The sequence below is a fragment of the Cardiocondyla obscurior genome, linkage group LG19, assembly GCF_019399895.1.
Source record: "Cardiocondyla obscurior isolate alpha-2009 linkage group LG19, Cobs3.1, whole genome shotgun sequence".
NCBI lineage: Eukaryota > Metazoa > Arthropoda > Insecta > Hymenoptera > Formicidae > Cardiocondyla > Cardiocondyla obscurior.
The window spans coordinates 4630374-4702462 of record NC_091882.1 but is presented as its reverse complement, the minus strand read 5'-3'; the positions used below and the strand labels follow the sequence as shown (position 1 = coordinate 4702462).

Here is a 72089-nt window from a genome sequence, read left to right as displayed (position 1 = left end):
GCGTTTTAATTTTCGGTAATTCATTTCTCTCAAATAATTTTTGTGAACCAGAATCCAAAGGATTTCCTTCAATGTCAGTGAAGTATGTGATATTATCTTTTCGTAAGAATAATAAGTCGCGTGTTTCAATTATGTTGTTAGGTATATCTTGAATATCTGTAACAACGGGTAAATTTCTATTTTCCTCTGTCTCACTCTCATCTTCACTTCCACTGTCGCTCTCTCTTTCCTTGTCAGATTCATCTACCTGCTCGTCCTCCTTTTTGATTTCCTTGTCTTTTAATAGTTCTGTCCTTGCCTTTTTTGCTGTAAGGCTTCGTGTTTGTATTCGGTGTTCTTCTGGTGGTTCATGAATTAACGCTTTTTCCACAATCTCCTTTGATGGTTCATTTAATTCCTGTTCTGTAAATGGTATTGAATCATTTTTGCTTATTTCATTTTTATTAATTTCCTTTTCTATTTCTTCTTCATCAGATAAATATAATTTGTAATCGTCGTCTTCTTCACTGTCATTATCGGATTCTTCTAGCATTTGCGCGATTAATTCAGCATCTTTAGGATCGTTCGGATTTAATTTTTTCATAGGCTTAATTATGTTGCATTGTTTTTCTTCTACAGGATTTCTTGACAATGCATCTGCGTTTACATTCGTTTTTCCGGCCTTGTATACTACATCGTAGTCATACTCGGCTAATTTTAATCGCCATCATAATATCCGCATATTTGCATCTTGCGCATTTTTAAACCAAAACAATGGTTTGTGGTCCGTGACTAAAGTGAATTTTCGACCGTATAGGTATGGTCGAAAATGTTTTACACAATAGACTATCGCTAGTGCCTCTTTCTCGTATGTGTCATATTTTACTTCATTCTCTGTTAATGTACGTGATGCATATGCCACGGGTTGATCTTTGTTTATTATTCCCTGTGACAAAATTCCTCCTACCGCTATTCCCAAGGCATCCGTAGTTAAGATAAACGGTTGTGAAAAATCCGGATATTGCAACACGGGTTCTTCACATAATTTTTGCTTTAGTGATTTAAATGCTTCCTCTTGACTGGAAGTCCATTCAAATGCTGTATCATTTTTTAATAGCGCGGTTAGTAGTTTAGCTAGTTTCGAGAAGCTCGGTATGTACCTACGGTAATATCCAGCCAAGCCCAAAAATTGTTTAATATTTTTAGGCGTTTGTGGTCGTGGAAATGATTTGACGGCTTCCAGCTTTTTCGGATCTGGTGTTACGCCATTTTTGCTAATTACATGACCGAGATAAGTTACTTTTGATTTCAAAAATTCACACTTATCCGGCTGTAATTTCAGGTTCGCCTCTCGCAACCGCTGTATTAATTGATTGAATTTTCTTTCGTGTTCTTCTAATGTTTTTGCATATATGACTATATCGTCCATATATACAAATAATTCGCGACCCTGCAATCCCATTAACACGAGATCCATTAATCTCTGGAAAGTTGCGGGCGCGTTCTTTAATCCGAAGGACATTCTTTCAAATCCGCAATGCCCGAACGGAGTTGTGAAAGCCGTTTTATGGCTATCTTTTAGATCCATTTTTATTTGATGAAATCCGGAAGCTAGATCACAGACAGAAAAATATTTAGCACCGCCTAATTGATCCAGTATATCAACGATGTTAGGTAATGGATAGGCATCTCCAATTGTTTTTTCATTGAGGCTTCTAAAATCCAACACCATTCTCCATCGTTTATTTCCTTGTGAATCGTCCTTCTTTGGCACGATCCATATGGGTGTATTATACGGTGACTGTGAAGGTTTTACTATTCCTCCTTTCAACAGTTCGTCTACTTGTTTATTTATTTCCCCTTTATGTTTTTGCAGAAAGCGATACTGCCGGGTGTTAATCGGTTGGTCATCTGTTGTGGGTATTTGGTGTTGCAGTACCTGAGTGAAGGTCAGTTTCTCTCCGGGTATGTGAAATCTGTCCTGGCTCCTTTTAATGAGATCCGTTACGTTTTCCTTTTCGGTGGCGCTTACATGTTCTAAGCGCAGTAATTTCATTATCTCAGAAAGGCGCTTATTTTTCTGCTCATTTATTATAGCTAGGCATTGCGCACTAATTTTATCTTTCCTTTTCTTTTTATCCAAACGGGAGGTCGAGGATTCTTCTATTATTAGTTGAGACTGTTTTTCCATGGAGGTTGATATTCTTGAAGACGGTTTATTTATTGTTATTTTACTTTTATTATTATTAACTTTACATTTATCATATAAATGCAACTTCTTAGTAGATGGGTATAGGCCGGTTCTGGACCAATTCGTGTTAGTGTGTCCGTGTGACCTAGGGCGAGGGGTAATGACGTCACGCGGGGAGGGGTGTTTTTCCAGGAATCGCTTTTTTGTCTGCGATTCTCGGAATCGATTGTTTATAAATATAACAATAACATAAAAGTTATGAAATTTGATATTTTAATTACGTAATATGATATTTTAATTACGTAATTTGATATTTTTTAAAAATAAATAAGTGCGTTATCGCGCCGCGGTATTTTCCTGCGGCATCGCGAATTTCAAAGGGTTGGCATTTTTTCAAAAGGGAGGGGGTGTCTTATTTTTACAGGGGTAAAGGGGTGGGGGTGGGTGTTGGGGGTGATCACGCGAGTCTTAGTCATGGCGTCGGCGGCGGCGAGCGGCGGGGCGGCGGCGGATCGCAAAGGATCGCGCGCCCATCGTTCCGTCTCGCTCGCACCCGTTCGCGCCGCCTATCGTTTCCTCTCGCTCGCTCTCGTTCACGCGTTCGTCACCATCGACTACGACTCGCTCGCACCCGTTCGCGCCGCCTATCGTTTCCTCTCGCTCGCTCTCGTTCACGCGTTCGTCACCATCGACTACGACTCGCTCGCACCCGTTCGCGCCGCCTATTGTTTATAAACAATTTAGTACACGCTCATACGATTCGAATGCGGGTGACGCTGCACGTACACCCCCGGCTAATCGCTCCTCCTTATTATCTGGTTTCTCTCTCACTCAGATACGTATGTTGCATACGAACGAGGGCGGACTCACAATTATAATAAAATGAAGGATGGAATAGAAGCGATTAAAAATGATACGTGCCGATTACAAAATTATATATTTATTTTATGAATATGCGTTAAAATATATTACCCATTTTTCACGCGAGTCTTAGTCAAGGCGTCGGCGGCGAGCGGCGGGCGGCGGATCGCAAAGGATCGCGCGCCCATCGTTGCCTTTCGCTCGCACTTGTTCGCGCCGCCTATCGTTCCCTCTCGTTCTCGTTCACGCGTTTGTCACCATCGACTACGACTCGTAGTTTTCATGCGTAGTATGCCGCTTTGAAATATAATATTTAAACAAAAGTTGACACTATGAGGATGCACAACTGTCGGCTCGAGTGTATTTTCCTCTTCTTATTATTCTTACGATAAGAAAAAATTTTAATAGGTTCGCTAATGTCGTGTTTATCAATCGCTCATGTCGTGTTTATCAATCGCTCATGTGGTATTGATTCCTTGCCCAAGACAATCATCGAAGAGCTGTGCGATTCATGTAATCCGTAAATGAGTAAGTATAAAGATAAATAAAATAAAAATATTTTTATTCGTACGAATAGTAGCCGTAAAATTTTAATATTACAGAAGGACAATTTTGCGTAAAGCCAACGTCACCGGCGTCTTCATTGCAATCATCATCATCATCATCATCGTCGTCGTCGTCGTCGTCGTCGTCATCGTTGCTCGCATTATATCGATTGTATAAGATAATATCGTTAAAATATAAAATTGTATTTTCTCGTTCAAGTGCCATTCGCGCTCTCGCTCACACCCTTTCACGCTCTCACTCGCATTCTTTAGTTATCGTTTGCAGATGCGTAACATGCTATCGCTAGATTCTTTTCTATATACCCGTGTGGTCAAAAAATCTTTTGCGTTTGTATGGGTGCCTTCGTTAGATATGGACGATTCTTTCTACACGCCTATGCGACAAAAATCTTTGGCGTCTGGAATCTTTTGTATCACGTTTCGTTTTCGTTGGCCCGGCGTCTATTTTCTTTGTTTATTGATGAGAACGACGACGACGACGACGACGACGACGACGACGATGTGACCATGCCTCACTCTCAGTCTCGCATCTGTACGTGCAGGAGCTCTTTTTCAAAAGACAGTCAAGAAAAGTGAAAAAAACTTTTAGTAAAAATGGCATATTTTGGGGAACCAGGTATGTATTATAATAGAATTTATAATACAATTTAGAAAAATAATTTAATCTGTTATAAAATAATATATAATATGTATTTTTATGTTTTTAGCTCAAAAACAACAGCTCTGCCGCGACTTCCAGCGAGGAGCCTGCTCGAACAGTTATTGCGCGTTTGTGCACCCTTACAGGTATTGTTTCAATTACCAAAATAAGAAGTGCACAAACGCGCAATGCAGATTCCTGCATGTAACGAGTGTGGAGCAGGCTCGTTACGAGGCCACCGGATTGACGTCAGCGAAATTACGCTACGAAGTTGGACGCACCCTGCAGAATTCCATCATCTGCGGGGACTACAAGGCCGGCAGGTGCAACAGGACGGACTGCCAACGTCGGCATATCGGACACGACGAAAAACTTGAGTGCATAGTGTGCTGCGGCGAAATTGTGTTAGACACGTTCGGGGCGTCCAGTTGCGGGCACGTGTATTGCTACACGTGTGCCCTAAAGTGCCAAGGCCCCCCGCGTCCGTACACTATGCTTACGGTTGTGTGCCCGGTATGCCGATCCGTCGCCAGCTATGAGCAGTTGCATTAGCTTATGTTGTTTTTTTGCGTATATTGTATTTTTTTGCTTATGTTGTTTTACTTATGTTGTTTTGCTTCTGTCGTTTTTGCGTTGAATGTATGTAATGTAATTTTAAAGGTATTTTTAATGTAATTTTTAATGTAATTTTTAATGTAATTTTTAATGTAATTTTTAATGTGTATAAGGTGTTTATTTCTCCTCAGAGGTACACCGGGACTTTCGCTTCCCCAATTTTCTGTTTACAATTTTATAAAATATATTTTCAAACTTCATTCTTATCTCTAAACTATTTCTACTTTTATAATCTTCTTTCTTCTCACAGCCGTTTCCTGAAAGTAAAAACTTATATCTACGCCTTTTTCTATTCTATTGCCTACGCGTCGAGAGAGAGAGAGATCACACTTCCATTCATACTTTACATTGTTTTGCCTTAATTTTACCTTAAATTCTATCTTTGGACCCCCGCTTCCGACGCTTTTTCTTTCATACTTTCAGTCACTCCTATTTTTCTCCCTTGTTCTTTCCAAATTTTCCAACCAATCTATCCCCCTTCCTTCCCCTCCCAGAATTTCCTCCACCATTTCCTCCCAACTAATCTCGTTTCCCCAATCTATACACTCCTCCCATATATGTTCCCACGTTTCTTCCTTCTCCAAACATATTCTACATTTTCTTTTCTCCTCTTCCTCCCAATATTTATTTCCTCTCATTTCCTCCCCTAATCTAAATTTTGCCATTCTTTGCCATTTTTCTTCTTTCCATCCCAATTTCAAATATCCTGGTATCCCTTCCTCTTTCACTTTTTTATAATACTTATTAAATCTTGACTCTCTTATTTTTTTCCATCTTTCCTCTCTTTGCCATTCTTTATCCTTTTTCACCAAATATTCCCCCTTATTTCCCTCTTTCTCTTAAATCTTCCACCTCTTTTCCCGACCACCCAAAATTTTCAAAAAATTCCTCTCTTTCTTTTTCCCATTTTCCCTTGCTTCTTCCCTCCCTTGCTCTTTCCTTCATTTCTTCCCAGCACCATTTTGCTAGAACACCTCCTTTCCCTTCTTCTAATCTTTTTTCATATTTCCATGCTCTCATCCCTGCTCTACCTTTCAATTTATCCCTCTGTAGTTCTTCTCTCACCATATATCCTGGTACATATCTTCTTACTCCCAGCAACCATCTCAGGTATTTTTCCTGTAATATCTCCACCTCTTCTCTTTCCTTCCATCCCCATATTTCTACGCCGTAATTAATAACCGACCATACCAGTTTATCAAATAGCCATATTCTTTTACTCCAATCTTTTCCAAATTTTCTTTTACCTATACTCCACACCTGCCCCATTATTCTTGCCGCTCTTCTTACTCTGTCCTTTACATGCTCTTTCTGCTCTCCATTTCTCATAATTGTGTATCCCAAATACTTGAAACTTTTTACTTCCTCTATTTCTTCCCCTTTCCATACCCATTTAGTTTTTTTCCATCTTCCTCCCCCCTTTCTACACCTCATTATCTTTGTTTTCTTAACATTCACTTCCAATCCCTTTTCCTTTACATATTCTTCCATACTTTTAATCATTCCTTTCATGCCTGCCTCATTTTCTGCCAGTAGCGCAATGTCATCCGCATACGCCAGCGAGTAAACTCTCCTGTCTTTTATTCTTATACCCCCCCATCCTCCTTTTTCTAATTCTTCATCTATGTCTGCCAACAAGAGCGTGAACAAGCTAGGACTAAGCGGACAACCCTGTCTTACTCCTTTTGTTGTCCAGAAACTTTTCCCCTCTTTATCCTTCACCTTTACTTTATTCACCGTTTCCTCTAATATTTCTTCACACCTTCTTATCAATCCCTCCCTTACCCCTCTTTTCTTCATTGTTTCCACCAATTTTCTCCTGTCTACAGAGTCAAAAGCCGCCTTCATATCTATAAACACAATTACCATTTTACCTTCCTTTTCTTCTATCTTCTTATTTATCAAATAATTTAACACATATATTTGATCCACTGTCCCCATGTCTCTTCTAAAACCGGCTTGACTCTGCGGTAATATTTCTTTTTCTTCTATTTCCTTTCTTAATCTTTCTGCTAACACAGATGCATACACTTTGTACGCAGTCTGTGTCAGCGTTATCCCTCTATACTCTTCTACTTTTCCCCTTTTCTTTTTTAAGCACCGGAACTATCACACCTTCTCTCCATTCCTCCGGCATCCCTCCCCTCCATACCCTTTTGCACGTTTCCCATAATTTCTCTTTTACTTCCCCCCCTCCCCATTTCCATATTTCATTTTCTAACCCATCACTTCCTGCAGCTTTTCCTTTTTTCAACTTTCTTATTACATTTTCAAATTCCTCTCTATTTATATCTTCCTCATTGTCTTCTATTCTCTTTCCTCCTAATTCTTCTCTTACTCTCCATTCCACTCCTCCTAACATTTCCTTAAAATATCCGTCCCACTCTTCAATCTTTATTTTTTCCTCCACTTCCTTCCTTTTTTTTCTTCCTTTGTTTACTACTTTCCATACTTCTCCCTCTGTTCTAATCTTTTCTATTTCTTTCTCCCATCTCACCTTTTCTTGCAATTTTTTCTCCTCACATAGTTTTTTATATTCTCTTTTCTTCTTTTTGTAATTCTCCTCACTCCCTTCCCCCTTCCTCCAATTTATCATTTCTTCTTTTACTTCACCTTTTTCTTTTTACAATCTTTATTCCACCATCTTTCTTTTGGTTTTTCCCCTCCTCTTTTTCATTTCCTTTTAACTACTTTCTTTGTTTTCTCCAGTTCCTTACTAAAACTTCTCCAATTTTCCTCCGTATTGTTTTCTTTCTCTCTTTTTTCTTTATATTTTTCCCTGAACATTTTCCTCTCCTTCTCACCCCAAGCCAGTCTCGTGCTCTTTTTTATACCATATTTACATCTTCTCCTCTTTTCTCCCTCTCTTTTAATCGTCACTATTAACGGTAAGTGGTCTGAGTCCACTTCTTCCCCCACCTTCATTTCTACTATTTCTCCTTTTGATTCCACATTACTGATCACATAATCTATTACTGTTTTTCTTCCCCTACATATGTCCATTCACCCTCTTCATCTCCTCTTGTACAACCATTAATTATTCCCCATCCTGCTTCTTCCAGAACTTTACAGAATTTTTTTCCTTTTCCTGTAATTTTTTTATCTTTTGTTCTCCTTTTTCTCTCTTCCTTGTCTTCTTCTTCTTTTTCCTCATCCCATAGCCCGCCCTCTTCTCCCGTCCTCACATTAAAGTCTCCTCCTATCAGATATCTCGTTCCTTCCTCTTTTTCATCCATCCAGTTTCTCATGTTCTCTGTTATGTCTTCTAAATCCTCATTTACGTATACCCCTGCTATTTTCCACCATACCTTTCCACTTTTTATCTTTATTCCTATCATTCCTTTTCTATCTTTAAATTCTAATTCTTCCTCTCCTTCCAATTCCTCCCTCCATCCCATCACCATTCCCCCCATTGCCCTCCCCTTCTTATTTTTCTTTTCTGCCCCCTTATTTATCCATTTATAGCCCTTTGGCAATTTACTTCTTAACCCCTTCCATTTTTTTCTTCCAACCAAGTTTCACACATATATATCACCTCCCATTTTTCCATGTTCTTCCAAAAATCTTCATCCTTGTTTTCTATTCCTGCCACATTCCAAAAAACTATTCTCACGTTTCTGTCTTTTACCTCCGCCTTTTCCTTTCCTTTCTCCTTTTTCTCCCTTTCTTTTTCTTTTTGTCTTTTATCTTTCCTTTTTCTATTTTTTTCTTCATCCTTTTCTTTTTCTCCTTCCTCCTCTTTTCTCTCCACTTTTTCCAGCTCATTTCGTTCTCTTCTTCCGCCTTTTTTTAAAAACTTGCATTTAGTCTGTCTGCTATCACCTTCTTTCTTTTATTCCCTTCTTTTTCAAATTCTTTCGCACCATCCCATTTTCTCAATTCTTCCTTCAGGTCATCCCATATCCACATTTCTTTATTTACCCATATCTTTTTGTACCCTATTTTTACCTGTTTTCCTTCTCTTTTCAATTTATCCGCTTCTCTCTTTATGAGCCATTCCACTTTCCTTTCGTATTCTGTCAGATCGTCTCCTATCCATTCCGTCCTGTCCTTTAATTTTCCCTTACATCTTAATATTTCCAATTTTTCTTTGAAACTTTCCATCTTTACCCACACCATACCATAACCTCCTTTATTTACTCCTCCTATCTTATTTACATCCTCTATCTTTGCTTTCACTCCTGTTGCTTCTATTATTTCTCCCACTTGTTCTTTCAGCGCCTTTTTTTCCTCACTTTTTATCTTTATACCTCTTATTATTAAATTGTTTTTCCTCCATTCTTTCTTTTCTCTTTCTTTTGCCATTTCCAGCATTCTCGTTCTTTCTTCTAGACTCAAAACCTTTCCCTGTATTTCTTCTGGTATTTCCAGTTTACCTCCCTCATATTTTTTTTCCTTTATTCTTTTTCCATCTCGTCCATTTTTCTCTAAGTCTTCTCTTTTTTCCATATTATCTTCAATTCTTCTATTTCTTTTCTTATTTGTACCTTTATTTCCCTTACTACCTCCATCTGCGCTTGAATCCTTGCAAATCCACTTCTCATTTCCTTTATTACCTCTTCAAAACCTTCCTTGCTTATTCCCCCTTCACCTCCCTCTTCGGTTGCTTTCACCGGTGATCTGTACACTTTCACACTTTTCCTAAATCCTTCCAAGCCCTCTATTTCGCTTTTTTCTTCCTGCCTTTCCTTCCTTTTCTCTCCTTGCTTCCACGCTTCCAAAATTGGCATACTGTTAGCCCTTTCTCTTTTTAACTTCTCTACCTTTGCAGGCCTTCCCATTTTCTTTTTTGTTTTCTCTTCTCCTTTTTCCTCTTTTCTTTCCTCATTTCCACTCTCCACATTTCCTTTTTCCTGTTCGCTCATTTTTCAATTTTCCTTATCTCTTTTCCCTTTGTCTTTTATACCTCTACCTCTCTCCTTTGCCCCCTTGCCTTCCTCTTTTCCTTTGTCTTACCCACGGTTTTTTCCCTGTCACCGCCAACCTAACCTCAAAATGAACTCCTCTTTTACCTTCCCGATTTTTCCTTTTATTCTTACCTTTGCTCTTTCCCTTCACTTGCCCTCCTTAAAAACCCTTCCCTTTTTCCCTCAAACCAACCCTTTACCTCTGAAAAACTATTTTATTCCCCCGAAACCTTTTTCTACATGCACTCGCTCAGACACACAACCGCTCGCGCTGCTGTCGGAAACGAAAGTCCATGTAATTTTTAATGTAATTTTATGTTTTTTTTTTATGATTATGTTTTTTTTTTATACTTGTATTATTTTTAATGTAATTTTTAATTTAATTGAATTTTTTTATGTTTGTATGATAATTTTTTGGTAGTAAATAAGATAGAAAATATTATATTAAAACATATTTTATTTCTTATGTATTTTTAATTATTAAAAAACTTACAACTAATAAACTTGTTCAATTACTTAAAAATATACAAAAAATGAATATAATATAAAATATAAAAATGAATATAATATAAAATATAAAAATGAATATATAAAAAGAATACAAATACAAAAATAATAAAAATAAAATATTAAATAAAACTTAACCTAAACTTATAAACTAAAGGTGTATTAAGAAAAATAAAAATGAAAAATGAAAAATATACAAAAATGAATATAATATAAAATATAAAAATGATATATAAAAAAGAAAATGAAAATAATAAAAATAAAACTTAAACTTAACTTAACCTAAACTTATAAATTAATTTTGGAGTCCTTAGTCAGTGTCTGAAACAAAAAAAGAAATTATTAACAGGGTATAAAATAAAATGTATTTAAATAATTAAAATTTATTTCAAATATACTTACATAGATTGATCTGCACCTTCCACTGTTTGCACACCGTGCAGAGATGTTTGGGCACTTGGCCCTGCATGGCAAATGGTATCACTTTCATGCACGGTGTGCAAAAGGAGTGACCGCAAATTAGGGCCTGGATCCCTTTGAAATGCTGCACCTGACAGAAGTTGCATCTCGGCGTGTTATCCTCTGTAAATTTTAAAAATATAAATTAAAAATTAAAAATTAAAAATTAAAAAAAAAAAAAAAAAAAAAAAAAAATTAAATAAAAAAAAAAACTTACTGGGAAATGTTCCATTCTCGCAAGAGAGGCACTCCCACATGCACTCTCCGAGTAAAGTCTTTGTGCACGTGTGAGGCCTCTGATCCGGCGGGTACGTTTCGCGTAACAGGTACGCTAGGCGTTTTAGTTCGCAAAACACCGTTTCCGTCATCGGCCGCACATGATGATGATTAATTTCATCCACCTCATCCTGGTTGAGGTGGACGAATTTGCACGTCGTTCCTGACAGGCACACCGACTTTGTACACCGCCGGACCTCGTGGAACATCTTGCAGTCACTCCTGGCGCAGATCTTCATCAAATAATCTCTGCAACTCATTTTTAAAGTAGGATGTTGCAAAAATTTTTATGTTTTAATTTAAAACAGGTCTTGCAAAAAAAAACAACAAAAAAAAAAACAATACAAGCAAAAACGACAACAGCAAAAACGACAACAGCAATAATAAAAAACAACACAAGCAATAATAAAAACAACAGAAGCAATAAAAACAATACTAGCAATTTTAAGATGTGTACTCCTCGACTGGCGAGCGACCGACTGACGAGCGACCGACTGAAAATCACGTGCTGCGTTTCTATCCGCTTCCATATGTGTGTTCGTAAATGCACAATGAATGATGCTTAAAGAAGCGGATATACGAACGGACTTAAGGCCCTTTCGGTGTAATTCATTCAGCCGGCGTATCGATCCACATGATGAAATTTCTTGCAATACCCAGGTGTATGAATAAAGTTGACATATCTACCGGGTCCACATTTTCTGTTTGCCCGACTCTAATTAACGAAACAAGAGCCGCATCGCCAGAGAGAATATCATTGACGGTAATCCACCCCCGCGCTTTTTCCATGATAATTTTAGCGAGTGTGATCTCTTGCTCCGTCCATATCTGGGCTCGCCGAGGCAAGATTCCGTCTAGAACACACGGTATCGCTTGCCACTTTAATTCACAGAATCGTTCGTCCAGTCGGAAACACTCATAAGGTAGTCTACAGGTTTTGCGAGCCCAGTCGCGAAGATGTACCGTAATCGACGTAGCACTAACATCATCGATGATTCCTCTTTGCCACTTTAAACCTTCTCGGATAGCAACAAGGGTTCCCACTTGAACTTCATGTGGTAACAGCATGCGGTTGGCTGCTGCAATCCTCATATGTGCAGTCAATTGTTCAAGCATCTCCAAATGAGCCTTCTCTCCGTTTGTTAACTTTACCCAAAATAGCGTGAATGATTGTACGCGTATCACGCGTACTTCGTGCGGCCAGCGGGTAAGTTGCCTTATATTGATGTTGGAAATCATCTGAAAGAAATATTTTATATTAATCGGAAATTTTTTTTAAAAAAGATATTAAAAATAATATCAGAAAAGATATTAAAAATAATATCAGAAAAGATACTTACATTTTTTGTAACTTGTTAATTGGCGACGATCAGTTACCGATGCCTGGTTGCAAGGAACTGATCGCTCGACGGTTGAAGAACTCATCTCGATCCAAATTGTTTTATACTGATAAAAAAATTATCGTTCTCACTCGCGTTGCCATTCACGTTGCCACTCACGTTGCCACTCACGTTACCCCGCATCAATGAAAAATAGACTGCTAAGAGAACAAAAGACTATGCGGCTAAATTCAAAGACTGCAAACGGAGGTAGTTGCTATTTAGCAGGTATGCATTTCTTTTCTCGGAAAGAGATAAGGTAAAGATTTTAATTCCCCCACATCATTGAAAAATAGACTGCTAAGAGAACAAAAGACTATGCGGCTAAATTCAAAGGCTGCAAACGGAGGTAGTTGTTATTTAGCAGGTGTGCATTTCTTTTCTCGGAAAGAGATAAGGTAACGATTTTCGTTCCCCACATCTTTGAAAAATAGACTGCTCAGATAACAAAAACTATGCGGCTAAACTCAAAGACTCTGCAAACGGGGTAGTTGCTATTTAGCGGGTGTACATTTCTTTTGTCGGGCAGAGATAAGATAGCAATTTTAAAATACTGCAAAGTGAAACTTATGAAATGACTCATTATAATTTGAGAGAGGGTAAAAATGTGTCACATGATTAATCAGGAGTAGGGGTAGAATATAAAGCATTCCTTAGGCCTCTCTTGTAACCACGCGCGAATCTCATTAGTGAACGAGCGATCGACGATAATGAACGTTGACGTGAGAATAGAAATCGGTGAAGAAATCGGTGAAGAAATAGAAATAGAAATCGGTGAGGAAATCGAAGAGGTTCATCCCCTGTCGGAGGATAGTGCTTGCGAAACCGACGATGACAACGATGAAACGGTTGAAAGTACTACGCGCAAAACGATCAATTTACGGAATTTAAACGCGATTAATCTGCGTACGAAATTTTGTGCCATATATTTTTATTATTGTGACGGGCGAGGATACAACGTGTGCGCTTCTTGTTTGGTGTTGATGCGAAACGATTTCAACGATTCCGTCTTCAAGATTCGTAAACACGTCGTAGGATCGTACGATAGTCTGAGCGGTACGTGGTGTTTGAACTGTAGAACCGCAACATTCGTTGTAATTTCGTGCGATATGTGCCCGGTATGCACGAATGCGTGAACAATGTACTTCGATTTCCATACTCACGTTGCTAATGTCGTTTTTATCGCTAATGTTGTTGTTTTGTTGTATTTATCGCTAATGTTGTATTTATTGCCAATGTCGTTGTTTTGTTGTATTTATTGCTAATGTCGTTGTTTTGTTGTATTTATTGCCAATGTCGTTGTTTTGTTGTATTTATTGCCAATGTCGTTGTTTTGTTGTATTTATTGCCAATGTCGTTGTTTTGTTGTATTTATTGCTAATGTCGTTGTTTTGTTGTATTTATTGCTAATGTCGTTTTTTAAAAAACATTAACGTGCAAGCATCGGTGTGAGAATCATTAAAAAATGGATCAAAGTTTTCTCGAGGAAGAGCGTGAACTCCTGGTGCAGGCTGACGCCGTGACCACCTTGGGAGAATTTTTCGTGTGGCTTGAGAGATGTGACGACCTAGTGAATCGACTCGAGGAACGCAGTCGCGCCAAGCGAACGCGCGTATCCGTCGGATGCGCGCAATCCACGGTGGCGAGTATCGCGCGACTTTTGGGTGTCAGGAAACATTTGTACGGACGTTACGTGCACCAGGGTGGCGAGTATGCGAGCACCAGTGCTGCCGACGGTGATGGTGACAACGCAGCTGGTGAACTCGAGTGGCGCGAGATCGAGACCGCGTTCAAAAGTCGTATCGCAACGGGTGTGGTAATAAACACAAACTACATCGAGCCGCTGCGATTCCTGGAGGACGCCGGTAACGCGGTGTGCGAGCGCGTACAGAACATCGTGCGTAAAACTAATTGCGTGAAAGTGAACACCGCGTTCAACGGTGAATTCACGGCCGGGGACAAACGCGCCAACAAAAGTATAACCACGAAAAACTGTGAGATCTTTCAAGATACTGATGTACGCGAGTGGTACCGATTACATGTTATCGAACCCACGCTGGCTTCTCTCGAGGAGTTTCAGGAGCGCGACAGCGGATGGGCGTTGTCGCGAATTTTGAACTTGTTGATCAACGTAAACAAGTACAATCCGATGCGTTCGGGATGTCACGTTACATTGTCGCGGAAAATAGTCGCTAAAAAAGCAGTGATATGCGTAAAATCGATGGATGACAAGTGTCTCGCGTGGTCGGTGGTGGCAGCTCTGTATCCCGTAAAGCAGCACGTGGATCGGGAATCGTCGTACCCGCATTACGCAACGGTGCTGAACGTCGAGGGTGTGGAGTTTCCCGCGACTCTTAAAGACGTTGCGAAACTCGAACGATTGAATGATATCTCGATCAACGTGTACGTCACAAAGACACGTGGAAAAGAAATAAACGTTCTACCTATACGCCTCAGCAATGAGAAGAAAAAGAGACACGTAAATTTATTGTACGTGCAACCCGATAACAACGATGACAACGATAACCAGAAAGTGGGACACTTTGCGTGTATCAGTAATCTATCACGCCTCGTCAGTTCGCAACTAAGCGGACGCGAGCATCGGAAACACATTTGTGATCGGTACGTATGGTTTTAAATATATAATTGATTTTTAAAATATTATTTTAAAATTATTATTTTGTAAAAATATTTTATTTTTAGGTGTCTTCATTACTTTAGTTCGAGCGAGAAGCTCGAGGCTCACGTCATGGATTGCGGAATATTAAACGACTGCGCTATACGACTACCCAGCGAGGACGACAAATGGCTCAGCTTTTCTAATCACGACAACAAGGAGCGCGTGCCGTTCATCGTTTACGCCGATCTGGAGTGCGTGCTGCGAAATATCGATCCACCATCATCGCCCGAACAAACGACGTTTAATTATCAACATCACGAAGTATTCAGCGTGGGATACTACGTCCGATGCTCGTACGACGAGTCGCTCTCGAGATACGAATATCGTCGCGAACCTGATTGCGTCCAGTGGTTCGTCGAGCGGCTAGTGAGATTAGCTCATCGCGTAAAAACCGTAATCTCAAACGTTGTCCCGATGAAGACGTTGTCGAATGCGCAGCTCGAGGTGCACGAGAACGCGAAGCTGTGCCACGTATGCGAAAATCCGTTTGCGGCGGACGAGAAGCGTGTGCGCGATCATTGTCATTTGACCGGTCGGTATAGAGGTCCCGCGCACTCAAAATGTAACCTGCAATACCGCGACACGCGTTACATCCCCGTCGTATTTCACAATCTGTCGGGTTACGATGCACACTTTGTTATAAAGGAGATCGCCACAGCGTACGAGGGTAAAATTAATCTATTACCGATAACGAAGGAGAAATATATCTCCTTTACGAAACACGTTGACGATACGGCTGAGGGACAGGACTCGCGAACTGCGATAAAGTTGCGCTTTATAGACTCGTACAAATTTTTGAACGCTAGCCTCGACAAATTATCGTCTCTACTCGCCAAAGACAAATTGCGAATCTTGCGCGCTGAATTTGCGACACTTTCAGAAGAAAATTTCAATCTTCTGACGCGAAAAGGTGTATTTCCGTACGAGTACGTCAACAGCGTCGAAAAATTGAATGAGTCAAGCTTACCGTCGCGCGACTCATTCTTCAGTTCGCTGACCGGTGACACGGTGACCGAGTCAGATTACGCGCACGCTGAGACCGTATGGCAGCGGTTCTCCGTTCGAACTCTGGGCGAGTACAGCGATCTGTACCTCAAGACCGATGTACTGTTATTGGCTGACGTATTTGAAAATTTTCGCGACAGATGCGTCGAGAGTTACGGACTCGATCCCGCGCATTACTACACCTTACCCGGTTTCACGTGGGATGCGATGCTCAAGCATACGCGCATAAATTTCGAATTGTTGACCGACATCGACATGGTGATGTTCGTCGAACGCGGTATACGCGGCGGTCTAAGTCAATGCTCCAACAGATACGCGCGAGCCAATAACAGATACATGCGGTCGGGTTACGACTCGTCGAAACCTTCGTCGTACATTGTGTATTACGATGTAAATAACTTGTACGGATGGGCCATGTGTCAGCCGTTACCGTACGCGGACTTCGAATGGGTCGACGACAACGACCTCGCGAACCTCGACGTAGACGCGATCGCCGCGGACTCGCCCACGGGTTATATTCTCGAGGTGGATCTCGAGTATCCCGCGAGCGTGCACGACGCGCACTCCGATCTGCCGTTCTGTCCCACGCGAGAGAAACCACCGGGGGCGAAACACGATGTAAAACTTTTGGCTACGCTGTGTGATAAGAAGCGATACGTCATCCACTATCGCAATCTGCAGCTGTGCACGCGTCACGGTCTTCGCGTCACCAAGGTTTACCGCGTGCTGCGATTCACTCAATCGGCATGGTTGCGCGATTACATCGAGCTCAACACGCGACATCGAACTCGCGCGACCAACGATTTTGAAAAAAATTTGTTTAAACTGATGAACAACGCGGTGTTCGGTAAAACGATGGAGAACGTACGAAATCGCGTCGACGTTCGCTTGCTCTCGCAGTGGGACGGACGGTGCGGTGTGGAGGCGATGATCGCCAAACCGAATTTTCACAGCAGAAGCGTATTTGCGGAAAATTTAGTAGCTGTGGAATTACGTAAACTCGAGGTGAAATTCGCCAAGCCGATATACGTCGGTATGTCTATACTCGACATATCTAAAGTATGCTTGTACGAGTTTCATCACGAGTATATGATACCGACTTTCGGAGACAAATGTAGCGTCATGTATACCGACACGGACAGTCTTGTGTACAGCGTCGAGTGCGACGACGTATACGAGATGATGAAACGCGATATCGCGAGGTTCGACACGAGCGACTATCCGCCCGATAACGCGTATGGTATACCTCTCGCGAACAAAAAAATACCCGGCTTAATGAAGGATGAGTGTAACGGTGCGATCGTCACAGAGTTCGTCGGACTCAGAGCTAAGATGTATGCGATCAGGGTAGACGGTAGAAAAGACACCAAAAAAGCAAAGGGTGTAAAGAGCGGAGTCGTGGCGCGAACTATAACGTTCGACGATTACGTGAGGTGTCTCGAGGACGAGATCGCTATGACTCGCGACCAATCGTGCATCAGGTCGAAATTGCATGAGGTGTACACCGTGTCCGAGACAAAGATCGCTTTGAGTCCGTACGACGACAAGCGATATCTCGTGCCGAACTCGACCGAGACCTTGCCGTGGGGTCATTATCGCATACCTCGATAAAAAACGCAGTACACATGTACGCGGTATACATGTATGCAGTATGTATTATACTTCCGATTGACGCAACGTTTCTCGAGTGATTGTTAACATTCGCATATTTAGCATTTTGTGGAGAGTGATGGGATGATTGAGGCGTTCATGATTGCATTTTTTATTTTGCGGAGTATGAGATGTTCTTGGTTGCTTTGGTTTTTTATCAAATTTAGTCTGATTTTCACTTTGTAGTATTTGATGCGTTCATGATTGCCTCTTTTTCAATTTTATCTGGTTTAAAAATATTTTATAAAAGTCTCGAGCTCGTTATATGAAGCATGCGTGGAATAACATACATTATATGTATTATTCCTAGCACTGTCATATTCTCCAACTATACTCGTATCTTTACCCCTTTACCCCTTTATTTTTACTGACGGTACAATAGTTGGTATTTCTTTTCTTTTTTCTTTTTTGGTATTTTTTGCAGCTAGCAAATGGGCTGGATTGCACAAAATAATTATTATTTTGCGGTGTATGAAGTGTTGTTGTTTACTAATGGTTTTTTCAAAATTTAATTTGATTTTCACTTTGTACCGTTTGATGCGTAGATTACATCTTTTTTAAAATTTATTCCTAGCGTTGTCATATTCTCCAACTATGCTCGTATTTTTACCCCTTTATTTTATTACTGACGGTACAAGAGTTGGTATTTCTTTTCTTTTTTCTTTTTTCTTTTTTTTGTTGTTACTGGTTTTGTTGTAACTGGTTTTGTTGTTACTGGTTTTGTTGTTACTGGTTTTGTTGTTACTGGTTTTGTTGTTTACCCTTTACCCCTTTACCCCTTTACTCCTTTACTCCTTTACTCCTTTACTCCTTTACCCCCTTTACTCCTTTACCCCCTTTACTCCTTTACCCCTTTATTTTTACTGACGGTACAATAGTTGGTATTTCTTTTCTTTTTTGGTTTTACCGGTTAATTGCGATATAATGTATGGGTTAACATTCGCATATTTTATTTTACGGTGTATGCGGTGTATGTGATGTTCTTGGTTGCTTATGTCGTTTTAAACTTAATTTGAATTTATTTTGTGGAGTGTTTGATGCGTTGATTGAGGTGTTCTTTGCGGAAATCTCGAAACGACCGACGAAACGGTCATGTTTTATATTTTTATGCGATGATGTACAGGTTTAAGTTAGTAGTCGCTAGCATGCCCTTACGTAGTACACATGTACGCAGTACACATGTACGCAGTACACATGTACGCAGTACACATGTACGCAGTACACATACGCAGTACACATGTACGCAGTACACATGTACGCAGTACACATGTACGCAGTACACATGTACGCAGTATACATGTACGCAGTAAAGCAGTAAGCAGTATGTAGTATGTATTATAGATGTAATTATACAAATGAAGTAAAACATTGTACAATGCGTACGTTATATATTTTTCTCATTTTTATACATTTTTTGTATCGAATCACATATACACATGTGTGAAATAAAAAAAATTTATTAAACGATGCTGTTTTTGTCGATCCACGAATTGTGCGATCCGTCGAATCCCAACCATTTTACGTAGACCTTGTCACCCTTTTTGCGCAGAACCTTCTCCACCAGATACACGTCCGGATGCGTCGCGCGGTGCAACTCGTACTCGTAGAACGCTCCGGATATCGCCTCACCGCGATAATCCTCCAGTAGATAGGTAGCTGGATTAGTTTGCTGCACCTTAACGATCGTGAAAACCTCGGTGGTCCAATTCGGAGTGTATCCCTTTTCAAAAATCATTTTAAACTTGCTCACGCGTACTTTATCACCGACCCTGAATTTGGCCGGAGCGGCTATCTTTATAGCGCTGTACACGGTGTCGAGGAGGTTTTTGGCGATATCAGGTGTCACGTCAACGGGCCGCATGCCGATCGTTCGATGCTTGCGCCTATTGTACTCGTCTACGAGACGCGGTAGCGCGTCGAACCACTCATAATTACCATTGAGTGTAAACATCTTCCACATGGCGTTTTTGAGCGTGCGATTGAATCGTTCGACTATCGACGCCTTCATTACCGAGTATGTCGAGTAATGATTGACGCCGCGTTTCGCGAAAAGTCGTTGCACGTCGGCGTTGTAAAACTCCTTTCCCATGTCAGTTTGCAGATTTTTCGGGCATCGCCCGCTCTTTCGCATCAACTCCGCTAAAGCGTCAGCCGTCTCGCTGCCGCCTTTGTTCTTGAGCGGTATCGCCCACGCGTACTTGCCGAGTACGTCGATGACGGTAAGAATATAGCGGTAGCCTCGATTGAAACGCGCGTACGGTTGCATCTCGACGATATCAGCCTGCCACAGATCGTCATATCCCTTGACCACGACGCGTCTTCGCGGAAAATTTCTTCTCGCCGGGGCGTGCAACTCGTCAACGAGTCGCCTCCTCTCGGGACCTGCGTCGCTCGACTTGCGCGATCTAGACATGATCGATTCTGTCGCTCGATTCCTCCCGGTCGATCAATTTATAATCAAACCCGCCTCGCGCAGTTCCTCGACGATCGACAGAATTTCGTTGTCGTGAGCGTTGTGACCGGCTCGACGCGAAGCATCCAGCAATCGAAGACGATCCACGAGCTCGTTAGGATCGTCCCAGTGCACGTAGTCGATCGTGTGATCGTTTAACGTCATGAGGCGAGGTAATCCTTTACCGGAGCTTTTTCTTCTCGATTTCCTGGCCGAATCGCCTGACAGCAGCGGTGCGATCACCTTCACGTACTTTGAGCCTCTGTTACCCATGACGCGACCGCTGTCGCTGAAATCTTTCTTATGCGCGTTCGTCGCTTCGAGTATGCTCTTGTAGTGACGTTTATCCGCCTCGGTGTAAGCGGTTTCATCGGGTACCTTCTTGAAAATCAACTCGTACAGACCTTCCGTACCGGGATATCTCTTACCAGCGACGATTATATCATCGTTTTTATGGTCGAATTCGACATGCTTGTTCCCGAGCATTACTTTGTTCGTGTCAAAGTATATACCGAAAACGTCATCGATATTTATTCTTCTGTCACCGCTCGCCGCTTCCAGATACATCGTTGCCATCGATACGCTGGGCCGCGGCGTCGATACGCCAGATCGCGGCGTCGATACGCCGAACCGCGGCGTCGATGTGCGGGGCCGTGGCGTCGACGGAAGTTCGACGTTTTTGGTCGTAACGTACGAATCGACGGTCGTATCACTCAATGACGGATTAGCTACGATCGTATCGCCTAACGTTGCCGACGACAACGAATCGTCAAACGTGACGTTTAAACGCCGTTCGGGTTTTGGTGTCGACCACAATCGTCGCTCCAGTTTCGGTGTCAATCGCTCCGATTTCGACTCCACCTTCGGTACCGCGATACCGGATTCCTCGACGGTCTCGACCATCCGCTTTAGAGGTTCGACGATGGGCTTGAGGCGCTTCTCCGACGCGATGTCGGCGTCGATCGTGTCGGTCTTTATAGCTCGATGCTTCCTGCGAATCGCCTCGCTCGTCTTCTCGATCTCCCGCGTAATCTTTTCATGCTCGCGCGCGTCATGGTTGTCGTTTCTCCCCGTCATATCGATCGTATCGCGCGATCCGTTCTCGACGAAGCGTCTTCGACGACTGATTGTCACGCGATATCATCAATCTGTTAAAAAATCAACTCGACGGTACCGCAAACACGTCGAATCCTCGCCTGTATCGCCCGTTGTCGAGCGGACTGTCCTTGTCGATTACCGCGAAACCGTGATCATGTTGCCAGCATTCGCGACACAACGCACTGAACTCGTCGTACGACATGTCGGTGTTGACGTGATCGTTGTACACGTGTTTCAGATTGGTTCCGTCCTGTTTGAACAGGATCAGCAGATTCGCGTTGTCGCGTATCAGATGCTTCGGTATCCTCGCGTACGACTGACACAGATAGAAGCAGTCTACGTTCGAGTGACGACCCATCGCGAAGTATTCTCTCACGGCGTCTTGCTTGTCGCACGCGATATCGTCAAAGACGAAGATCGAATGCGGAAGCGCCTCGCTCGGCGGAACGACGTCGCTGTTGTTGGAGAACGTGAAATAGCCGATCTCTTCGATCGGCGTCAGCAGACTTTCCAAGTACTGATACTTGGGCTGCTGCAGCGACTTCGAGTACACGTACACGTTCTCGAAACGCAAACCGTGCGGACTCTCCAACAGACTGATCAGAACGTTCGTTTTGCCGCAGTTCGATGGGCCGCACACGATCGCGCGCACGGTGTTTGGCAGCATCTCACCATGTCTGCGTTTTTTCTCCCTCTCGAGACTGTCCATCAGTCGTAATCTGTCGTCGCAATTCGCGACGCGTATCGTCTGCGGTTGTCGCACGAACCGCATCTCGTACCCGCTGTACGGAGACGATCACTCGCGCGCCTATTTATAGTCGCGCGACCCCGCGAATAGCTCATTAATCGACATGTATCTCGCGCTGAAACATCCCTTTGACGTGTTGAATTTGACCGCGGAACAGTTGAGCATCGTACCAAAAGCCGTTTTGCTGCACGTCTGCGGCGATTACGTTCATCACGTGTGGGACAAACTTCCCGTGCACTTGACGGAAGATCCGGAGGTTCGAACCTACCGCAGGTGCCTCGAGCATTACAATCAACCCTGGCAAGAAACGCACATCGACGGACCTGCTCCGTTAATCCGAGAGTGCGGCGAGTGTCAACGTCGTCTACCGCTTCATCGGAAGTAAAGTGCTGCGGCAAAGGTTTGTTGAATCGCGCGATAAACGCCCTCCCCTTCGAACTGCACATCCCCGGTTATCAATTTTGCGGGCCGGGAACTCGACTGAAGGAACGCATAGCGAGAGGCGATCGAGGCGTTAATCCGTTGGACGAAGCGTGTCGCGAGCACGACTTGGCGTACGCGCGAAGCAACGATCTCACAGATAGACACGCAGCGGACAAAGAACTCGCCAAGAGAGCGGGAAAACGCGTTATAGCGAAAGATTCAGGCTTACGCGAGAGAGCCGCCGCAGCAGCCGTGTGGGCTGCGATGAAAGCTAAAACGAAAATTGGGATGGGTATGTCGACTAGAAAGAACAGGTTGAGGACTGTGAGAAACAGAACGATTACGAAGAGGAGAAGAAGAAGTACGATTCGCAAAAAACGCATGCTTCCAACAGCAAAGCGCGGTGGCATGCTGCCGATCATTCCGATTCTCGGCGCAGTCGGATCACTTGTCGGTGGAGCCGCGAGTATAGCGAGAGCCGTAAACGAGAGAAAAGCTGCTCGCGCGGCAGCCGGTGGATCCGGCGTACATCTGGCCCCGTACAACGGTGGACGGGGTCTCTCTCTCAAGCCGTACAGGTACGGCAGAGGTATGACTGTTGCGAAGAGAGGAAGAAAAAAAACGTCGAGCAGACGTTAAAAATGCCTTTGGGTGCGACTACAAACGTGCAGTTGAATCATCTGGCCAGACGTATGCGCGTTCCTTATTTCAGAGGCGTCTTTATGCGCGACACCCTACCTATGAGTGGTGCGCGTACAAACGAGAGCGGTATCGTGAACCTGGACAACGTGACGGGTCCGGGGACTCACTGGGTAGCGTACGCCAAAAGAGGAAATCGCGTCGCGTACTTTGACGGCTTCGGTAATCTCCGACCGCCCATAGAATTGGTGAGATATCTCGGAGTCGACGTCTCGTCGATAGAATACAATCGACGATCCTATCAAACGTACGATCAGAGTATCTGTGGACAGCTGTGTCTGCGATTTTTAAGTACGATCGACGCGATTACGTTTAAAAACTGACGTCGCGACATACTTCGTCTCAGTATCGCTTCGAACATGTCGATCACGCTCACGTTAACCGGTAGGAGCAGCGTTCTCCATTCGAGCTACTCACCGGCGTTGGATTTCAGCGACGGTGATTACGAGCTCGGTCTCACGGACTTTGCGACTTACAACACCATACCGAACGTCGATTCTACAAACAATAAATTCTACTACGGCACGGACGGCAAGGAAATTACGATTCCCGAGGGATCGTATGAGATACAGGCAATAGACAAATTTTTGAAACATGCGATGCCGCGACAACGCGACACCGCCGATGGTAATCGTAATGAGAAGAGCGAGAAGAACGATGATTTCTCGATAACGATTCGCGCAAACTTCAACACTATGAGAAGCGAGATCAAATCAGCGTACACGGTAAACTTTTCGAAACCAAACTCGTTGGGACCGCTTCTCGGATTCTCGCCACACCGCGTACTGCAACCGCGAAAATGGCACGAGTCCGACTTACCGATCAATATAATCAACCTGAATATTATCCGCATCGAATGTAACGTAACCGCGGGAGCGTACTGCAACGGCGAACGCATGCACACGATTCACGAGTTTTCACCGAAAGTGCCACCAGGATATAAGATCACGGAAACGCCCACGCAAGTCATTTACCTGCCGATCATCGTGCGATACGTTACGGATCTCACGATACGCGTCACCAACCAGAACGGTCGACCGCTCGACTTTCGCGGAGAGGAGATCACCGTCAGATTGCACGTGCGACAACAACAACGACGACCACAACGATAACGTGGTATGTTAATACCGAACAAAACGAGTCGCGTTACAACGATCAGTTTCGGTGCTGGGACGATCCAACAGCCTGAACCGCAACAACAACATTTCGCTGTAAATAGCGTCGAAAGGATAGGAAGAAGAAAAAAAAGATTAACCGAAACAAACGTTGAATTTCTGAGATCGCTCGGATTCGCTGTGCGAAATAACTTTATCTGAACGATGTCCGACATTTTGAATATCCGAGACGAACCGGTCTTCGACGATCGAATCGTCAAGATCGAGACTCACGCTTACAATCCGTTCGCCAATACGACGTTCGAACACAGCGATGAGATAAGAATACCGATACAACAGCAAGATCTGTACACGCTACCGCACGATAGTTTTCTCTACGTCGAGGGAAAATTAACGAAGGGCAAGGTGGTTGCGGGAGCTGACGTGACTCTCGGAGACAACTGCATCGCCTTCATGTTCGACGAGATACGATACGAGCTCGACGGTGTGGAGATCGATCGTAACCGAAATGTCGGCATAACCAGCACGCTGAAAAATTACGCGACTGTTTCGTCCAACAGGAGCGTGATTCTGCGGAACGCGGGATGGCTCAGTCCCACGATCAATGCAAACGGTTACTTCAATTTCTGCGTACCGCTCAACATGCTGCTGGGATTTTGCGAGGACTATAGACGCGTCGTGATCAACGCTCGTCACGAATTGATTCTCATACGAGCGCGCAACGACAACAATTGCCTGGTGGGCAGTTCCGCGGTCGAGCCTAAGGTTGACTTGCTGAAAATACAATGGCGTATGCCTCACGTACTTTTAAACGAGGTAAAGAAATTGGCGATGTTGCGCACCTTGGAGAGCGGTCGATTCGTCAGTATGGGATTTCGCTCATGGGATCTGTATGAGTTTCCGCTACTGCAACTCACGACCAAGCACTCGTGGGCCATCAAGACCGCCACGCAACTCGAGAAACCTCGATACGTCATCTTCGCTCTGCAGACAGGTCGAAAGAACATCATGTCCGAGGACAACAGTCGTTTCGACGACTGCAAACTGACCAACGTGAAGCTCTATCTCAACTCCGAGTGCTACCCGTACGACGATATGAACCTCGACTTTAGCAAACGTAGATACGCGATTCTCTACGACGCGTACGCGCGTTTCTGCAAAGAATATTACGGCTACGAGTATCTCGAACCGAATCTCACCGTCACGTCGTTTCTGCTCAACGGTCCGTTCGTCATCATCGACTGCTCGCGTCAAAACGAGTCGGTTAAAACCGCTACCGTGGACGTGAGATTAGAGTTTGAATGCAAGGACAATGTAGCGCCAAATACCACGGCTTACTGTCTCATCATACACGATCGTTTGGTTCAATACAATCCGTTGACCAACGTTGTACGTAAGATCACGTAGAAATGATCTTCGACGTGTGTATGTAAAGCGGTGAATCGACGACCGTTGCGTATTCACTTCCATTCCGTCGTATGCGTAACGTCGATAGAGAGAGAGAGAGATTGTCATCGTCGTCATGAAACCATCAAAGTATCAACCGTCTTGTTGGTGCGATAACGCGAGTCACATGAAGGAAGATAAAGGTACGCAAACGGATCCTAGATCGACGGATCACTTATTGAACAGAGGAATGACGTATCGAGTGACACCCTCGGGAAACACAGTGGTTGATGCATTCACGCAAACGGAAAAAAAGTCGCGAACCGAACGACTTCAGGAACGCGTGACGGATTTTGTCTCGAAGCATTTAAAAAAGTAATGCGATTTGGAAAGGAGGGGGAAATTAACAAGACCAATGAATTTGCTCGCGCGTATTCAGTATTGTAACTTCCTTCGATTGAGTCGCATCGTCAAACGTCATCATCATGTCCACACCAACGTTCGTCGATCTGCAAGGTTATCCCATTGGACGACGTTTCGTCGTGAAGGAAGCAGCGGTGCTGCGAGGTGGTGCCGTTCTCGCGCATTACGTCTTTACGACTCCTATGTCGTGGGGTGCAGTATCGCGAGATGACAGACGTCTCGTTACCTGGCTGGTACGAAATCATCACGGTATAGCGTGGGAAGATGGGGACGTTCCATACAGTCGGGCTAAACGCCTGATCATCAGAGCCCTACAGAATGAGGAGGACTGCTACGATCACGCCATCGTATACGTTAAAGGACTAGAAAAACGCGATTGGCTGCAAGATATGCTTGAAGAGGATTACTACGGCGACGATTATGATGATATCAAATTCTACACAGACAATCTGATCGTCAGGAACATCGAAGAGGATTTTGAAAACATTGAATCGCTCAACGATTTGGACGATTCGAATACTTTCCGCTGTAGAAGACATTGCAAAAATTGCGCCGTACAAAATGTATTTAAATTGTACAATTGGTGGCGTAACCATCAAAATGATGACGTATAATTTTGAATAAAAACTTTTTTTGTATCACATACCTATACATGTACGTCTTTCGATTATTTTACCCTCTCCCCAATCACCCCCTCTCTTAATTACCCTCTCCAAAAATTTTTCTAACTGCGTTTTATATTTCCCCACTCTATGCAAATTTTAATTAATGAAAGAGGGGATTTTTCGCAACCGTCCTCGACTCGAGGTACCCTCAGATCGTGCGATCAGTACATTCTTCGCTTTGGCCGCAGCAACGACTTCCTCTACGACTACGACTACGACTGCGAATACGACGATGTATTACAACGAGAGAAACTGTTACGAAGTGCGTCGAAATGATTGCGGTGCTGAAGCCTCATCTAGCGAGAAAAATTTAACGAGTAAGTTTTTTCATTCTTATAAAATTAATTACTTCCAATTAATATATTTATATTCATAATTGCGTTTATTTAATTTCCAGCATCTCGCCAAAACGATACGTGACGCGCTTACTCTGCCGGCGATACCCACTGACTCAAACGGGATACAAATATCTTGAGATCGGCGTGAACGTTGGCACGCGTTGTTTTGCGGAAATCATCATAGGTGATAATCGAGGAGATGAATTAACCATGTCGCTCGACACCTGGAAAGAACTGTGCGAGCATCGATGGACAATTCTGAATATGCTTCACGATCGACCGAAGCAACCGTACGACGTTGCGAACATAGGTTCGCTCACAGTACGAATTTGCCGCATGAACGAAATGAAACTTGTACGACTCGAATCGGTCGACACACGTATGGCCATGACCGAAGCTACGTTCACGCGAATGCTGGATTTCGATGATTGCGTCTCTTTGACGTTCAACGTACTTAACAAAGTCCTACCGAAGATCGACGACAAATACGAGCGATTTTGCAAAATCGCTTCCGCATCGAGGAATCGCACCGAGGCAGTGAGCGCTATACGCAGCAGCGATTCCTTCGACGAACAACAAATTGTAGATTGCGAACTACTTGCGCTTGTAATAAATGTATAAAACTGTGTAATATATTTTAACGCATATTCATAAAATAAATATATAATTTTGTAATCGGCACGTATCATTTTTAATCGCTTCTATTCCATCCTTCATTTTATTATAATTGTGAGTCCGCCCTCGTTCGTATGCAACATACGTATCTGAGTGAGAGAGAAACCAGATAATAAGGAGGAGCGATTAGCCGGGGGTGTACGTGCAGCGTCACCCGCATTCGAATCGTATGAGCGTGTACTAAATTGTTTATAAACAATAGGCGGCGCGAACGGGTGCGAGCGAGTCGTAGTCGATGGTGACGAACGCGTGAACGAGAGCGAGCGAGAGGGAACGATAGGCGGCGCGAACGGGTGCGAGCGAGACGGAACGATGGGCGCGCGATCCTTTGCGATCCGCCGCCGCCCCGCCGCTCGCCGCCGCCGACGCCATGACTAAGACTCGCGTGATCACCCCCAACACCCCCCCCCCCCTTTACCCCTGTAAAAATAAGACACCCCCCTTTTGAAAAAATGCCAACCCTTTGAAATTCGCGATGCCGCAGGAAAATACCGCGGCGCGATAACGCACTTATTTATTTTTAAAAAATATCAAATTACGTAATTAAAATATCATATTACGTAATTAAAATATCAAATTTCATAACTTTTATGTTATTGTTATATTTATAAACAATCGATTCCGAGAATCGCAGACAAAGGAGCGATTCCTGGAAAAACACCCCTCCCCGCGTGACGTCATTACCCCTCGCCCTAGGTCACACGGACACACTAACACGAATTGGTCCAGAACCGGCCTATACCCATCTACTCTTCTTTGCTAATTCTTCGAAAGTAATGTGAGAGGGAGTATCTTCATTATTTCCGGGTTCTCTGACTCGCGGAAATTTCAATTCTTTTATCATTTTCAATGGATCCATTTTAGAATTACTGGAGGAAGTCAGATCACGTAGTGAGGTTTGGAAATTTCCCTCCTCGTGATTGACAGGAGTTGAATCTCTGGAAATTTCAGATTCTATTTGTGAGGCTTGGAGATTTACCTCTTTATTTATTATATTTCCCGGCGATGTCCTGGCATCCTTCTTCTGGGCAATTAAATTTATATATTTTTCTTCTTTGGACGGGGTTTGGAAATTTCCCCCGTTATTAATTTCATTAAGCTTCTTACCAGGCGATGTCTTCGCATCCTTCTTCTGTGTAATTTTTATTTTATTTCCTTCTCTCTTTTTAATTTTCTTCTGGATTTTGTCTTCAAAAAATTTTCCATCGACGAAGTCCTGATGACAGAGATCGTTGCTATCGTGATTTTCTCCGTGATGGATTTTCTTAACTTCGGAGTCTCGTGACATTTCAACGGTCTGCCATTCTTTATTGTTCTTCTCGATGCTTTCTACCTGCATCTCGCTTAACGGTAGTAGTTGTATTGTAGGTACCTGAATTTCGATAGGTTCGTTCAGTGTACTAATTATGTTTAGATAAGCTTTTCCGTCTTTATTGGTGGCAACGGTATCTCTCAGATAAATACCGTGGACGACTTTCATTCGCGGTACATATCCGACCTCAATTTCTGGATTTGAAATTCGTACAAAGAATAGAGATTCGGCCTGCGGTGGAACGGTAATTGTTTCGGGAGTAGAAAATGAAATTCTTTCTCCCGATATTTCTAAATGTCCTTCAGCATAGTCTATTCGCGAATTCGTTTGTTTGAAAAAATCGTTACCTAATATTTCGGCTTGAGAAATTGGAAAATCTTTTGATACGATATGAAAAATTACTTGTTTTTTAAATAATGGAATTACTACTCTACCGAGAGTATATACTGTGTAATCATTTATACCGTTCAATCTTAAAATATTTCCGTAATCAATTTTAATTTTGTCGGAAATTAAATTTTCTTTAATTATATTCGGACCTGAACCTGTATCTAACATAAAGGTCGCGTTCTGACTTTGATTATTTAATTTCACCTGAATTGTGAGTACATGACTATGACTATCTAAATTTACAGTGACCGGCCGAATTTCGGGCTCTATTCTTTGACTTATTTCCGGAGAGTCACCACTGGGTGTGAGATCCGTCCGGACCTCTGCTGCACACCCATCTTTGAGGGGCCACTGGCGTTTCCCGCACCTATTGCTTCACGCCTTTTATTGTTAGCGATCCTTAGTTTACAGTTATCTAACATGTGCTTTTTTTTTTTTACAGTAGCGGCAGTGCTCTACCTCTTTAGAGCTGTTTTGCCTCACATTATTTCGGCATTCTTTGGCTGAATGACCGAATCCTTCGCATATTTGACACGTTATTCGTGTTTTATGCTTAGTTATTTTCGATTCTTGCTGTTTTTTCCAACAATTATTTGCGGTGTGCCCCGATTTGTCGCACCATTGGCAAATTAACATTGCCCTACTTTGATTGTTATTATTATTATTGTTGTTATTAAATCTGCAATTTCTTGCATTGTGACCGGGTTTATTACAGATTTGACAATTAAATTTATTTTCTTGTATTAAGTTTATAAACCGGCGATTATTTGTTTCGCGTAACCGACATTTTTCGGCACTATGTCCGCGTTTTTTACAGATCTGACAAATTAAAATTTCGTTTGAGGCATTAAAATGGTTCCCGGTTTGTACTGTTAACTTTCTGCAGTTTGAGGCAACATGCCCTTCCTTGAGGCATAACTGGCAATTTTCCCGAGAACGATCTGTATTCGATGATCTAGGGGTGGCTGAGACTTTACCGTGTCGTATTTCGGTAATTTCACGTAGCTCTCTTTCTATGTTTAGAGCATCATTAACGGTTTCATGCACATTTAAATCCCTTTTTACCCTTTGCTCTATTTCTGCTTTTTGTTATACCCCGAGCCCTTAGCAACAGAGGCTCGGGAATAACGCCGGAATGTCGCACGCGCGCGACCGTTTAGCTTGATCGGCAGAATACCGCCGATTAAGGTAACCCGGCATTTCCGGCCGGGACGCGAAGTCCGAGGACAGTCGCGGTTGCCACCCGCGATTCCGCTGATTGCTATGAATTTTGGCATAGCAACAGTAGGAGATATATAGGGGCAGCCGCGGCCCGGACAGTCAGTCGCTACCGAGAATCACGCGTGGAATTTATAATATAACATAATTAGTGCAAGTGACGATCTGTAAGAAGAAGGAAATAAAAGAAATCAATCAATATAATTAAGAGACGACTTTATTTATCGGTCCTGCTACAAATCTTTCCGGAGAACGAATCCCACGGCACCCTCGCGGTGTAACAATATCTTAAAACAAATTTTTTACATGAATAACATTTAGAACTTCTTGATTAAATAATAAAATTAAAACGAACCTCTTTCGACAGAATTTAATGAAAAGTATTGTATTTATTAAACTCGTAATTGAAGTCTATAGATAAAATAAAAATAATTTTCTTTGCCAAGTTCTAAATAGTATTATGCTTAATTCTATTATAATATTACCACATCAAAATAATAACTAAACTAAATAAGTAAATTAAAAACAAAACTTGTTAATTTTTAGACATTCTTCAAAAATTAAAAATTAAAATAAATTAAATAACTTTTTGGCTTTTTAAGAAAAACAAAAAAAATACTAATGGTACAGGTTTATATTTCGTTCTCTTCATGTGCCATGAAATCACTTATCGTTTCAGTAACATTTGGACTAAGTTTATCGCAATTAGTATGATAATTGTATAAAAGTTTTTGAATCAGTAACCAAATATGAACGCTTTCGACTGGATATTCAATATCAAATACTTGAAAAAATTTGAAACAAAAATCAATTGCTTTTAAAGCTGACGATATTTTATACAATGTGTCATCAACTGACACAAAAAAATCAGATATATTATCGTTGGACGCACCAACAGCGATGATGAATGGCTGCAACGTTATTCCAAGATCCGCGGCTGCTTTCCGCCTGTCTTCTTGTATTTTCGTAATGTTTGCTACTAACTGCAAAAAAATTGTATTGTAGAAACAAATTACCTTCTAACTAGTGGAATAAATTTTCATAATATACTTACGGTTGTTATAATAATTAGGCTGTCTTTGCATTCGGGTATTGATGGCTTCCACTGATTTTTACTTAGACGAATGCGATTTTTTGGTGGCAATAGATGTGGAAGCAGTAATAGTTGCAGAACAATTTTTGTACCTATTTGATTAAATAACATAAAGTACACCATATAAATACAATACAACATAAATTTCTCTACAGTAAAAAATGTAATTCTACAAACAAAACTAAGGAGTTTTTACTTTAAAACTTACTTTAAAAGGAAAATTTAAATTTAAAAATTAAATTGTATAACTATTATTAACTTTAGATTTTTAAAAAATAACTCACTGTCCGTTAAGTTTTCTAGCTGCATCAATTCCATTAATGCTTGTGCATTACTATCGTCTTTTTTTACTGGTCGAATACTTAAAATTTTTGAAAAAAAGTTTTTCCAGTTTTCTAAAGTTAATTCTTGGGCAGACAATTTTAAGCTCGAATAATCCTCGTCAATTAATGTAAAAGCATTTGGATGCTTGAGAATGGGCCAGGTTTCAAAAATTTGTCGGAGGTTTAAAATGCAATTAGACTTTATATTTTTTTGTCTATATTTAGTCGTCAATTTCCATTTATCAATAACAATTTCCCATGGCATTGAATGAGTTTGCAGCCATACTTTAACTTCTACAATAGCTTCTATAACATAATGAAATTAAGAGTAAACATTCCATTAATAAAATAAGTATAATATTATATTTTCTAATTTTTAATGTAATTACAATTTAGAAAAGAAATATTAAAAGAAATACTACAAGAGCTGCTGATTACCTTCATCAGATTCTGTATGTTCAGGTGTATTATCGTTTAAATGGCTTCCTTTCCATTCATTAATGACATTCAAAGCACATATTTTGTTACGATACTTGTCTACTAATTTTCCTCGTGAAATTATTGATTTTCCAACTCGCGATGCCTTTTTAGGAATTGGCGGTACGTAATACGTGGCTATATTTTCGGTGGGAAAAAGTTTAACAATTTCTGTTGCCAGATATTCAAAATCGTCGTTTTTCAAACTAAAACCATAATAAAAATAAATATACATACACACACATTTTCAACGTATTCAACTAAATATTTCTTTTAAATTAAACATATATAAATTCAAGTTTTTATATTAAAAATATAAAACAAACTTACGTGATGTTTTCATTAAGTAAATGCGTTAAAACAATATCGACGATTTTCATTCTACAATACCGCGTTAAAGACTTGTTTTTCTTATAAGATTTACTGATTGCTTTCCCTTGGGCATTTGTAAGTAATATTTCTTTTATATTTAACGTTTTTGATTTTAAAGCAAACATTAACTTTCCAATATAACCGTCTTGTCTTTTTACACAATGACTCTCCTCAGACGAACTTGGGGAATCTGCTGTTGTTTCAGATACACTTTGACTCGTACTTGCAGTACTTAAATTCTATTCAATAAAATGTACATAAGCTTTATTTGGTTTAACAAAATTTTGTTTGTCAGTGATACTACACAAATTAAAATGGAATATAACTCTACTCAATAGAAAAAATAACTATAATAATTTTGATTTTTTTTCACACAAAGATAAACTTACATCAGTCATTTCTTCCTTGAATGCTAAGTTCCATTTACTTAAAAATTCAATTCTTAATCCTATTTGAGGAATCATTTCCTTAATAAGTTCCGGCGTTAATTTTGATAAATTTTTCTCGTTAATTGCATTATCTACCAATTGAAAACATTGTTTGTTTTATTTCTAACATAAGAAGAAAGCGAGTCGTGGTCAGAATTAAGTTAGGTTGAACTAAACTATTATATCTTGCAAGTAACTAAATGTTCAGTTAATTACAACATGCAATAGTGTGGTTCAATAGAACGTAATTCTTTTTTGTTTTAAGTAAATGTTTAGTTAATAATGACGATTCAGGTTAGGTTGAACCAAACTATTATATCTTGCAATTAACTAAGTGTTCAGTTAATAGTGACGAATTAAGTTATGTTAAACAAAACTTATATGTTGCAATTAACTAAACGGTTTAGTTATTTGCAACATATAAGTTTTGTTTAACATAACTTAATTCGTCACTATTAACTGAACATTTAATTTCAACAAAAAAAAAGACAGCAAAATATTATCATTATAGGCTCGACATTACGTAATTAAGAAAAGTTACATATCTACATACATACCTTCCAATATTTGTATGATTTTTGATTCGATATCCTCTTTCATTTTCCACTGGTGAATTGTATTTGCCATCTTCTATAAATCACTTCACACTCATAGTCTTTATAAACACTATTTTGATAGGATAATAAAGCAAATTTTGCGAACCAAGTAACATATATTAATCTAAACGATACTATAATCCAGCGTAGGGTACTCAGTAGAAGCAGGCACAGACAGCACGTGGTAACTGGTAACAGTGGTGACTACTCGCGAGCTCGTCAAGCATTGTTCTCTACCGAAATCCGAAAACAAATGACGAGTGTCTGACTGCGCTCTTGCATGCGCATCGGAAAGAACGTTCGGGACTAGAACGAGACCGAACGTGTCCAACAGCATCGTTTAGTTAAAAAAGTATATGAAACATAGTTGTTGTAACATGATAACGATAAAATATTTAATCTTAATCTTTAGTCATTTATTAAGAAAAATAATATATTTTAACAAAATATTCACTTGAGTTTCTTTACAAATTTTAATAAGAATTAATGAAATAAGTTGCTTCTTTCAACAAAAAATATAATTATATCTTACTCAACGTTTGCTTTATTATCCACAATATTTATTAATTTTTAAAGTAATATTTAGTTAGTTTTATATCCAAATATTAAAACAAATGTGTTATTTGAATAACTAAATGTATCCGATTTTTTGTGACACGTGTCTACACAATTATTTTATTTTATCTTCACTCATACTTTGTTCGTTCATCGAAAAATTGTTGCACATGTACAAAATTTTTTGTTAATTTAAAAATTAAAATTAATAAAATTATTTGTTACTTTTTAACAAAATATTAGTCCTCTCATATTTAACCATTTGATTGAATATACACAAGAGTTATTGTTTTTCACGAAAATATTTAGTCATTTTAATATTTGAAATTAAAATATATATATAATCTAAACTAAATAGCACATCAAAATTACTAAATGACAATCGTTTATTAAATAAACAAATTTTGTTCAGTTGATTTAGTTCATTTATACATTAGAAAATTAAATGATTACTATGAATGAACTATATCTTCTTTAAGGACACAAAATGATTGTTGAATCAATCACAGAGTTAATCAACAAAGCAAATTTCGTATTTACAACAAATTTTTTTTCTCAGTGTACTAGCTACTTTATTTTCCCCATCTGTGTTTATTTCGTTTAATTGTCCACCTAAATCTACAAGACCCTTCCACGAATGTGTCTGTTTGTTCCACTTTTTATATTGCTTTATATGCATCTCATCGAAAGTTATATTAAAAACAAGTTGTTTACCTTTCTTTAATTCTTGATTAACAATATTAGATACGTGGTTAATAAATTTTTCAGAAATGCCTGGTGTAAATTTTGTTGTGCAATTCCAGTTATTAAGTGTTTGAACGCAAGGTAAACATTTAATAAAACTGCGTCTAACAAATTCATAGGCAGCTGACGAATGAAAATGTAAAGTTCTCGCAAAATTCTTTAGGTTTTCAGGAAAAGGAGCTGTCGGATTATGTTTCTTCATGCGTATTATCAATTCTGTAATATATGATGGTAAATCCTGTCAAAATATAAAGTATAAAATATTTTTACCATGTATTTCAATATTAAGAAATATATAGTTCTAAGACAAATGTATATTTCACAAAAATATAAATGCATAATGTTTAATTAAATGTTTACACACAGAGTTAAATCGTATATAATTATAACATTAAAATTAATGATATTAATCTTGTAATCCTAATTAAAGTTAATTAAAATGCCAAAAATTTTATATTGAAATGCCTTTAAAGAACCACAAAAAAACACATTAAAATAAAATTTATTTTATAATTACTTAAATTACCTTTAAATAATCTGCGGCATTAAACTCTGCTTTTTTTCTAATACTAATATTAATTTATTTATTTCATTATTATTTTTTTGTTTGTGTAGATTTTTCTTTTGTTCTGTTGTTATTTTGCGTTGTATAAATTTTCTATATCGAAGAAAGCGATGCCAAGCTTCACTAGACACAAAATCATCTTGAGAAATACGTTTTGTTTTGAGGTTATGGATAAATCGAATTCTTTTAATTTGCTTATCCTTTGTTATTGAAAATTTCCTAAAATTTAAGTTTTATGCAGGTAATTAAAAATAAAAATATTTTGATTATATTTTGCTATAAAATTATACAGGGTGTCCCAGACATAACGAAGGATACTGGGAGGATAGATAGAATTGATTGAGACAAGTAGAAAAGTCTTGTACCATTTTGCAAAATTCTCAACCGTTATTGAGAAAAAAATTAAAATGTATAAATTGTATAGGCGTAAGAGCGACAAGGATGCTGCGCGTGAGTGAGCGCGACAGGCGACGACGCCATTTCTAGCGATTCGCCTGTCGCGCTCACTGACGCGCAGCATCCTTGTCGCTCTTACGCCTATACAATTTATACATTTTAATTTTTTTCTCAATAACGGTTGAGAATTTTGCAAAATGGTACTTTCTACTTGTCTCAATCAATTCTATCTATCCTCCCAGTATCCTTCGTTATGTCTGGGACACCCTGTATACAGGGTGTCCCAAACAATGTGTCACTCCCAAAAACTATGGGTAGAAAATTGAAATCTAAGACAAAAAGTCAAATGCAATTTTTTAAAATTCTCAATAGTTTTTGAGAAAAAAATTAAAATATACAGGCGAATGATTAGAAATGGCACCGTCGTTTGTCGCGCTCACTCACACGCAGCTTCCTTGTCACTCTTACGTCTATACATTTTATATATTTTAATTTTTTTCTCAAAAACTATTGAGAATTTTTAAAAATTGCATTTGACTTTTTGTCTTAGATTTCAATTTTCTACCCATAGTTTTTGGGAGTGACACATTGTTTGGGACACCCTGTATAAACAAATCTTGCGCTTACCTTTCCGTGAAAAATAATCGTGGCACGTTGATTAAAACTGCTTGCTTGCTTATAAAAACTTCTTTGTTTATTAAGTCTTGTACGTATCACTACATGTAAATATAGAAATAAGAACGTTAGGACACTGTAAATATACGACTGAGGGTGTCAAGATAAAGTCATACGGAAAATTTCATGTAATACGCACTTACCAGCAAGATCGAAATGACGAGGTTGTTCACTGTTGTTCATTACACTGATGGTTAATGAGTGTGAAACGTGAAGTTAGCCGGCACACGGTAATGTAAGCAACGGAACGTACCCATCGGGTGCACGGAAAACACGCGTGATACCTGGGTGCGAAAATCGCCGACTTGAGAACTTTCGCGAAAGAACTCTCACCTTCTGTGCGGGAGCGCGGATAAGAGGGTTCCGAAAATATATATAAAAGTTCGGGGAAGAAGCGGGCGATTCCGAAGAAAGTAATCGAACCAAATAGTCGAACCGAATTGTATTGCTAAAGTCAAATTGTATTGCTAATAAACGTTGTGTGAATTTTGAAATAAAATTATTCGGCGAGTATTCATTTAAAAAGTTTACAGCACGCACGTGTCCGCACGTGTACGCAAAGGTTTCGTGATTTGTAGCCAATAAACATTGAGAAGAACGGCGCATACATGACCGCAGGGGTCATGTGGCTTGAATAGTCAATGGATATCAAGGACTGCGCGCGCAACAATGGCGGGCGCGCGTAAATACGAGCGCTGCAGCAATTAAAGAACTACGGCATATTTTGGTTTTAGGCTGATTTCTATAGCCAATTTGTAGCGAATTCTGTAGCGATTTATTAGCTACTATTCCTCACTATATTCCTCTTGCGATTTATTTCTATCCTTGCGCGCCCGTATAAACACGAACGAGTGCAAGCGAGAAAACGAAGGTGCGCCTATAACAATTTCTTAGCGACCACTCATGTGTTCTCTCTCAAACGCACGGGTCGCGAGCGGGATGGAGCATGAGAACGCCTCCCACCAAATTTTTCCCCGTCTTCTCGCTTCTCTCGGCGCTCCACGGCTCACGTACGCGCTCCACGGTGTGGCCTGACGCACACCACGCTAGCTCACGCACGTTAGCTGCCGTCGCCGCAGAGCGTCAGGCCATTATTGCCGGTCAGTGTACATCACCATTGTCGTCTCATCAACGCCAAGAGGTTCAGTGATACTCGCGGCAGAATAGACTCAGAATCAGATACTAGACTCACGCGATTAATATAATTTCGTGTTCTCTTAATTGTGGACTCATTGTGCTTCTCAACTCAACTAAACTTCCGCTCAGTGCGGTATTTAGCGGACACGTGCAACATCACGTGAACAGAGCGTGAGCGGCGACTGCTTTATTACAAACGAGGTGTTTGCGTATTCAAATTAAAAATCTAAGTGACCTCCTCATGTTTCTGTGCATAAACATTGTATATACTAATGTAAAATAAATCCATCTAGTTTTACGAACATATATTGTACTTTTATTGATATTTATTTTACTTATTTGTTAATGTGAATGTGTTTAATTTTATAAATTTTAAGGAGAATATATATTTTATACACCTACATATTTTAAATTAGAAATATTTTTTATATTTATTTTTGAAATATTTTATTATTTTTACAATAATAAATAAATTAAAACATTTGTTTCTTGGCATAAATTTTTTTGTAAAACTTGTCAATCGTTTATTTTTTGATAAATTATATTTTAAACTTAACCTAGCTTATATAAAACTGACATGTGCAATGTATACTTTCTATTGTAACCCGCCAGCGCACGTTGGTCATTGATCACCGTGTGCGCTACATTTTTATACACAACTCAGTAGATTGCCAAACCGTTGGAATCTGCTGAGCCTACGAAGCAGTCTTGTCAGCCTTTCGTCATCGCGCGCTATCAGCAAAAGGCAGTAGGGCACGCGGCCACTTCCTTTTGCTATTTCGCTAACAAGACCGAAATTAATAATATAAAATGCACGAGCTCCGAAGCTCATGCAAGTCAGTCCGAGAGTATGAGGTAGCGACTCGTAACTCTATCGTCGAAACACGAAGGAAGAATAAAACGCAACACATATATTGAAACTAACGATTGAGATATATATTTATTCTACGCCGCCATCCTTATACACCGTAACGTGTAATATTCGGAGGACGGACCCCGTGCACCGCTCCGGTGCAACATTCTTGACACTCGTGGAAAAAAAGTACGTTCCTCTGTTTAACCTCCTCCGGACACTGTTATTCTACAAAAAGTATAGGCAATTGTCAGTTCATATCTCTAAAGTCTATAAAGCAACATATATGTCTGTCCTTTACGCACCCATTAAAACAAAAGCGTGTAAGCGAGATGACTATTGCATACCGCTTTGAAGTCGTGCATTGCCTATGATGTTCTTCCTCCATCGCACGTTTTGATAAAGGATGAAGCTAAAACAGCCCCACTACTTTTTTCTCCTCCCTCTCGATCTCCTCAGCGCTCTACAGCACACGTGCGGGCTTCGTTGTGTGAAGCCTTGACGCGCTAGCACACGCATGCCGCTGTCGCCGCAGACCGGAGTGGCTCGTACACCGCGAAACGCTATTACTGACTGGCAGTGTACATAAAGTATTAATATATGAAACTGATGTTAATCGTCATTTTCACATTGCAATTTGACAGTTATTGGAAAAAGTTGCAGAAACTTGAAATATAGATTTTAAACATTTTTATTTTTATAATATCAGAAAATATTTTCGTTTGTTAATATAAATAAAAATATTATGCATAAGCTTTTAATTTCTTCAGATTCATATATAACTTTTTTTAGAAGACTTTGGGTGAAAAAAATTAAGATTTTAGATCCTGAAACTGAAAATTTATTGAAAGAAGAAATGCATAATATTTTTGTAATAAAAATCTATATAGAAAATGCTACTTTTGCCTGTTTAGTAGCGATAGATCTTACAGAGTTATCATATATTTTCCTTTTCCTATTGTTATAGTTAAATCCTAATCTTAATATCACATTTGTTTTTGATACCAAAAAGTTTTATTTAAAAAGTTTATTACAAAAACAACTTAAAAAATAGTACATTTTTAATTCAACTTTTTATTAATTTCAGATTATTATTAACATCGCAAATTTTCAAGGGTTTTTTTTTTAATTCAAAATCCACAGTTTTCTAAAAAATTGTTCAACAATTAATTAAAAAAAAAAATAGCTTAATTGGTTAAAAATTACGATGTATAGCGATTTTTGAACAGAAAATTTCTGTTTGTCTCCACTGTGCGGCGGTCTGATGATCGTGCACCGAATTGCTAGTGAAAAGCTTCGCTGCTGCTAAACGCCGGTAATCGTTCGATATTTAGTGGTAAACACGACGAGTTTGCTACAAAGTGGACTAAGAGTAGGTGAATAGTAGAACGGTATAGGAGGACTAGATGAATAGCAGAAAGCAATAAAGTGGGTATTAGAAGAGGAAGGCGATGGTAAAAGGTGACTTAGAAAACTGGAGCAGAAGGAGAAGGAGAGAATGAATAAGGTAAAATAAAACGTGTAAGGTAGAATATAGTAGAATAAGAATCTTATAATCTTAAGGAAACATCACTAATCTATCGATCTATAATATTATTTTCTAGTTATACAGTTTTCGTTTGAAATAAACATTATATTTAAACAGCTCATAAATGTGATACAAGAATTATTCTACACGTTCAAATGTATAATTGTTTACATACAACATTGAGTTTTGTGTTTAATCTGCATCTTCAATCATCATTACTCGCAATGTTGTGAAATAGGAGAGTATAGTTGAGAGGTACTGTAACATATAACCAAAAATATAATTAAATAATCATATTAATAAACATATTTTAATTTATATTAATATGTTCAAAATTTGAAGTTAGTAATTAATTATGTCACCGCCGCGGGGGCCGTACCTCGTGGCTGATCATCGGCGACGGATCGATATCGATCTGTCGTTCGATAATCGCCTTCGATTCTCGAAGGCGTTGCCGGATCGAGACTTATCAGTGTTCGTCTAGCCGTGTCAAGCATCACCTCGTGTGCAACAACGTGCAGTGTGCTTCTCTCACAATTCTTACTCATCGTGCTACTCATCGTGCTATTCATCGTTTAACTCATCGCCTTGTCTTCAGTACAACTCATCCAGATCATTTTCGCCGTGTGCAACACGCCAAGAATCTTCTGGAAGACATCACCCTGCAGCACGAGGCGTGTTGAACCTCGTGCTCAGTAGCTCATCAGATCTCGCAGCGTGTGAACTCACGATTAATATAATTGTGATTCATTGTTTAAACTCAGTGTGAGCTCTCAAGAACATTTAAACAGACAGATATCAATTTAAAGACTAATTCAAGCGTGAAACTCATTGCATAAATTCTGTGCAGATCTCATCTATCGGCCACGTGCTCAACGCGTGTCTCCGCGTAACTCGCATATTCGAAGAACTAACACCCGCCTTTTCACGTTAATTAAACCGGCCACGACCGCGTACCATCCCCGCGGCGTTATTTGTAAATTCTCATCATTGTAATTACTCATTTTTATACAATTCTAAATATTATAATTATATGTTTTAAATATTTTATAATTGTATCTTATTTTAATAATTTTATATATTTTATGTATTTTAGTTTATATATATCTTGGTTTATATATTATTTGTTAAATTTTTTATAAATATTTTTTTATCTAAATATATATTAACATATTTATAAAAATAAAAAACAATTTTTTACATAAAAAATTTTTATTTTTTTATATCTTTACAATTCCTCCTGACGCTACGACCACTAATTAAATATTTCAAATACATTCTGTAAAGCGCAATGCGTAAGATGATTTCCATTTTTATTTTTTTTTTTTAATTCTTACAACTTCTTTTGACGTTGCGACCACCAATTGAATATTTTAAATACATTCTGTAAAGCGCAATGCGTAAGATAATTTTTACATTGCACAGTATTAATAGTATCTAAAACATTTAAAGATTCAAAATCTTCATAATCAGCGTCTAAGGTTTCAATGATGTGGTCTTCTCTAACATCGTCGTCGAGCATATGAGCCAACCATGCACATTTCTAATATCCCTTGAAATATATAAGACGTAACACTTCGTCACCATCCGCACCTGCTACAGCCGTTGTAATTAATTGTTTTGCCACGTTGTATAGTACGGTTCCTTTTTCTCACAATGTATGATGTATATGACAATGTATGATATTATTTTATTATCCAAGAAATGCATGATTTTTCAGATTGCGTTAAAAACTTCCATGGCACAGAATTTTTTAAAATGTAATAAATTAGAACAGTACCCTTTCTTAGCACTGCAACTTCTTTTACAATAAATCGTCATCCAATATTAAAACCTTGAAGGTCGACAAACGTTGGCACAACCATGATGAACGCGTACTCAAAACAATAATGATTCGTGTAGATAAAATTATTTCTCTATATATGATAAAAACTGTTGATATAGCAATTTTTATAAGACTTTGCGCACAACGTTAGACAGTGGACTGTATTCAACTATGCGATCGTGTAAAATAAGACAATATGCGGTTGAATTTACAGGAACATTTTCCTTGCAATCGAATTCTAATCGTACGTCTACAGTGACGCTTTTGATTGACTCGTTCTGTCGAGAGCAATCGATAACAACAAATGGTCTATATGATAAAAATGCTGCTACATTGCAAAAAGCCTCATAAAAACTGTTGCCATAATAAGCTTTACGAAAACGTACAATGACCAGCAATAATGGCCTTACTCACTGCGGCGACGGCGGCTAACGCGCGTGAGCTGGCGTGGTGTGCGTCAGGTGTGCATGTTACTTATATTATAAATATATAATTTTAATTATATATAATTATATTTAATTATATAATTAAATTACACGTAACGTACAATTATATATTTATAATATAAGTCGCCGTAGTGAGTAAGGCCATTATTGCCGGTCACTGTACATACATATTAGAAAGAATGGCGTATCTGTTTTTGTCAAAATCTAAATTCAGATCATCATATGGATAATATTCAGAGTTGAGATATAGTTTCACATTCGTTAATTTACAATCATCAAAAATGGTTGATTTTTTAGACATAACGTTTTTGCGATCGGTTTGCAGAGCAAAGATAACGTATCGAGGTTTTTCAAGTTGCGTTGCAGCCTTGACGGCCCAAGAATGTTTTATAGTACTCTGCAAAAAAGGATATTCATACAAATCTCACGAGCAAAAAGTCATGCTTAAATATCGCCCGCTATCCAAAGTTTGCAGCATGGATAATTTATTGACCTCATTTAATATAACATGAGACATTCGCCACTGTATTTTATGCAATTCAATTTCTGGCTCTAATTCCGAATTTCCTATAATGGAATTATTATCATTGCGAGCGCGTATTAAAATTAATTCATGGCGAGCGTTGACAACAAATCGTTTATAATCTTCACAGAAACCTAACAATATACTGAGGGGTAAACAAAAATTAAAGAATTTTTCTAACGTAGTTGATGTTTTACTCCATCCAGCATTTTGCAGCATCACAACATTATCAGATGTTAGCAATATATAATTTTTAAGAGTGCTAGTTATTTCAACGTTTCTGTTGCTATCAATTTCTACACCATTAAGTTCATAACGAATTTTATCGAACATAAACGCTACACAATTATTTCCTAGCGCAGCTGTTAACTTATCGTCAGATTTTTTTATTTTTATTTTTCCCTCAATATGGAGAAAACTGTCACATGGCAACGTATACAAATCCTGTTGTTGTATTGGTATCCGTATTTCATCACTATATCCAAACGTTGTGTTAGCATATGGATTGTACGTATAAGTTTCAATTTTGACAATACTATTTTCAAAGATCGGTTTATCATCAATAATCAATATATCAGCCATTTCAGATGTTACATACAGTGAAACCAGTAATATATTTGCAATGTTAGATTCCTGCGAATGTTATCTATCAAATGTAATGCGAGCACACAATGCACATGTAATGTATACTAAATAAGTCGTGACTGTCATTGTAATTGTCTCGGAGCATCAGCTTCTCTTCTTATTATCTAGGAGCATCAGTTCCTCTTTGACCGTCACGCAGTACGTTTAAATTAAGTTCTATTATTACAGTACTTTTTCTGTTTGTCTTCTAAAATATAACAAAACCCAACAATTTTTTAAATTCTACGTTTGACGTAGTAAGTTTTTTCTTCAATAATTGAGCCCTTTTGTTGGAAACTGTGTATTTAGTTTGTCTCACGTTCGACGTTTTATTCAAAACGAGCATCTCACACTAGAGTCGTCTCCGCACATGTAGTCTCACGGTAATTTCTTCGTCTCAAAAATCAAGCAATCGTCCGTTCAGATCTACAATGCAAATCGTCAAATCAGTAACGCTCCGTACGACGACTGGAAGGTAAATGATCTGTGTTGGAGTTTCAGATATCTTATATCCAGGTGGAACTATGGGTGAAAATTCATGTATTGTATGTACACGTTTTCCATTACTGTATGCACCTCCAGTAACACTGCATTCAATGCGAATAACATTTACATTGATAATTTGTATCAGTGCGTCTGATTTATGCCAGCGCAACAGTTCAAGTATGCGATTTGATGAAAATCCTAACAACGATCCAATGTTGCAAGGTTTGGTGAAATTTATTTGATAAATACACTTAATCTCGCTCTGCATCGTATTGTTATTAGCTCTAATCGTCAAAGGGTAATCATTTTTATCATTACCATGCGGAATCATTTTTTTTGCAACATCGATGATATGACGCTCATCGAGCGCACGTTTTAGGTATGCGGCAATATCACAGCTCGTACGATCCATCGGGAATGGAAATAGTTTCTCTATTATTAGCATGATCGAAATAGAATGTATTATTTGACGAGTTTACATTGCGAATTGTAAAATACGTTTTAACATCAGCCAGCCCGAGTTCATATTCACCATTGCTTAAATTTACAGCAGGAAAATAGCTCACCGCGAGGACACTACTTTTGCCGGATAACGTGAGCGTTAGCGACATGATTGATACTGAGTTTACAAGGCGTAATGTTTGTCTTTAAATTGTGCATCGATTGTCTGCAGAAACTGTAGGCACAATTGTCCACAGTTGTTCTGATTATAGCGTTAATATGATAAGCGATTATATTCAATTAGCGTTGTATCATTCCCCAGTTATTACGCGAGTTCCTGTGGTGGTCGAAGATTTCCAAAACTATCGAAATACATAGAGCGATTTCCTCTCTTTGCATATGCTACCCAGTGGTTACCCAATCTTTCGTCTTTATCTAAATTTACAATACCGCTTTTGTTTCGATGTATTCCCCCAGTCGGTAAAATATTACGCATAAAAACACCTCTAAAATATGGAATGTGCATATGTTTCGCTAATTGTCGTAACTGTATATCGTATAGTAGCACTTTTGGGAAATTTCAATGTCTCATCGGCGTTTTTTTTTTCCTTACAAAATTCTATTATTTTTTCGAAATTCACCGCCACGTTTGTATGGAGCAACATAAACACCGCGACCTTCCATAGCATAATTGTGACGTTTTATTTCCTCAAGTTGACATTGTGCGGCTTTTTTATTATTTTCAGCTTTTGCGATTCCTGCAGCTCCAATGGTGAGCGAACCGATAACACCCAGTAAAGGTAGAAGCGGTATAACCTTACCACGTTTCGCTACCGAAAGTGTTCGCTTCTTCATCGTTTTCTTCACCGTTTTTTTCAATGTATTTTTTCTCGGTACACACAAGCCCATACCAAGTTTCGATTTTGCTTTCATAGCTACCCATACGGTTGTGGCTGCGGCTTTTTCACCGAAACTTGAATCTTTTGCGTTATGCGTTGCAGCGCTTTATTGGCGAGAATATTGTCAGCCACGTGGCGCTCTGCGAGATTATTGCTACGTAAGTAGACTATATCGTGATCGCAACAAGTCGCGTCCAACGAATTAATTCCACAATCTCCTATGGCAAATCGCTCGTTTAATCGAGTTCCCGGGCTACAAAACTGGTTCTCAAGTATGTGCAATTCAAACGAAAGTGTGTTAATTGTTCTGTTTAACAAGCCTCGCTCAATTTTCTTAGACATTCAACACAGTTTTTTTTTTAATGGCGCAGGACCGTCAACATGCGTTTCATAACTCGATAAATTATAATGTTTTAAACATTGACGGTATTGCTGAACATCTGAATTGGCTTTTAAGTATTCTGGAAGCTTATTCCACAAATAGTTGATATGTTGAGAAAATCGTTGCAATAAAAATATTTTTGGAATATGTGTAGTTGGTCAGCGGTTAAATCAAATATTACAGTCGTCTGACAACACCATAAATATATAGAATACAGAGCGTTTAATTTTACGCATACAACTATAAATATATCGGCATGGATAATATCGATCTCATTTAGAAGGTAAAATGCGGTTCATACAGCAAGCGCCACCAATCAAGGTGGTAAATTTTGATAACGAGTTATTATCTGATCGTGTGTTACGTAGACATGGAAACATGTTACTGTTATATCCCGAGCCCCTGGTAACAGAAGGCTCGAGAATAACGACGAAATCTCGCACGCGCGCAACAATTTAACAGAATCGGCAGAATATCGCCGATCAAGATAACCCGGCATTTTCGGCCGAGACGCCACGCTTCGAGAACATTCGCGGTTGCTACTTGCAAATCTGCTGATTGTAAGATTTTCGGCCTAGCAACAGCAAGGCATATATATGGGCAACCGCGGCCCGAGCGGGCAGTCGCTATTAAAGATCAAACCGCGTGGCGTCAAATGCTGTAATTAAGAAGGAAGAAATAAAACAGTGCTACGAATAATCAAGAGAACGTCTATCTTTATTGACCCGCCGCTATACACTCTCCGGAGAACGGACCCCACAGCACCCCCGTGGTGCAACATTACCGAGTTCTATTCGAGCTATCATTTGCGGCCCATCAAATTGTGGTAAGACGAACGTGTTGATAAGTCTGTAAAAAGTCTGCATGGTGTACGGTTCGAAAACGTTTACCTATACTCGAAATCAATATAACAACCAAAATATCAATATCTGAAAGAGATATTGACACCAAAAGAAAAAATTAGTTATTTTACATTCTTAAATAATATTGATGTTGTTTCGTCAATCGAAGCTCTTCCAAATTCTATATTTATTTTTAATGATATAGCATGTGATAAGCAAGACGCGGTAAGAGAATACTTTGCAATAAGACGACACGCGAACGTCGACAGTTTTTATCTTTGTCAAACGTATGCAAAAATACCGAAGCATCTTATACGTGACAATGCGAATTTATTGATTCTGTTTAAACAAGATGGCACAAATATGAAACATATATATAATGATCGTGTTAATACTAATATGTCTTTCAAAGATTTCAGTAAATTGTGTCAAATATGTTGACAACAAAAGTATGGATTTGTGGTGATTGATAAAGACAATGCCATTTCAAACGGTCGCTATAGAAAGGGATTTGACGACTTTGTGGTATCCTAATGCAATCAGTCGTTGTTGATACACCGATTGGCAACTGTTAAACTCGATATGAATAACAACAACAAACTTAAAAATCGTGAAATGATTGCGAAGAAAATTGCTTCAACGAGCGATTTGATTCGCAAAATGTATCATGTTATGAAGACGGGAAAAATGGATGAAGATATCGCGCTGAAGCGACTTTTTAAACCTATCGTTGAGCTTCTTAAACAGATTGTAGAAAACACCGTTGGAAACAGCGAAGTTGAATCAGCTATATCAAAGAACGAATCGTATCTTTCAGGAAAAAAGATGTGTTGACGCCAGAACAAAGACGATTAATCACAGCGTCTCCGAAATCATTACATGAAGAAAAAGATGAAAGTAGATTGACACCAAAACAGAAACGATCAAACGCAACGTTTTCGATAACAGCATCATCACCGATAACAGCATCGACTCCAATTAAATCGATTCTAAAACGGTTGCATACCATACGATCTACGTTAAACGAGACGCTTAAGTTCGCACAACGAAATTTATTAAGGGAACGTTCACACTCCCATTCCATTGAAGATGTTTTCAATACCGCAGATGAACCGTTGTGTTGTGTTCGTATATTTTAGGAAGGCGAAGGGAGGTAAGCAAAAGACGTGGTTTGTATTAACTGTCTATATTTTTACTAAGGGACTACATTGGTCTGGAGCTAAACTTTGACTAACTCATGAACTGCTTCGCATAACACACAAAGGCGAACAGCTCTGAATATCGTCCAGGCAGTTTTTGCACACATAGCATATTGAGTTTCCTCGCGTGGCGTTATCACAACGCTGAACAATAAGTACGGCTGAACGATATGTAATACGTTGGTAACATCTATTCGGCAACAGTTGTACACTTTCGAAGATTGGAAGACTCTTCAAACTCATTATAGACCGTTGGGATAAAAGTATCTAGGCGCTGTTTTGAGTGGAAAAAAATCCATTAACATCGATAGCGTTTACAAAGTTTATTTCAACAATAATGGAACAATAATTGGCAACAAGCGTGTTGATTTAGATAAAAATGATAATATATTTATAGATGGTAAAAAGTATCCAGGGACGGTGGGACTTTATGAATTGATTTTTATGAGATTTCCCGATAAGAGCAGTTATACTGATACCGATAAAAAAAATTACAAAAGTATACTCATGGCAATAAATGCACATAAACGTGATTACAATTCTCAAAATTAAGTAAAGAGTATCAAGGGCCACAAATATAAGAAAATAATCGCTTCTGTGCTGAGTAAAAAAATTGACAAGGTATACCATACGCTGTAACATTAAACAGTAATAAAATCGATTATGTTTATTGGGATGATCCAAACGAGCTCGTAGATCGTCTTTGAATGCTCAAAGCCTCACGTTACTCGGGTCATAACGCTCACAACAATAAGATTTTATCAATTATTGAGGAACTTCGCGAAGTGGGGCTTATTATAAATTAAAGTATGCATACACAATTTAATTATTTGATGTCAAAATGCCGATTAACAAGTTTGGAAAATTGCTTGAAGATGGAGGAGAAGGAAGTAATACTAATCAGCATTATAGATATAACACGTTAGTTAGGAATTATATGCGCGATAATGCTCTGTGGGCGTTTACGATGCCCGTACGGTGCAAGCACTATCGTTGCACAAGGATTCACGAATGTTAGAACCAAATGTCAAAATCAAGAAAATCACAACAAAAAATAAAGGCAATTAAACAAATAAAATACAAGGTTAAATAAATCAAGTAATAAAAACCAAATAAAATAATACAAGAGTCAATATACAAAAAAAATATCATAAAAGATGTCTTATCTTGGTCTGCTTAGAGCAGAACAGAAGCGCTTGTCCGTCGGTCGCTTTGTTTGCAATGGGTCGCAAATAACAAGAATATCTCGCCCTTTGGGCGGAAAAATCGCTGGTATACAAATGCCTCGCTTCGTGGGCGGAAAATCGCTGGTAAATTAATACTCCATCTTGTGGGCAAAAAATCGCTGGTATACAATCCTACCCTGGCAGACCCGCTGAGGTTCATGTCGTAAACTACTCAACCACACATCCGCAAGACAACAAAGTCCGGAATATATTGATTAAACCAAATAGTAAAAAGTCACCAAAGAAACATAAACGAATAACAAAGAACTGAACAAAAAACCGAATAAAAAGACAGCACGGTGTGCACACCACGAGAGACCGGAGAACTCTGATTGTCTGATGAAATCGGGGGTTGGATCCTGAACTTTCTTTATAATAAATAATCTTCACGCGGAAGACCCTTTTTAATAAAATTGCAACGTCACTAAAACAAAGTCCGCGGGATCAAAGTTTGTTTGCGCCGTTGAGTCGGTAATGTGGGGACAGTGCCCCTTACCTCTCTTTCCCGCTCGTTAGTTCATAGAACATAAATGAATATAGAGGGCAGGTATGCTCTCTCGGCAGTGCGTGCCTGCACCACTGCATCATTCGTTAGAAAGAAGTCGCTGAGTTAAGAAGTTTGTTTGTAATACCCAGATAGTTAATAGTCAGTAAAGAGTTGTTGTTAATTATTATTGGGTTTAAATTATTTTTCCAACTTCGCTGGCTTAGTAGTGTGGGTTAAGCTGGAGTACGAGATAGATTACCGCGATAATTCCCAATGGTGTAAGTGGCGACATCCGACGGTGATCGTCGGAGTGAACTGCCACAGCTCTTTGTTTGACATCCACCGATTACGACGCGCGATTACGCAAAATTAAGCATGTAGCTCAACTTTTGGATGATGGTGATGCTGCCAACAAACAATATGTTCAGCAGAATTTGCAAATTTTAAAGGATTGAATTGAGGTGCTTAATAAAAAAATGGAAATACTGTAAAATAGTATACAAGTTGTGCTAAACACACTTCGTGGTAAATACAATTAAACATCCGTTTCTGTTACCGTTACCGTTGCCGTTACCGTTTCCGTTGCAGTTTCTATTGCCGTTACCGTTTTCGTTATCGTGTCCGATGTTTTCTCCATTATTATTATTATTTCCATTCTCACTGTTGTTCATAGTCATAAAATTTTAATAGCGCAATAGATCTTAAAGCTTTAAAATGTTAAAAAAAATTAACTCTGAAAAACTACAATTGATAAACAAACTGCATACTTCAACGAGAAAAAATTTTTCTCGAAGGCATGTCATAGTGCGCGGGTATGATGACTTGTGGCAAGCTGATGTAATCGAAATGCGTCCATACACACGTGTTAATCGTGGTCACCACTACATATTCACCGTTATCGATGTGCTGAGCAAGCATGCATGTGCTGTGCCATTAAAGACGAAGAGCGGTATCGAAGTTGTAACAGCGATTGCAAAGATCCTTCGCGATGATAAAAGATATGCGAATAATCTTCAAATTGATAAAGGAAAAGAATTTTACATCGCAAACGTACAAAAACTCTTGAAAAAACATAATATTAACCATTATTCTAAATACTTTGTAATGAAAGCGTCCGTTGTCAAACGGTTCAACTAAATGTTTAAAAACGCTATGTAGAAAATGTTTACACTAAAAGGAAATTATAAATGACTTGATTCGCTGCAGCGATTTGTTTTGGATTATAACATACGTAAACATCGAACTATTGGTATGCGACCTGTCGGTTTTATCCCTGCAAACGCAGACATACTCTTGGCAACGGCCTACAGCTGCCTAAAGATTGCTGCTCCAGCACGGTTTAAAACTGGTGATCCAGTACGTGTGAGCAAATTCAAAACAATATTTGAAAAAGGCTATACACCAAATTGGACTACGGAAGTGTTTACAATTGTCAAGTGCAAAAAACTAATCCCGTGACGTACTTGTTGGAAGACTCTTGCGGAAAACCCATCGCTGGAGGATTCTACAAACAGGAATTGCTTCACGTAAATAATCCTGATGTATATCTTGTTGAAAAAGTGTTATGAAAACAAGGAAATGATGTTTATGCAAAGTGGTTGAGATATGATAATTCACATAACTCATAGATATGCAAGAATAACGTTTTATAAGAATTTTTTCTAATTAATAATAAAAAAATTTTATTTACAATGTATAATGTATAAAGTATAATGTATAATGTGTTTTATGTATATAAAAGTTTTTACAACGGTATTTTATAATGTCCCCATAGTAATGTTTCAATAAAATCCTGTATAATATATCGTTTATCATCATTTGAACTTAAAGCAGTTTGCTCCTCACGTATAGTATACATCTCGTGAAGCTTAGATCTTATACACGTTTGCTGACGCGTCATTTCTATTTCCTCCTTCAAGCATCGTGTGTAATCGTCAAACGTTATCTTCTTGGCGACAACATTACTCTTAACACCTTTAAACTTTTTTGTATTTTTTTTAACATCTACTCGTAATGCATACATTTTTGCTCGAAGTCCAATAAATTCAGTCATGATTGCTCCATTGTTTTCATCTTTCATCAATCCTGGTACGCTTTTATTGACTTGTGGAATACCATACACATTGTCACAAACGTAATTAGTTGTATCAAATCTGTTAATATCACGTTTCATAATCTCGTAAACTTCTTCGCACTCTATGTGATATATAAGACTGTCTCAGTATACATAATTTTACATTTATTTTTATAAAGTGGTTGCATGTACTCATGATAAAATTATACAAACATGTTTTAGATATGTCCAGAATGCACATTCCAACATAGATCGATTTATTAAATTTTACTTCAAGTTTACGCATTTCGATCGCCACCAGATTGTCGGCGAAAATTCGGTTTCGAGATCAATGCCTCAGCGTCAAATCTGCCCTCCCAATGTGTTACAAGCCTTACTTCAACATGATTGCGCACGTTTTCTATAGTTTTTCCAAATACTGCATTATTCATTAATTTATACAAATTTCTTTCAAAATCATTTTTTGCAAGCATTCTAAATTTAGTATTAAGTTCTATATAAACACGTAGCCATGGAGATTTTTGAATTGTAATATGCGATGTATTTTTGTAAGATGCAGTCCATAATGATTACATTGTTGCAATTCGCGATAATGAATGATGTAACGTTTCTTATCATATAAGGTTGCGAGCAGCTTGTCCTGCCGCTTACCGGGCGGCTTATCACGCGTTGTACAGAATGGTAGGTCAAATGCGCGTCGTGTAAACGTTGTGAATACTCTGTATCAACCTCAAAAATATAACTATTGGGTGAGTCTAATGGCACACTCATCACATCGAAATTAGAAACATGGTCAACCCATTGAAAATCGGCATATGGTAGCGGTTGACACATCGCCCATCCATATAAATTATTAATCTCAAAATACATCAAATACGTTGATGATTTTGATGAATCGTGTGACTGCATATACTTTTAGGCTTTCACAGGTTCGCGAGAAAGGAAGTCGCGTTGGTAAGTCAGTGAAAGAACCCAATTTATAAAATATAAAATTGTAATTAAAATCTAAAGAAAATACAAAACAGTTAAAAAGACAAAGTAAGAGCGAGACTCGATACAAAGCAAAAGTTGCGTGCGCGAGGGACAACTGCTGGTGCTGAACTGACGCTCCGAAGCGTCGCCAGCAGGGAAGTCCAAAAGAAAGTTTCTTTGTTCCTATCAGCCCTTTGTGTTAAGCGGACCTTAGCCCGTGCATCACCCAGGAGATGATGCAATGCTGCGTCAGCAAAGGCTGATGCAAGGCTTCGAGAAAACTTCAGTTGCCAAGCCGGGCTGTTGCTGGGCAAGGGAGTTGACGGAGAAAATCGTGCGCGGCACGAGCGTCTGCTTGCGACGGCGACCGGCAGATTCCGTCATCTGTCGGGATGCGAGCGACACCGCACTCACATACTTATTATTGGCGCATCCATATCTGCTAGAACATTGACTTAAACCGCCGCGTATACCACGTTCAATAAACATAACTATATCTATGTTAGTAAGAAGTTTGAATTTTACACCCGTGTGTTATAACATCGCGTACCACGTAAAACCTGGTACAGTGTAATAATACGCGAGATCAAGTTTATGACTCGCTATACAGCTGTCTTGAAGTTAACAAATATGTCAGCTAACAACAAGACATCAGTTTTTAAATACAGATCACTGTATTCTCCAAGCGTTTGAATTGAGAGTCGTTGCCAGATATCTATAACGTGCGCGTAATCATTTTCGGATACTATATCATCATTCAATAAACTGTAAAATGATTCACGTGGAGGCAAACATACATCTTCCAACTTTTCAATACAGTCAACATATTCGTATGGAAAAACGCCCTTACGTGTTAATAAATCAAAATTTGCATTAGTTAGATTAGAAATTTCACATCGTGACACTTGCAATTTATCTTTACTTAAAAATAATGCTAATTTCTCAAGACTAGTATTTAGAAATTTAAATAAATCAATAAACTTTAATTTTTTACAATTATTCCTATTATCGGTGGTGCGTTTAACATTTTTTGTAAATGATATATATTTCTTTTTCGTTATAAAAAGCAGTTCTATAGTTCCTTCATAGGCAGTTGCAATTTCTTTGATAATAAAATGTGCATCGTAACCCGATAAATTATGAAAAACTATGGGAATACAATTCGAATCCATATAATTTATATTACAATTTGAATGTGCTGGTTCTCTATATCGACCGGTTAAGTGACAGTGATCGCGGACTCGTATGTCATCTGATACAAATGGTTTTTCACATATGTGACAATGTGTACCGATGTTAAAAATTTTTAACTCGCCTCGCGTGAAATCAGCCATGGGCACATTAGTTGATAAAATTGTTTTTACACTGTGTGCTAAATTTTTAAGTTTCTCGGCGAACCAAGCGACGCAGTTATTATCGCGAAAAACCGATACATTGATAGCGACTTGTAGTACAAACAGCATACATAGTATCCTATGCTGAGAACTTTATGATGCTGATGTGTGCACGTAGATGTAGTAGAATCAGCATTCGTTTTTTCTAGGGTGCATTTTAAATCGGCATATACCACAAATGGAACTCGTTTCTTTCTAGTATGGTTGTCAAAACTTAACCATTTGTTTTCATCACATGGTAATATAATTGCTCACTCTTTAATTTTTCCACAATCTACGCTGTGTACCCTTAATCTTTCACTCGAACCAAAGTAATGTAAACACAGAACAAATTTTTTATCAATGAAAAATGCTCAACATCATTATCTCGTTGCGTGTACAACAAATGAATGTGTGTTTTCCGTACCTTATCTGAGTTGTATTGGTAGAATTTGTTTCTTCTAAATCGTATATATGTTTTTGGAAATGTTGTTAAGATTTTCAAATTTTTTATTATGTTTCATAGTTATTGGAAACTCAATACCTTAAAAATTTAACACTGTTGCATAATGTGGATATGATGTTATACGATCCACATGTCTTTCGGCTGGGTATAGAGCGGCTATCACTAACCATGCAAAACATGCATTGTCAGCAGATTATATGTTTATAACAGCTCTTTTCATTTTTATTTCCTGTGGTAATATCACATGGCACCCAGCATGTAATAGATTGTGTTTATTTTAATTTATCATCAAATTATGTATACGCGACAATACCCACCCGCTGTTACGTTCTTGAAATTCATTCAAGGATGTGAGAATAAGCTCGATAATGCGCGACTCGTACCACTCTTGCAGATTACTTCAACGAAAAAGTTTACAGTTTTTTGTACACACACTTTTATTAGCAGTTTTATTGTTAGCCACAAATTCGCCATTAAATACAACGTTAATTTTTACATTGTTATGTTTATGTATAACATTTTGCACACGTTTCAATACAATGTTTTGCGCATCTTCCAGAAATTTGCGAAGCTCGATATAGTTTGAATTATTTACCACACTAGTTAATATGCGGCTTTCAAAAGCTGTGTCGATTTCATGCCATCAAAGTTTTTTATTTTTTGCATTATGTCCCGCACCCACACGAACGAAACGTTGTATTGTCGATTCTCTTAAACTTTCGATACGTGCAATGCATGCAACTAGCGATTGCTTTGCACCAATTGATAATCTTGAACGTTTATTTCGCCCCTGTTCCTCCAATAATTTGATATATTCTTAATATATATATTCTTCACATTGCTGATTCCACACATTAAATTCTTTTCCTAAAGTCAATCGATCTGCATGCTGTTGCACCGTGAAGGTGCTGTAGAGTCCGTTCTCCGGAAAATGTAGACTTAGACGGGTGTAATAAAGACCGTTGTAGTAATTAACGTATCTTTTTATTTTCCTTTTACTAGAATCTTACAGTCATCGACGCCACGCGTTTAATTTCTAATTGCGATTGTCCGTTCGGGCCGCGGTTGCCCCAATATATGCCCTGCTGTTGCTATGTCAAAAGTCATAGCAATCAGCAGATTCGCGGGTGGCAACCGCGAATGTTCTTGAAGCGTCGCGTCCCGGCCGGAAATGCCGGGTTACCTTGATCGGCGGTATTCTGCCGATCAAGCTAAATGGTCGCGCGCGTGCGACATTCCATCGTTATTTTCAAGCCTTCTGTTGCCAGGGGCTCGGGATATAACAATGCGCTGTCAACTGTTGCTCTCGCCGATTCATTATTGTTCTCGTGATTTCAATATGTTAAATGATAAAATGTGATGTATGCTGTACAGTTTTATATGCATCATATTCAGGGTGTCTGAAATAAGGTGTCCAATACTAAATTTATAAGTAGGAACATAAAAACGGTGACGAATGGTCTTGAACGGTTTTTTAAAATTCTTGGTCATTTTTGAGAAAAAAATTAATATGTGTACGCGTAAAAGTAATCTGTAATGTTCAGATCTCAACAACGGTTGAACCGATCGCTTTCTAGTTTGGCTCATCGTGTAGATAAGGGTCGAATTATATCAGAAAAGTGTCTTCATTTTTCCGTTTACGTAACTACGAACAGAGATATCACGATATAAAGTTTTTTTTAAAGAATAAAACTTTTTTTGTCGTTGACTCCAAAAAACGTCCTTTTTATTTTTGCGCCGTTAGATGATGCAGATAATTTATCGATCGATTCTTGTCAGTTTATTGACATGTCACTGACGTGTGAGGTTATTAGTGATATAAAAAAGCGCCAAATATAAACGCGCGAAATTAAAATTACTATAAAATGAATAAAATCACCCCCAAAACTAGACCCCCCAAAAAGAAATAAAATGTTTACTGTAATATTGAATCGCGTAATTCTCAATCCCCCCAAAATTACCTTTTTTTAAAAAAAGGTATAAAAAAGCGCCAAGTATAAGCGCGTGAAATTAAAATTGCTACAAAATAAATAAAATTACAATCAAAACTAGACCCCCCAAAAAGAAATAAAATGTTTACCATAATATTGAATACTTTCTATTAAAGTTATGAGATCAAATAATTGCGCCAAGAACCTAAAAAAACTAGAAAATTTTAAACAGTACAAATCATGTAAAACCGTACAAAAGTAGACCTAGGTTTGTCCCAATGATGTAACATAATAATGTAAAAAAAGAAAAAAAAAAATCTTGGCGCTACGAAACGAAATCACAACGCAAAAAATAAAATTATAATTTGAGATTTTGAAGATTTGGTTTCGCAGCGCCAGGATTTTTTTTTTTCTTTCTTTACATTATTATGTTACATCATTGGGACAAACCTAGATCTATTTTTGTACGGTTTTACATGATTTGTACTGTTTAAAATTTTCTAGTTTCTTTAGGTTCTTGGCGCAATTATTTGATCTCATAACTTTAATAGAAAGTATTCAATATTATGGTAAACATTTTATTTCTTTTTGGGGGGTCTAGTTTTGGGGGTGATTTTATTCATTTTATAGTAATTTTAATTTCGTGCGTTTATATTTGGCGCTTTTTTATATCACTAATAACCTCACACGTCAGTGACATGTCAATAAACTGACAATGAATCGATCGATAAATTATCCGCATCATCTAACGGCGCAAAAATGAAAAGAACGTTTTTTGGAGTCGACGACGAAAAGTTTTATTCTTGAAAGAAAACTTTATATCGTGATATCTCTGTTCGTAGTTACGTAAACGGAAAAATAAAGACACTTTTCTGATATAATTCGACCGTTATCTACACGATGAGCCAAACTAGAAAGCGATCGGTTCAACCGTTGTTGAGATCTGAACATTACAGATTTCTCAATAATTCGTTTCGCGTAAAAGAGGCACGGTAGTGCGCTGCGCCTATACTTGGCGCGAGGCACTATCGTGCCTCTTGATAAAGAAAGCACGAGCCGAGCGTGCGCGACAGACGACGGCGAGCATACTACAAATAAAACAGGCTGCCTGTATGCAGTAAATGTCGGTGTTGAATAGTAAGAAAAGGGCGCAAGTCAAAAAAGAACTAGGGAGTGGAAGTGGAAAAGATGAAAGGGTAAAGAAGTGGGGAAGGGAAGATGCAGGGTTTGGTGAATAGACAAAAAGTGAAAGAGTGTGTATGAAAAACTAAAAATGAGGTTAGAAGAGAAGGAATGAAAGAAAGAGAGAGAGAAAGAAAGAGAGAGAGTGAGAGAGAGAGGGGGGAGGGTAGCTGCTTCCATGACCTGAGCGTGCTACCATCTTCTCTTCGCGGATCGCGCAGTTAGAGGGTGTTTCTTTTCCTGCGCGATGCGCGATTTAGGTCGCAGGTCCAGTTTTTCTCCACGCAACTTGCCAAACATTGCTCTCATCCTATGCGGGTTTTTTTTCAGTCCCGCATCTTCTTTAACACTACAGAGTTAGAATCCATGTGCTACTAATATTTAAAAATATTTTGATTATTTTACAAAGTTTTATTGACAGTATATATCATTTCAATATATTGGCAGAATTATTATACAAATGTGCAGAAAAAAAAAATTTTATGCCATGATATTAAATAATAAAAGAGATGTTTGACGGATTATGTTTCTTAATTAATATTGTTAATTAATTTAAAATTTAGTGTTACCGCTGCAAAATAATTAAAAGACAACGCCGGCATAAGACAAGGAATTGTAATCGTTATTGGCTTTTGACTCCGTATTATAATTATCTGTAGACATTTCCAAACATTAATAAGATAATATTTTTTTAACATCTCGAATGCTACATGTCCTATTTCATTGGTCTAAAAAGAAATAATAAACAGTCTTATTAATAAAGGTACTTATATTCTACTTTTAAGGCTTTCGCAACTACTGACTTTTATAAAAATAGAGGTTTTTGGAAAAAAACTTCGTTGAAAAACAACGTTATGCTGACGTTTTGCAAACATTGCAGTTTGCATCACTAGTGTAAAAGTTTGTAATTGGTCAGCATCATGCGCCCCCATAACTCATCTTTGGGAATACATACATATAGTACATTTAGGCTACCTATAATAGAACCAAATGAGCTCAGTATCCTTGTACTCTTATGTTGCAAGCAATAATGTTTACGAAATGTTGGCATAAAGTTGTTTCTAAACACAACTTATTTTTCGAAATCTCCATTTTAATTAAAACTATTTAGAGTATAAATTTTTTTTATATAATTTACTGAGTGTATTAAATGTTCTGCTGGCCAAGTATACATAAATACTTCTGATAAAGCTGCTGAAGAAAATAAGCAAACCCAAGCTATTCCTACTATAGATTGATCCTATTTAGAAAAAATTAATACACTATATTTTTATATTGATAATCATTCTTCTAAAACAATATTAAATATAATTTTATTTGCTTTTCTTATCGTTTATAAAATTATATTTTGTATATGTTATATACACAATATGTATATGTTATATTCACAACATATTTATTTTAATTTACAGGGTGTCCCAGACATAACAAAGGATACTAAGAGGGAGAAAGAACTAATTGAGACAAGTAGAAAAGTCCTGTATTATTTTGCAAAATTCTCAACCGTTTTACAGAAAAAAATTAAAATGTATAAAATGTATAGGTGTAAGAGTAACAAGGAAGCTGCGCGTGAGTGAGTACGATAGGCGACGGCCCCATCTCTAACCATTCGCCTGTCACAACTTTTTTATTTGTCTTGATTAGTTCTATCTATCCTCTTAGTATTTTTCGTTATGCATAAGACACTCTATACATTTTCTATATATCTATGACATTCTTATATATTTCTTATTTTTTAAATATGGGTTTTCGTAACATATATTACTCACTTTTAAAAGAAATAGAAGTATTGTTATTAAGCTAACTGTGCTACAACATACAGTTGTCAATGCAAAAGGACGAGCAACAATTGAAACATCATTTGCATACCTAAATAAATGCATCAACTTTACTTAGCACTTTGCAGCATTAGTTGTATTTTTAACTTTCACACATTTATGCTATTTAACATTATAATACTTAAAAAAATTAATGTTTTTCAAAAATTCTGGTAACATTGTTTATAAGATTAAAATTACAAAATTGTTACCGATAAAATAAAAATATAAATATCGGAACGCCGATAGCGCTCGACACGCCACAATATCGGCAACCCGCCATACAAGCGCGCAAGCCGGTGTGCACGGAAGCTCGAAAAGCCCCGAAAGCAGAAAAAGCTCCGAGTCCGGCTGGTACCGACCGCAGCCACCAGGCGGTGCAGTAAATAAAGATATGTTCGAGAGTCAGAAGCGGCGAGAATGACTATATAAACCGAGCCGCAAAAGCTTAGGACATTGCCTTATTCCTCGATCAGTAGATCATTTTGAGAGCCTAATTGGTGCTCGACATCAATGCACGATTAAGTATTAACGGGATGGTGCTTGATATTCTGAAACACATCTCTACAGCGACCGCATGCCGTTGCCAGCAGCACTCACGGAAAAGAATCTCGAACAAGAGCCAGGAAAGAAGCAGACGCAAGAGTAAGACCGCGTTAACTCTGGAGCTGATTTTTGACAGCCCGCCGTCACCGCCGATAGAAGCAGCCAGTGTGCCGTAGATAAAATTGATCCAGATCTTCTCACCGCAGCAGCCGCTCGTAGGAATCCTGAAACCGCTCGGAATCAAGAAGCTGACTAAACAAACACTTTCAGTTCCTGGAGTGGAGTCCACACCTGGACAATTATACGCCGCCCAGCTTTACCAGATCACCACCGAGGATCTTCTTGGCTCCAGGGAACGCAAGGATCTAGAGGTATACGAGCTTGCGGTGAAGTGCTGTACCACCAAACGCACTTTCACCGCTATGATCAACACCACGGGCGAGAATAGAATGGGGCATACAAGTCGGACTAAGCACGACTGAAAGGACGATACAACACGCCTCAATACTAACTGAGAGTGGCACTTAGTACGATTTCTGGGCCACAACGTCGTCCTCGGAAGCGGAATTAGCCTTACTACCAGGCGACGAAAAATGGGGGCCGATTAAAGTCACCCTCACAGCTCTGCACATCTCTTAACGAAAGCACAGGCAATAAATCTGCTTCGCCTCGATTTTTGTAATAAGCACCAATGGGTGCGATTTAATCTGACAACCAAACACAACTGTACATATCTTTCTTGTAAATACACCTGTATATATATCTGTATAAGAACAAGTCATCATTTACTGCGCCGCCATTCCAATCAACTCATCGAACCTTTACGCCAAATGTGAGTTAATATTTCAAAAAATATTTTTGTTACTGCGAACACGAAAGTGCAAATATTAGGATATAATTAGGTCTGAATAAAAAAAACTGTTTTGTCACTCCTTGATGCTATTTTTATTGAATACAGTTGCGATAAGCTTAAGCAGATTTACGCCTGCGATGCTAGTCGTCGAATTAACGCAGTTAAACTGACTCTGGCTTGGAAAAATCGAAGGGATCTGTTGCGAGATCCTTTGTTCTTCATATTATCTCCAGGGGTTATATTATCCCGTCGCTCGGAGAACCCAACGGCTCGATTTTTATAAGTGTTTGTTAACGCCAGGCCCAAGATAGGGCACGCAGTAAAAATTTGAGACAATTTCATTGTTAGTGAAATTGCACGCCGGATATTTCGTATCGGGTGCGCGACACGACGGCGCCATGAATATTAAACCGAAATTTAATGCTTTTTTCCAACATTCCGCCCGCCTCGTTGATGCCAACGAAATTATACTTATAATATGCTATTACAAGATATATGAAAAATGTTTTATTCAGCAGCCGATTTAAAAGAATTATTTTTACTACTGGGCGAACTAAAATACTAGTTGCGGTGCGTACAGTAACGACTCTAATATTGCCATCATTACTCGGATGCGTTGCTATGATCCGGGCAAGAGGCAATTGAGTGGGAGCAGTATTTTCGCCTCAAATAATGCAGAGCATGCCCACCTTTAAATTTTCAGCGGGTTTTGACTATTTTTTTCTTATATTTAGTAAAGGTAAATATTCTGAGGACCATCTTAACCAGAAATGATCTTTCATTTTTTGCACGAGCTGCCAACGTGTCAATTTATTTTTTGCCGTAAGCAGATGCGAAGTCTCCGGTAATGCGTTAAGCGGAGCTCTTATTAGGAAATGACTGGGGGTCAGCGCCTCCAAGTCTTGAGAATCATTAGATAACGCAGTAAGTGGCCGTGAATTGAGACAAGCCTCTATTTGAGTAAGAAATTTAGCGAGTTCTTCATAGGTTAATTTCGAATCTTCAATTATACGACGGAGGTGATGCTTGGTAGACTTTACTGCAGCCTCCTATATTCCACTGAAATGAGGTGCAGATGGGGAATTAAAATGCCATTAAATGCCATCGCTGGCCATTTTGTTCATAAAATTATTATTTTTGGTTAATTTTCGCATGAAATTCCGCAGCTGAGCGTCAGCGCCAATAAAATTAGTACCGCGGTCAGTATAAACATTTACGCAAAGTCCTCTACGGGATATAAATCTTTTAAATGCTGCCAAAAAATCTTCCGTCGTGTAATCAGTTACAGCTTCAAAATGGATTGTCCGCGTGACAAAACATACAAATATGGCTAAAAATCCTTTAAAGGCCTTTTGTCCTCGGTCTTTTGAAACTCGTATCAAAATAGGACCGGTATAATCAATTCCCGTGTTTTGAAATGGTCGAGTTGGAATAATCCGAGCGCTCGGTAGGGGGCTCATAATGGGATAAGGTGATTGACCTTGTCAACGAATACAAGTTATACATTTAAAAATATGGCTTTTGACCAGTCCTTGCCCTCCTAGGATCCAGTAACGTTGTCGCAAAGTAGCTAAGCACGTACTTGCACCCCGCCGTGCAAGGTTTTGAAATGACATGCATTGACAATTAGTTTGGCAAAATGAGCATTTCGCGGTAAAATTATTGGTTTTTGCGTGTCATATTTTATTAATGCGAATTGTAGCCGCCCACCGACTCGTAATAATTTATTTTCATCGAAGAAAGGAGCGAATTTTAAAAGAGGACTTTTGGAAGGAAGCGGTTTTTTTCATTGAGTAACTTAATTTCTTCAGGGAACCACAATGCTTGTGTTGATTTAATCCAGAAATCGCAAATTTCCGTTAGTTTTTTATAAGATAACGATTTTCCTCTGAGACTTCTTTTAGCTGGTGTCCATCTTAAACATAAAGCGCATACTCGTAATAATCGTTGCAAATTTGAGAATCGTAGCAAAATAACGTTTTCGGTAAATGGTTGAATAGCCAGATAAACTTTTACTGGGCGGAATTCTTTTTTTGTCTCATGAGCAAGTTGGCTCACTATTTTTATTAGCAAATGGTCGGTTGATTAAAGCCACGCAGGGTCCTTCTACCACAAAGCAAAATTATTAAAATTTATAGAAGATTGACCTCTTGAGACGCAGTCAGCTGGATTTTCTTCTTCAATGACATGATGCCATTGTGCTTCAGGAAGCGTTTCTTGAATTTCAGTGACCCTGTTGGCCACAAACGTTGTTCATCTCGTGGGATAGCCTTGATCCAGGCCAGCATGACGGTAGAATCCGTCCATAGATGGATTTCATCAATAGAGAATTTAGTACTAGTTTTTATGCCTTGAATAAGGCGTACAGCAAGGTAACTGCACTTAATTCTAGACGCGGTAGAGATATGGTCTTCAAGGGTGCTACCTTGGTTTTAGCTTGAAGTAACGATCTTTCCGATATTATTTCTTTTTTTTCGACAAAGCTCACGCGAATATAAACTACAGCGGCGTAGGCCTTCTGAGAAGCGTCAGAAAATCCGTGGAGCTCTATTCTCTAATTAATTGCCGGTGTATTTATCCATCGCGGGATGGTAAATTTTTCGATCTCTGGAAACTCAATCCGAAATGTTTTCCAAGTTTCTTGAGCCTCTGCGGGTAACGGTTGATCCCAATCAAGTTTTCGCAGCCAAAATGATTGAAGTAATGTCTTTGCTCGAATAATAATAGGAGCTAGCCATCCTAAAGGGTCAAATAACCGTGCGGTTTCTGAAAGAATTTGACGCTTAGTAAAAGTTGTATTGTTAGCCAATTGAACCTTGAAGCAGAAGAAATCAGTTACAGGAAGCCATTGCAGGCCCAAAATTGTATGGTCTACAGCGGGATGCCAGTTTAAAATTTCTCCTTGCTGGACTTTCGCTTCCAAAACGCGGCGTATCGGTGGTTAGAGTGAATAGAAAGAGTTTAAAGAGGTGATTGTGGAGAGCGCGGAAAGGTTAGGGGAGAGAAAGGTTAGGAGGAAGATGCGAAAAGGGCTGAGGAAGAGGGGTGATTGGAGGGAAGTGAGTGGACAGTGGGAGGGAGTGGATAAAGGGAAGAAAAATAAAAAGGAAAGGGAGTTGAGGTTAGAAAGACGGTAGATAAGAAGGAGGAGAGTGAAAGAGAGAGAAGGTAAGCAAGGGGAACTGGGAGAGGCGGTTGGAGGAAGGGAAGGACAAAGGGAAATAAGGGGGAAGGGTTGAAAATAAAAGGAGGGACGAGAAAATCTGGTAGATTAAGATAAAGAAGTTAAAGAAGAGAGAAAAGGGAGTAAGAGAAGGAGAGAGAAAAGAAGAGAAAAGGAAGGATATTAATAAGAAGAGGCGGATAGAAGAAAACACCGGGAGATAAACAACGCGGAATAGAACAGGAGAATCGGATTAAGGTGAGAAACAAGGAGAAAAAGAATACAAGGAGATAGAAGATAAATATGAAAAAGAAACAAAAGGAAAGGACGAAGGAGGGAAGAGGGAGAAGCGAGAGTGTGATAGGGATGGATGAGTACCTAAAGAGAAAAAGAGTGGCGGAGGGAGGAGAAGAGGAGGGCGAGATAACGCAGATAAGGAAAGAGCTAAAGAAAATAGACGTAAGAAAGGAGGCGGAGGTAAAAGGAGAGATGGAGGGTAAAATATTAAACTTAATAAGAGAAATGAGAGAGGAGATGAAGAAGGGAATCGAAGAGTTGAAAGGTGATAATAGAAATTTGAAAAAGGACCTGGAGACAATGAGAGAGAAGGAAGAGGAGTGGAGGAAGGAGAGGGAGATAATGAGAGAGAAACTAATTGAATTGGAAATAAAAGTGGAGGAAGGAAGAAAGGAGTGTTTGGAAACAAAGAATAAGGTGATAAAGTTAGAGAAGATAATAAAAGAAAGGGATAAGACAGAAAGGAAAAAAAATGTAATTATATAAGGGATTAGAAATACGGAAGATAAAAAGAAAATTAAAGGAGAGGTAAAAGAAATATTAAGGAAATTGGAGTTAGATATAGAGACGGAGGAGATAAAGATGGTAAAGGAGGGAAAAGGGGAGAAGGGTGGAGTAGTTATACTAAAAATGAGGAATGAAGAGGATAAAGAGAGAACAATGAAAAAAAAGGAGAAACTAAAAGGGACAAAGATTTGGATACAGAAGGATAGATCCTAGGAGGAAAGAAAAATAGAAAGAAATATGAGAGAGATAGCAAGAGTGGAAAGAGAGAAGGGAAGGAAGGTATGGGTAAGTGGAATAAAAATGAACAAAGACGGAAAGTGGTGGTGGTGGAACCAGTATAAGGAAGATTTGATGGACGGAAGAGGGGATAGAAGGAAGAAGGACGTTCAGGGGGAAAAAGAGGAGAGGAAGGAAGGAAGAGTAACATAGAAAAAGAGAAGGAGAGCAATAATGGAGAAGGCGAAGAGGTAAGGGAATGTGAGGGAAAGGGAGAGAGAGGGAGGAGAAGCAGGGGACAGAGAGGAAGAAAGGTGGAAAAAGGAAAACCATAAAAGATTAAAAATAGCCTTCTGGAATGTGGCGGGACTAGGAAATAAAGACAAGGATTTCTGGGAGAGACTGAACAATTGAGATGTTATATTCCTGTTGGAGACATGGGTGGAAGAAAAGAAATGGAAGGGGATAGAGTGGAGATTGCCAAAAGGATATGTATGGAGACAACAATGGGCCAGTAGAAGAAATAATAAAGAAAGAGCGAAAGGAGGAATGATAGTAGGAAGAAGAAAAGAGATAGAAGGATCAGGCGGAGAGAATAGAAAGAGTGAGAGAAAAGGTATAATGATAAAAAAGATAAAAGTGGAAAGGAGAATATGGAATATAATAGGCATATATATGAACGAAGAGGAGGAGGAAAAATGGTATTGTTTAAAAAATTGGATGGAGAAAGAGGAAGAAATGGGGAAAACAATAATTGGAGGAGATTTTAATGCAAAAACAGGAAGAGAAGGAGAAAGGATACAAGAAGATGAAGAGGAGGAGGAGGAGGAAAGAAGAAGCTCATTAGATGGAAAAATAAATAAGGCGGGAAGAAGAATGATCGAGATTTTAGAAGAGACAGGGTGGTTTATAATAAACGGTGGATTAGAGGGAGATGAGGAGGGAAGGTGGACGTATGAAGAACCAAGAGGAACGTCGGTTATAGATTATGTGTTAGGGAATGAAGAATCATGGAACGAGATGGAAGGGATGGAGATAGCAGACAGGATTGACTCAGATCATTTTCCGGTAGTGGTAAAGATTAAGGGAAAAGGAGGGGGTGAAAGGAATAAAGGAAAGAGAAAGAGATGGTGTTAAAGCAAGGAAGGAAAGGAGGAATTTGACGAGAAAGCGAAGGAAATATAGGGAGAGGAAGAAGAGAAAGCGGAATGGAAAAAGGTAAAAGAGAAAATTAACAGAATTTTGGAAAAAGGACAAGAAAGGAAAGGGGAAGAACAGAGGAGAGGATGGTGAAACGAAGAATGTAGAGTGGAGAAGAAAAAAGTAAGAAGGTCATTGAGAGACTAGAGAAAAGGAGAGGAAAGAAGAGAGGAATATTGAAGAAGGAAGAAAGAATATAAAGATTTATGCGAGAATAAGAAGAGGAGGGAGGTGGAGAGATGGATAGAGGAGGTAAAGAGGGTAAAGACAGAAAAGCAAATATGAAAAATAATAGGAAAGGAAAGGAGAAAAAGAGGAGGAGGGGAGAGAACTTAGAAATGAAAGAATGGGAAGAATATTTCAACAATATAATGGGAGGAGTGGAGTATAGAGTGAGGATAGGAGAGAGAGAGGAGAGATAAAGGATGGGGAGATGAATGAATTGAGTAAAGATAAAGTGAGAAGTGCATTGAGGAAAGTGAGGGAGGGGAAAGCGGAAGGAGGTGACGAAATTCCTGGAGAAGTATGGAAATACGGAGAAGAAAAGGAGATAGATTAAATATGGAAAACGTGTAACAAAATATGGAAAGGGAAGGAATGGATAGAAGAATGGGAAGAGGGTACGGTAGTGCCGGTAAAAAAGAAAGGGAAAGGGGACAAGGTGGAGGATTTTAGGGGAGTCACGATTATGTTGACGCTATATAAAATCTATGCTACGATGCTGGAAAAAAGGCTGAAGGAAGAAGTAGAGGAAAAGAAGATCTTGGCGGAAGGACAAGCGGGATTTAGAAAGGGGAGTGGGACGATGGACAATATATATGTAATAAATTACTTATTTAACAGGCAATTAAGCAAGAAAGGAGGAAAAATAATATTGTTCTTCGTAGACCTGAAGACAGCTTTCAACGGAGTGGATAGAGAGATAATGTGGGAACATATGGAGAAGGAGGGAATAAGCAAGGATATGATTAAAAGGTGTAAAGAAATTTACAGGGAAACGAAATGCAGAGTGCGGGTGAGGGGGGAGATGGAAGAAGAATTCTGGATGGGGAGGGGGGTGAGACAGGGATGTCCACTAAGCCCATTGCTTTTTAATATATTAATAGCGGATCTGGAAAAAGAGATGAAGAGGGGAGGGTGGGAAGGGGTGAAAATAAAAGGAGAAAAGATATACTCCTTGAGCTACGCAGACGACGTAGTGTTGCTAGCGAAAGAGGAGGACGACATGAGGAGCTTGATAGCGAGATTGGAAGACTATCTAAAAAGAAAAGGATTAGAGCTCAACGTAAAGAAGTCGAAGGTGATAAGGTGCAGAAAAAGGGAAGGAAGAGAGAAAAGAGTGAATTGGAGATGGGGAGGGGAAACCAATAGAAGAAGTAAAGGAGTATAACTACTTGGGATACATAATTATGAAGAACGGAGGGCAGGAGGGGCAGGTGAGGGAGAGAGCGAGGAAGGCGGCGGCGGCGTTAGGAGGAGTATGGGAGTTGGGAAAGAGAAAGTTTGGAGGGAACTGGGAGAAGAGAATGTGGATTTTTGACAGATTAATTTGGACGATAATGGCATATGGAGTAGAAATATTCGGATGGAGAAAAAGGGAAAAAATGGAGAGAATTAAAAAAAGATATGTAAAATGGTGGCTGTTAGGAGTTGGAAGGAGCACGCCGGGAAACATGGTGATGGAGGAGGTACAAGGAGTAAAATTGAGAATGAAAATGAGAAGGAGAGCGTGGGGGTTTGAGAAGAGATTAGAGGAAAGGAGGGGAAGTGGTCTGGCAATAAAATGTTGGGAGGAGATTAAAGAAAGAGAAGAAAAGGGGAAAACGGAATCGGGATGGGAAAGAGAAAGAAGATCATTTTATGAAGAAAGAGAAATGATAAAGAGCAGTATATTAAAGGGGGGAGACGCTGGGAGAGACAACGGATTGGATATCGGAGATGGAAAAAAAGGACAAGAAAGAACAGAAAAGAGAAAGAGAGGAAAAAATAGAAAAATCCAATTATAATAAATGGTATGGGATGGTAAAAGTACAAGAAGTACCGGGCTATTTGAAAAGGGGATGGAAAGATAAGAGGTTCAGGTTGGGAAAAGAAATGAGGGGGAATAAATATTGGGAGAAGGAAAAGAGAAGGACGTGCAGGGTGTGCGGAAGGGTTGAGGAGTCTTGGGAGCATGTTTGGGAAGAATGTGGAAGTTGGGGAGCAGAAGGAACGTGGAGGGATTGGGTAGAAAGGGTGCTAAACGGAGAAGGGGAGGGCGAGTTATGGTTGAGAAGGATTCAAGAATTCAGGTGGGAAGTGATAGAAGAGGAGAAGATAATGGAGGAAGGAAGAGAGGAGGAGGTGAGGGAGGAAGAGATGGAGTTAGAGGGAGGGGTTGGAGGGGGGAAGAAGAAGGGGGAAAGTGTGAGTAGAGAATGGATTGATAACGAGAGAGAATAGATTGGAAGTAATATGTTCAAAGGAGAGTGTTTCGGAAGCGGAGAGAGAGAGAGAGAGAGAGAGAGAGAGAGAGGGAGAGGGAGAGAGAGGGAGAGGGAGAGGGAGAGGGAGAGGGAGAGGGAGAGGAGAGGGAGAGGGAGAGGGAGAGGGAGAGGGAGAGGGAGAGGGAGAGGGAGAGGAGAGGGAGAGGGAGAGGGAGAGGGAGAGGGAGAGGGAGAGGGAGAGGAGAGAGGGAGAGGGAGAGGAGAGGGAGAGGAGAGGGAGAGGGAGAGGAGAGAGAGAGAGAGAGAGAGAGAGAGAGAGAGAGAGAGAGAGAGAGAGAGAGAGAGAGAGGGAGGGAGAGGGAGAGAGAGAGAGAGAGAGAGAGAGAGAGAGAGAGAGAGAGAGAGAGAGAGAGAGAGAGAGGTAAATTAAGAAATCATAGCTTTAAGGCGTTGTGCGTGGGGTGACGGTACAAGGGAGTGTGAGATGGGGAGGACAGGAAATGGATGAGTGAAAGAGCGAGGAATGAGTGTGAGAATTGTAAGAGCGGAAGGATGAGTGTGTAGAATGAAGCGGTGTATGTGTGTATGAGAGGAAGGGAAGTTGTGTACAAATTGTAACCCGAAAAAGAATTCAATAAAATATCTATCTACTTAATTTCTCCTTGTTTTTGTGCCAATGAAAATAGTTTAGAAAGTTTCAAAGAACAAGTTGACCATTTTTTTAACGCGAAACCGCCCACCGTGCAGATTTCGGTGAATTGTGATAATTTTTCTTTAGCTTCAAGAATGGTATCTGCGCCTGTTAAAATGTCATGCATGTAAGTTTCCTTCAATAATATTTCTGCTCCCATGGGGTATTGATTTTTTTCGTCGGTGGCTAGTTGTTGCAAGGTGCGAATTGCTAGAAACGGGGCAGAAGTTATTCTGTATGTAACGGTATTTAACTGGTATTCTCGGATGGGATCGGAAGGGAAACTGCGCCATCAGATTCTTTGGTAATCTCTATCTTGAGAATTTAATAAAATCTGCCGATACATTTTTTCTATATCACCAGTTAAGGCCAAGCGATGGCGGTGCCAATTTAATCAAACATCAGATAAAGAAACCAACAAATTCGGTCCATTTAACAATTTATCATTTAAGAACTCTTCCGACGGTAATTGCGCAGATGCATTAAAAACTACTTGAATTGCCGAGTTATTTACTACTGTCTTAAAAACGCCGTGATGCAGCAGATAACAAATATTTTCATTTGACGGGTCCGCCGGAGGGACAAGAGACATGTGGCCGAGGTCAATGTATTCGGCCATAAAGTTAATGTAGACCGCCCGCAGTTCGGGATGGCGCTCAAATTTTTGCTCCATGCGTTCAAACATACGCATGGCAACTTTTTGTGAACCAAGAAATTTGCGTTCCCGATTTTTAAATGGCAAACTGACTATATAACGACCATTTTTATCGCGCGTGAAAGTTTGTACATAATATTCTTCGCATTTATCTTTGTCAGCGGTTAAAGGGAGCGGTCCCTTTATTGTTTCTTCTTGCTACCAAAATTGAGAAACTAACAGAGACAAGTCGGTATCTATTTTACAATGATGAACTACGGCCAGGGAATCTGTTGCATTGCCAGGGGCGATTCCCAAAAGAATTTTTCCTATGGTTGTTTTTAAAGCAATGGGCGAATTTGCATCGCTCTTTCGTAAGCCATTCTCTATTATTAGTGCATGCACTGCGGCACCAAGAATAATTTCGATGGGATCTTAAGCTTGAAATTCAGGGTCAGCTAACTCTAATCCCTGCAAATGTGGCCAAGTTTTTTTTTAATGTAATCGTACGCTAAGCGTTTACGCGACGCGAAGCAGTACTAACGCCACTACCTTTAATTTATAAGGTGTTCGAGTACATGATTTTAATTTCAGATTCAGGCTGCCATGAGCCTGACGTGATTTACTACCACTGATCCCGTAAATGGCCGTTGAAGCATGACGACGAGGCAAATTTAATTTTTGAGCCAAAGATTCTGAGACTATAGAAACTTCGAAACCGGGATTAATTAAGGCGCAAACAAGAATTCCTGGCCGTATTTGTTCTTAACATAGACACGAGCGGTGGCTAATAATATTGTGACATGCAAACTTAATTGATTGCGCAAATGGAGAACGTTCGCAGCTGAGGGTTGAGCTGAGACGACCGCATTAATAGACTTGGCAAGCGATGTCGTCGGCGTGGCTGGCGTAGCCGACTTGGTTGAGGTAGCTGCTCGCTGATCGTCTGCGGCAGGTCTGGCACAGGTTTCGTGGATGGAGCTGTGATGACGTTCTCGACACACGGCACAGAATCTTGTTGAAGGGCAGACGGAGATGCGGTGCTGTCCGAAACAGTTATAGCACAGTTGACGAGCGGAAGCAAAATCTTTTCGTGCATTGGGCCCTTTCTTTTGAAATTCAGGGTAAATTAAAATGTAATGAGCACCATTACATAGCACACACCTTTGAGGTTTTCTTTTAGCGATGGTCGGTGCGCTTCCTACATATGAACGCGAGCCCCGCGTTGTCAGAGCTGACTTAGGAGGCGTTCACTTCTGGTCTCCCGTAGCTGGATGGAGAGGTTCCAGTGTGCGTAAACGACCTTCAAGGAAAACCTTTAATTCCTCATAAGTCGGTGGATCACTTGAACCACTAATTGATGTTTCCCACTCACGCCTTGAGCGGGGGTCTAGCATTTCCGTTACGATATACACAAATACATTGCTATCCGTAATTGGTCGATTTATTCCCTCAAGCGTTCCAACGATATACAACATTGCATGGAACAATTTCCGTAGTTCGGAAACCGATTTCGACTTCATCTTTGGAATAGCAGTAAACAAAGCAAAGCACGCGCGCATCATGACTTTTATTTGCAAAATGTTCCTCTAGTAAATTCCATACACGATCGTAGTTTTCGGATGTCAACGAGATATTTCGCACCATTTGCTTAACTTTCCCCTTTAGACATCCCTTGAAATAATGCAATCTCTCCACATCACCAAGAATTGCATCCTTTGATATAACTGATTGTAACAGATCTTTGAAAGCGGGCCATTCTTCAAACTTTCCTGTAAATGATGACAACTGAATACGCGGCAGTTGTTTCCTTGAAACAGCCTGCACAGCCACTTCTTTTTCTGCAGCGTTGGTCTTTTCCTTTTCTAAATAATCTAGAAAAGCAGCACGCTGAGTTACGTAAGCTTCTTCTGCTAAACCATACGTATCATCTTGAATATAGTCGTGATCAGCAATCGCCTT

General features: G+C 39.3%; 2 protein-coding genes and 1 pseudogene across 2 annotated transcripts; 2 read left to right on the top strand and 1 right to left on the bottom strand.

Moving 5' to 3' along the window:
- Positions 1–4191: 4191 nt before the first annotated feature.
- On the top strand, positions 4192–4789 carry LOC139110247 (zinc finger CCCH domain-containing protein 10-like). The gene is made up of 2 exons (XM_070669877.1): positions 4192–4213; positions 4305–4789. Exons 1-2 carry the CDS (start codon positions 4192–4194, stop codon positions 4787–4789), a joined length of 507 nt encoding a protein of 168 aa, XP_070525978.1.
- Positions 4790–42216: 37427 nt separating this feature from the next.
- On the bottom strand, positions 42217–43775 carry LOC139110246 (uncharacterized). The gene is made up of 4 exons (XM_070669876.1): positions 43164–43775; positions 42838–43067; positions 42437–42578; positions 42217–42315 (listed from the first exon to the last, which is right to left on the bottom strand). The coding sequence occupies exons 1-4, from the start codon at positions 43773–43775 to the stop codon at positions 42217–42219; spliced, it is 1083 nt and encodes a 360-aa protein (XP_070525977.1).
- A 19527-nt stretch (positions 43776–63302) lies between these two features.
- On the top strand, positions 63303–70039 carry LOC139110245 (trichohyalin-like; annotated as a pseudogene).
- Positions 70040–72089: the final 2050 nt, after the last annotated feature.

What these genes read in the sequence shown, in the direction of transcription:
- LOC139110246 (XM_070669876.1), bottom strand. Translation starts at nt 43,775, where the DNA reads ATGGCTGATATATTGATTATTGATGATAAACCGATCTTTGAAAATAGT. An exon ending in CTCATGTTATATTAAATGAG is followed by an intron (nt 43,068 to 43,163) that starts GTCAATAAATTA and finishes CCTTTTTTGCAG; the next exon opens with AGTACTATAAAACATTCTTG. An exon ending in TACGCCATTCTTTCTAATAT is followed by an intron (nt 42,579 to 42,837) that starts GTATGTACAGTG and finishes TTATGGCAACAG; the next exon opens with TTTTTATGAGGCTTTTTGCA.
- LOC139110247 (XM_070669877.1), top strand. Translation starts at nt 4,192, where the DNA reads ATGGCATATTTTGGGGAACCAG. An exon ending in GGCATATTTTGGGGAACCAG is followed by an intron (nt 4,214 to 4,304) that starts GTATGTATTATA and finishes TTATGTTTTTAG; the next exon opens with CTCAAAAACAACAGCTCTGC.